Source organism: Mauremys mutica, chromosome 9, assembly GCF_020497125.1.
Source record: "Mauremys mutica isolate MM-2020 ecotype Southern chromosome 9, ASM2049712v1, whole genome shotgun sequence".
NCBI classification, from domain to species: Eukaryota; Metazoa; Chordata; order Testudines; family Geoemydidae; genus Mauremys; species Mauremys mutica.
Genome location: NC_059080.1, coordinates 101,955,712 through 102,027,800, shown reverse-complemented (window position 1 = coordinate 102,027,800; position 72,089 = coordinate 101,955,712). Strand labels below are relative to the sequence as shown.

Genomic DNA, 72,089 nt, shown 5'->3' with positions numbered 1-72,089 from the left:
ACTCATAACCAGGGGTAGGTGAATATTGCAAAAAAACCCAAACACACATTTATTAATCTTCATTCTAGTAAAAATGATTTCAATGGTATTTACACCTTTTATTTGCAGCCTCTGAATTCCTTCAATTCTTTGTTTGTAAGAATGTTCAGAGAAAGAAAAGTGCTGTTAGTACTTGTGGGAATATGTATTCACACAACTGTTCATGCTGGAATTGTCATGAATACTCATGTCAATAAGTATTTGCACCCCAGATGATTAATTCAAGGCCTCCTCTTGGTTATAAACCATTCTGCCATCCATACAAGAATCAGAAACCATTCCATGTTGGTGAGATGACCAGTCACATCAAACAAATAGCAAATTATGGGCTTGAGCCAAAGGCCATTCCACTTCAATGGGTTTTGGAACCAATTCTTAGCAGAAGAAATATATAAAGCAATAGTTGTAGCAAATAATTTGTGAGAAACCCAGGGGTTAAAATTTGCTTGCATAAAATATTCAGTTAAATGAGTCTAAGTGAATCTTTTAAAATTTAAATAGATGGGAGAAGGTTCTTGTGGTTAAGACAGGAGATTGGGACTCAGGAGATTTGGATTAATTCCTCAGCTCTGCAACTGACTTCCTGGGTGACCTTGGGCATGTCACAAAGAGTGACACCAAATGCAGGCTAAGTTGAACAAGTATTACATTTACTGAACCCAGTGGACTACTCTGTCCATATGGCTGACTTGCTTCCAGCCTAACTCCTTGTGTTTTCTGTTCCACTGGTGTCCTCTCAGGAACAGTCCCATCAGGAAACATGGGCACTCTGACTGCAGTTCTACCAATCATGATACAGGGGGAGATTTTCCAAAGCTCCTAAGAGATTTAGGAACACAAGTTCCATTGGACTCATGTTCCTTGGGTGCTTTTGAAAATCTCCCCTGTAATCTCTCTGCACCTTGGTGCCCCATCTCTAAAACAGAGGTAATAATATTTCTTTTGCAGGTCTTCTCTACTTAGATCCTCAGCTCTTTGGGGCAGACCATGCCTAGCACCTGGAGCTCCTGATCTCAGTTGGAGCCTGTGCACTATACCAAAAATAATGTAACATACACCTTATTCCAGCTCCTTCAGCATGTATGTTGCATCAACACAGATTCCCTTATACTCACTCTGATTTTCTTGGACTCACACCCCACTCACCAAATGTGTAATTTACACCCCTTGACAGATCACCTCTAAAACTTGTATGCTAAGGAACCAAGCAAGAAGGGTGCAGCAGGAAAAGCCACTAACAGGAGTGGGCAAGCAGGTGCAAGTCAAAGAAGTCCTTCCTCTTAACAGAGATATTGTTGGGAATATACTTACATAAGGTTATGTATATCACAAATGTATACACATTCATATACATGTCTAATTAGATATTGATTTACTATATAATATACACACCTGTCCATAGAAATCTACATATTCTGTAGAATTTGATTAGTAAATGGAAAGTCATTGATGATGTTAACCCTCATTGCACAGAACACAGCAATCTGCTTTCTGTGAACAAATAGCTGCATAGAAGCAGATGGAGGTGCCAGTTGTGCTAAGAGCAGGTGATTATAGCACAGACTGAACACCACCAGGTTTGGGGTTTTTTCCCCTTTACTACCAAACTGTCCATTAACTTTCCTAAGAGCGGAAAGCAAACGGAGAGGAATTTGTGAAGTCAGTAGTCCATATGGCTGGTAGTGAGTTAATCTGCGTCTAAGCAGCAGGTAGCATGAGCCAGGCTGTCTGTTGGGGTTGTTAGTAACCTAGGGGCAGATCATGGAACAGCAGGGAAGAGGATAAACTCAGCCGGCAAATACAGTCAGGAATGTGGCAGGAAATTATTTTTGAAAACACTCTGGAGCATAATAGCAACAATCAGGCTATACGTATGGAATCTATCTGGACTCAGGATATGCGTACGTGTGTGTGTGTGGGTGAGAGAGAGAGATTAATTCAAGGCTTCTCTTGTTTTATATATATTATATATATTTTAGGGCTGTCAAGCGATTAAAAAATTAATTGTAATTAATCGTGTGATTAATTGCCCTGTTAAACAATAATAGAATACCATTTATTTAAATATTTGTGGATGTTTTCTACATTTTCAAATATATTGATTTCAGTTACAACACAGAATACAAAGTGTACAGTGCTCACTTTATATTTAGTTTTGATTACAAATATTTGAAATGTAAAAAACAAAAGAAATACTATTTTTCAATTCACCTCATACAAGTACTGTAGTGCAATCTGTTTATCATAAAAAGGAAACTTACAAATGTAGAATTATGTACAAAAAAACCCTGTATTCAAAAATAAAACAATGTAAAACTTTAGAGCCTACAAGTCCAATCAGTCCTACTTCTTGTTCAGCCAATCGCTCAGACAAACAAGTTTGTTTATATTTGCAGAAGATAATGCTGCCTGCTTCTTGTTTACAATATCACCTGAAAGTGAGAACAGGTGTTTGCATGGCACTGTTGTAGCCTGTATCACAAGATATTTATGTGCCACATGCACTGAAGATTCATATGTCCCTTGATGCTTCAGGCACCATTCCAGAGGACATGTACCCATGCTGATGATAGGTTCTGCCTGATAACAATCCAAAGCAGAGTGGACTGACGCATGTTCATTTTCACAATCTGAGTCAGATGCCGCCAGAGGAAGATTGATTTTCTTTTTTGGTAGTTTGGGTTCTGTAGTTTCTGCATCAGAGTGTTCCTCTTTTAAGACTTCTGAAAGCATGTTCCACACCTCATCCCTCTCAGATTTTGGAAGGCACTTTAGATTCTTAAATCTTGGATCAAGTGCTGTAGCTATCCTTAGAAATCTCACATTGGTACCTTCTTTGCATTTTGTCAAATTTGCAGTGAAAGTGTTCTTAAAACGAACCTGGGCTGGGTCATCATCCGAGACTGCTATAACATGAAATATATGACAGAATGTGGGTAAAACAGAGCAGGAAACATACAATTCTCCCCCAAGGAGTTCAGTCACAAATTTAATTAATGCATTTTTTTTTAATGAGCATCATCAGCATGGAAGCATGTCCCCTGGAATGGTGGCCGAAGCATGACAAGGCATATGAATCTTTAGCACATCTGGCATGTAAATATATTGCGACATCAGCGCCATGCGAACACCTGTTCTCACTTTCAGGTGACATTGTAATTAAGAAACATTATCTCCCGTAAGTGTAAACAAACTCGTTTGTCTTAGCAATTGGCTGAACAAGAAGTAGGACTGAGTGGACTTGTAGGCTCTAAAGTTTTACATTATTTTGATTTTGAGTGCAGTTATGTAACAAAAAAACCCTACATGTGTAAGTTGCCCTTTCATGATAAAGAGATTGCCCTACAGTACTTGTATGAGGTGAATTGAAAAATAGTATTTCTTTTGTTTTTTACAGTGCAAATATTTGTAATGAAAAATTATATAAAGTGAGCACTGTAGACTGTGTATTCTGTGTTGTATTTGAAACTCATATATTTGAAAATGTAGAAAAACATCGAAAAATATTTAATAAATTTCAATTGGTATTCCATTATTTAACAGTGTGATTAATCACGATTTATTTTTTTAATCATGATTAATTTTTTGAGTTAATCATGTGAATTAACTGTGATTAATTGACAGCCCTAATATATATACTATACACACACACACTCACACAATGATATATTTCTATTAGCTCCATACCAATATATGCTCCATAAGCATATCAATGGAATATACACACACAGAGCTAAATTATACATTATGACACAAATTTATTTGTAAAGTGTATTTCACACAAATTATCTCTCAAATAGCTTTATAGAGTTAATAAATAAGCAATGGAGGAACAATAAAGAATGGAAAGGAGATGACAGAAATTAAGAGGTAGAGACAACAAGAAAGAAAATGTTCGTTTATCAGATGAGTTCTGGAAAACATATGAAGAGTCAATGAAGAAGAGAGATAAAGATGCCAAGAGATGCAGAGGAGAAGGTTCTTGTGCCAGCACTGATAAGATTGTGGGATGGGACAGAACAGAATCCATGATAAACAAGTGGAGGGGAGTAGAGAGAGCCTAGGTACCTGAGGAGCACATTTGTGGAAGACTTTAAAACAAATGGTGAGCATAGGAGAATTCTGAACTGAAATTATTCAAAACTTTTCACTCAGCAAAACAAATAATATTTTGACTTTTTATCTCAATTCAGGATGAAAACAAACACCGGAATGCTGGAATTTCTCATGGGACAGAAATTCTGGTTTTTGATCAGCTCTAAAAATCACACACAGACCTTAACCATGGATCATGTAATCCAACCACTGAAATACAACTACCCCAGTGTCAAAAATTGCAGCTGTTTAATAATTCACAGCAACAGTACATCTGCAAAGTTGGGCTAATAATTCCACATATCACCTGGGTGTTATGAGATTTAGATTGCGTGAGTTGCTCAGATACTGCAGTGATGTAGGCCACATAATTACATTGCTGGGTCCTCAGCTTTACATCTCAACCAAAAAGCAGAACTTCCATCTGCATACAATACCCTCTAGCACTACTTGAAGCATTGTTTTGGTATAACTTAAAGGGAGATAATTTAATATAACAATCAACAGTCCTCTTTGGGGGTGTTCCTGCATCTGAATATAGAGCCAGGAATGAGCGATGGTTAAAAATTTTCATTGAAACTTTCATGGAAAATTGGGTTTCTAATTACATGAATATTTTTTGAGGAAACTGTTTGCTTTCTTCTTCTTCTTCTGTTTTTTTTGTTGTTGTTCTTTGGGTTTTTTTGTTGGTTTAGGGTGTGGGTGTGTGTGTGTGTGTTTGCGGGAAGGGAGGTATTGTTTCTTAGTTTGGTTTGTTTTTTTGATCAGAAAACCCAAAATCTGAAATTGAAAATTTTGGCCAAGAAACTGAAAAATGCTTGGGTTTTGAGTTTTCAGATTTTAAAGAAAAGTTGGGATTTTCTGCAGAAAAGAAAACCACTTTCCAACTAGTTGTTCTGGGAAAAGAACCCCAATCTCATCATTGCTAACCAAGTAGCCATTCTATTAGACCAAAACCACCAGGGTGACCAGACAGCAAGTGTGAAAAATCGGGATAAGGTGTGGGGGGGTAATAGGCGCCCATATAAGATAAAGCCCTGAATATCAGGACTGTCCCTATAAAATCAGGACCTCTGGTCAACCTAACAGCTCAACCCTGCTTGGCTAGTGAGAGCTGACAGTGTCACAGAAGATGAGGGTACAGATTCAAATAATGGTGCACTGTCAGAAAACTGGACCACACACAGGGGAAGGCAAGCAAACGTTGCTCCTCTACCTGTCTACTGAAGAGTTCAAAAAAAATGCAATGCTGAGAATGCTGTGCTTAGAAAATATACATAATGGATTGGAATATGATCCTAATTTTATCTGATTCTCTGATTCCCATTGATCACTCAGGGTTTCCTTCCTGTCTCAAGTGACATAGAACTAACCACTTCTCCCCTCTCTCTAGAACCAGAATGAACCAAGTACGACAGATGCGAGTCCTATTGTTTAGTGAACTACCGGGAGGTGCTCCGATAATGCTGTGATGAGGGCACTGTAAAAACCTATAGGAAATAGAAGCAATACAATGAAGATGAAATCCCTGAACAAAATGCTACACTCCCCTTCAGTAATGGCCCCAACCATTGTTTAACGTTGTGGTATGTTGCATGAGTGCGGACCACTGCTATAGAAGAATTGCAGCCTTTTTGAATAGGGAATGTGGCATCCCACTGCCAGCCACAAGGTGTGGATGATGGAGAAAGGAGATTTGCCGTTGGGGTCCAGGCCAGATCTAAATCTAAATATGAAGATATCTATCAAACAGAGAGGGAGTTTTTTACCCTGAACACATAATGTTTAAATAACTTTGGTTGAGGCTGAAGCCTCTCCCAATGGCTGCCTAGAAAATGATGTTGGGTGATGGCTAGCTGGAGAAGCAGAGACTGGGGAGACCCCACCGCCGAAGACAGCTTAGTGTTCTCAATGGAGATGGACAGATGAAGCAGTGTTTAGATGCACATTAGGTTTAGGCTGGGTCCTGGTGTTCAGTATTTAAGGGAAAATCAGGTCCAGCAACAGGGGAGGGGGGGAATCCTGCAAGCTTTTTCTCATGTGATTTTGACCCAAAATGGTGGACCTCTTGCAAGATCAGTTATTCCCATGAGATCTCCACCTAACAGGGACCAGACAGTAGATCCAATGGTTTGGCAGAAGCACCATGTAGGTCACCTGAGTCTGCTTGCTAAGATGTGTCTCCATAGGATTTGGAGGTGCATGTCCTTGGTAGCTTGAAGGATGCCCTTGTCACTGCCTGGTGAACCCTATTGGCCAGTGCATCGACAGACTCCAAGAGGAACCCTGCCCAACCCCCCTCCATTGGAAGGGCAGTTGCTGTGGACCAGGAATTAACATGGAAAATAAACATACTGAGGATTTCAGTGTAGATGGCGAGGGGACCAGAAATTGAATTAATCAGTGGAGCTTCCTCAGGGTAAGCAGGCAGTCTTTGGTCTCATACAGCTGATCTTCATCTGTTGTTGCCAACAGCCCTGAATATGCCTCTCTGAGTCACAGGTCAGTACCCACGTCCAGTTCTATGCCACTCACCCCAGACGTTCTTACCCTTCTCCTGGAGAAAAGTCCTGACGGTCTGTTGCTTTGGTGCCACAACAATTCCGAATCAGCTGATGCACTCCTAGGAGATGATTAATTAGTGCTACTTGACACTGTTTTGGCTGGAGGTGAACACAGATCTTCATTAAAAAGAACGAGGAGTACTTGTGGCACTTCAGAGACTAACACATGTATTTGAACATAAGCTTTCGTGGGACTGCAGAACTAGAATTAATTTGCAAACTGGACACCATTAAATTAGGCTTGAATAAAGACTGGGAGTGGATGAGTCATTACACAAACTAAAACTATTTCCCCATGTTAATTATCCCCCTACTGTTACTCACACCTTCTTGTCAGCTGTTTGAAATGGGCCATCCTGATTATCACTACAAAAGCTTTTTTTCTCCTGATGATAATAGCCCATCTTAATCAATTAGTCTCATTAGAGTTGGTATGGCAACACCCATTTTTTCATGTTCTCTCTGTGTATATATATATATATAAAATACAATAGTATATATATATATATATATATATATATATATATATATATATATATATCTTCCTATTGTATTTTCCACTGCATGCATCTAATGAAGTGGGTTCTAGCACATGAAAACTTATGCTCAAATAAATTTGTTCATGTCTAAGGTGCCACAAGTACTCCTCGTTCTTTTTGCTGATACGGACTAACATGGCTACCACTCTGAAACCTGTCACAGATCTTCATTGTCAGTCTTCAGCCTCTGACAGTCTTTCACTCACACTGCTAGCCCTCTCTTTGACTAACCCATCCCCCACTACATGCATGCTGTTAAACCACACGTGAACTCCAAGCTGCATCTGGAACTCAAAATAAAAAAGCTGCCCCTGCACATTGTGAACCCAGTAAAGGGGTTTGGTTGATCTGCACCCATCATCCTATCCTGTTCTTTGAGTTCTGTGGCTCTGCACAGACACGTGCTTTCATATTACTGCTCCAGCTTGTTATTTAGCATTTGTATTATGGTTCTGTTCCCAGCTGCGTCACTGATCTACTGTGGGACACCAGCGTTGCCAACTCTCGCAGTTGAATCACAAATATCACAATATTTGGTGTCAAATTAAAAGTAGTGTTTTTTCTTAAAGCTCCAGCTCTTGTGAGTACATGAGAATCTTTCTTTCTTTCTTTCTTTCTTTCTTTCTTTCTTTCTTTCTTTCTTTCTTTCTCTCAAGCTGAGTTTCTAGACATCATTGAGGAAAACCATGAAAATGTGACTCCTAAAGTCTCGAATTCAAAACACAAACACCCACCTCAAATTTATTATTTTTTAAAAAGCTCATGATTTTTAAGCTAAACTTGTGATTTTGCGGGGCTGACTCATGATTTTTGCATGCTGTGGGCTGGCAATACTGGTCACCTTGGGGAAAGTCAGTTCACCTCTGTTTCCCCTCCAGGCCTTGGTCTATCCTGTGCATGTTGCACATTTCAGGGTAGGGGCTGTCTCTTACAATGGATTTGTACAGCATCTGCCCTGCAGAATCTATCATCTAAACCGATACGACAGACAGGCTGTAAGGAAAAGCAGAGCTGAGGTCACCTAGCGGGTCGATTCTCACCTGCATGGAGATCTGCTTGCCTCAAGAGAGCAAGTGGTGGGAGCAGAAGTTCCTTAAGTAATTGCTGACCATGCCCATATTTTGGGGGCCAATCTGTGCCAACCCCAGCACCAGAAAGAGCAGCATAGGGTGGGGATGGGGGTTGGCACAGGAGCCAGCAGAGTGCCCCCTGGCATGGAGTTTTAGCTGACCAGTTTACACAGCCTGCGCTGGTTCAGGGACAGAATAAGAATAAGATAAGACTAGATAAGAGAAAGTAAAGTCTGTTGCTGTATCTTTACTGACCAAGCTACAGTAATGCCACATAGAATGTGCACCCGACGGGGGCCTAGCGAGGACTGACTCACTGCTCTGCTCTTAAAAAGGAAAATGGGGAACTGTCAAATTAACAGTAGTGACTTTTTGTGCAAGTGCTAATTATAGAACACAAACGCCTGTTGTCTGTGCCCAAGGCTGGGTCAACCTCTGTTGTTACAAAGCTTTTGTAACTCTGCTAATGCCTTTAATATAAGCTCCTATTAATTGTACATTCAACTTAATTCCAGAGCTCAATGCTGCTGGATTGCACTAATCAGATGGCTGACTGTAATTATAATGTGCTTAACCTGCATTTATAAAGCACATTACTTCTTATGATTCTTTTTTTAATTTAGTGCAGGATTGACAGCCCTTGATTTTATCCATGGAACAGATACAGCCTGGGCACAACCCTGCCAATGTAATTCAACACTATTCTGGAGGGACCCCTGTGGCTCTGGCAGACAAGTGCCAGCTCATGGCAAAACCCGAGATTAATTCACTTGTGTATTAGTATCAATCAAAGTAATTGTTAAATGTAGAAGAGTGTATTTGGTGTTTAAACTTCATGAAAACTAATGGGATGTTACATGTATTGGTATTACTTCTCTGTACCCTGTGATGATATAATAGCAAACACTGACATTGTAAATACCCTGTAACTAAATAACCCATCAAAGGAGGAAGAGGCCTTGTGGAATGCAAATGAAGAACTTTAACAGAAAAGTGCTAATTTCACAGCAAGTGGTCATTGTGTGTGATGATCGGGGGTCAGAGGCTCTAAATGCATTCCTCACTCTCTGTCATCAAAGGAAAAGCCCACGTGGGTAGTGACACTCTCAGCTTGGTTTCTGTGAGAAGAAGCTATAAGTATGGATTCAAGAAAAGATCCTGCATCTCTGGGCTCTGGATTCTAACAGGGTGGATTAAGTGAATGAGAAGACGGAGATCCCCAGAGTGCTTCTGGGTAGCTCTGAGAGACTTTGGGGAAACTGGCAGATTACTACATCTCTGCTATCATTTGGAATTACAAATTGCGATTCACCTGTGCATATATTTTAACTGCTTTTACCTCTCAAAAATTCTCACTTTCTTTTCTTAGCTAATAAACCGTTAGTTAGTTTACTATAGAATTGGCTACCAGTATTGTCTTTGGTGTAAGATCTATGGTACCAATTGACCTGGGGTAAGTGACTGGTCCCTTGGGACTGGAAGCAGCCTGATGTGATGTGATCTTTGGTGTAAGTGACCATTTCTCACTAAGTCCAGTTTGTCTGGGTGGCAAGATAAACTGGAACATCTAAGGGGACTGTCTGTGACTCCGTGGTAAGACTGGTATAGTCATCCAGGAGTGCACATTTGGTACTGCCATGGTTAAATCTAATTATAGAACACACCACCAGTTTGGGGGTGTCTGCCCTGTTTTCTGACAGTCTGCCCTGAGGTCGGCACTCACAGCTGTGAGCCACTCCAGACGGCATGACAGCCCCGACTAAATGGGTGAGACGGTAGTTCAGTCTCCATAGCCTGTTCCATCCTTGCCAACTAACTCCAGCTGCAGTGCTGTCTTTTTTTGATGTAGGCACCAGTTCACTAGAACTGGGTTGAGTCCAGCTCTTCATCTCACATAAACCACAAACAGCCACCAATTGACAATGACTTAAAATCACGGCTAACGTGTGCTGGATATTAACCACTGACCTAGTGGGTGAAAGGTTATATCTCAAATTACCAATACCCGAGTTATGCACTCCCCGAGTATGAGTTATCATCCTAGTGCCTAGTGAAAAACCAAAGATTTGAGGGGCAGGATCCCAACGATGCATCCCAACGATGCCATCGTGAATAACAAAATTCTTAAGGCAACCAATGGTTTCTCAGCCAAATGATATATTAGCATCAAGACCCATATCCCAGGAAATGAATGATGGCTTTTGTCACACCAACGTTTGTAATGTTCCATCATTGCATTGTAATGAAGCACCATCATCCCCATCTCAGCAAAACCTCACAGTGTGAGAGTGAATCCCAGGGCTTAATTTGGATAAGTATCCAGCCGTTTGGATGCCTGTCTTGAAGTTTTCCCAGAATAGCCCGGCCTCCTGAGTCTCCATAAACTGGGTGGGAAATTTCATAATACCAGACGACCTAGCAATATTTCATCCCTCTCGACTGTGGCCCCAGATAGCCAGTTCCACCTGGAAACTAGAAGTGGGAAAAACACTTGCCTGAGTATTTCAAAACCTAAATGTTGGTTTGGTGTTGGAGGGGACATTTACCTAGACTGCATAACCCACTGCTGGGGATAACTGTGCTGATCCTCAAATATAGTTTAGGGTACTTTCTTTCCATGCCTATATTCATAGCGTAGAAGGCCAGAAGGAAACATTGTGACCATCTAGTCTGACCTTCTGTTTAGCATAGTCCACAGGAAGGCCATATTGAAGTATCCAGAAAAGCCCTGGTTAAATCAGGACTGTCTTGAATAAACCTGGACAGGTGTCCATCTCCGTCCACACCATTTCCCATTTTTGAATGCACTAAAGGCATTGAGGTCTCCAGATGCAAAGCCCCCATTCTGGGGTAGGATGTAGGATGCAGCCTCCCACATGCCAGGGAGGGCAGCACAAAGGTGGTGGATAACCCAGCACACAGTCAGCTCAAGAAGTCATTATGCCCATTGTGGGTCATGCAGCCACCATGGGAGCCGTTGAAGTCTCAGAGCAGCAGCAGTAGCAGCAGAATGCTCAATACTCACAGGAGATGGGGGGATGGGTGCCTGAAACTCACAGAGGGCAGAAGCAGTCTCAGCTGCTGGGACCTGGCTCCCTGTCCCTTCTCACCTCCCCCATCCCTCCCCCAGCACAGAGGAAGCTAACCAGGATGCACTGAGGGGCCGGGGATCAGGAATGGAGCACCCCATGTGTACTGGCCCCCCTGCTGGACAGACCTCCTAGCCCCACCAGCCTTTCAGCACTGCCCTGACCAGTTCCTCTGCAAAAAAAATCCCAGGTCCCAAAAAATACCAAATTGGGGTAAACATTTATCAAACTTGAATATAGGCTTTTTCAAAACCCTGGGAATTTTAAGGGGAAAATCAGTAAATACCAGTAATGAAGGGCCTTAGTAATGTTTCCAAATAAATAGATACACTCTTCTTATAAGACCTATATCAGTATCTAATCTTTCTTTTTTACTTCCTCTTTCTCCCTCCTTGTATATATTTACAGTGTGTAGGAATACTAGATATGGCCAAGATTTGCCAGCAGAATGGTTTTTGACAGAAAATGGCTTTTCTACAAAATGGACATTTTCCCAGAAAAAGTTTTTTATTGATTTTTTTTTGTGTTTTCAATGAAAACCTGAAAAAAAAATTTCACCGAAAATGAAAAATCTTTTTTGTTTTTTGGTCTAAAATTTTTCCAGGAGAAAAAAATCTGTTCCCAGCCTGCTCTGATCAACATAAGAAGTAGAGAGATACCATTCACTGGAAATAGCTGGCTCATGCTTTCCTGTTGTTATTCCTTTTCCTCACTTCTTGTTACTGCACTTTCCTCCAAGAAGTCATTTTGATTTTTTGTAAGGGTGAGGATGCCTTTTCCAGAAAAACGCAAAGATGACCAATATACACATTCACCGAAAAAGTATATGGCTCAATTTATTATTAAGCCAACGCATGTGCATACGCACACCAGTGATTGTTCATCATCTTTATAGATTCATAACCTCGGTTTAATCTCTGTTTAACTAAATCCAAACAGGGAAAGCCTCTGTCCCCAAATGCTGCTCTCTCTTTATCCCGACAGGCGGGCTCCAGGCTTTCCTATACAGGCAGTTATTGCTGTACAAATCTTTGCCTTTCTCTCAGAGCCATTCTCTTTATATGGGATGGCTCATTAGGCTTTATTCCCAGCAGGGAGCTGACATCCAATTAACTAGCTGACAGTCTTCTTGTGTCTCCCGCTAGTCCAATAAGGCTCTGTTTACAAACACAGGCTGTTGCGCCCATAAGGGAGGGGAGGTGACAGTGCCCCTGCCGGGCCAGTTTGTTCAAAATCATAAGAGGGCTTTAAACAATGTCTTTGTATGTTAACGAGCAGACATATTGCTTGCAGTAGGATGCAATTTATCCTAATGGTTGGGGTCATATTTGGCGGGAAAGGGATCAGTGGGCCTTGCACTGCATGGTGGAAAAGCCAGAGAGTCAGACGCAGTGGCTGCTCTGATTTCATTGTGGATCGGAACTGACGATTCCAAGAAAATCAGAAATGAAGGATGCTCAAGATAAATTCAGCAGCTCAGATGCTTTATCCAAAGTGATCTGAGTTTCTTTGGGGTAAAGCAAAGGGGCTGGGAGTTTTAGGAGTGTCAGATCATGGGATCAGGAGCCCTGTGTTGCCTGCTTGGAACTCATCGATTTGACCGTGCAAGGGTTTGTGAGGCTATTCCCTTTGGGTTTGATTTTTGTGTGTTCATCCCATCCCTTCGCCCCAACCCCCATGCCAAGTTTTGCTTTGATTTTTCATTTGACTGACCCCAAAGTCTCAAAGTGAAGCTCACTCCTACCAGATAGGCACCACCTGCTTTCAGTCTGAAATAGATAAACCCACCAAATGTTTATGATTTTGATTAGAGATGGCCCTAAACTGCAACATTGGACCCAAACTGCATCCTCAAATTTTAGCAAGAACAACTCCGCTAAACTTGGCAATGGTTTGTTTCTTGTGGTGGGTTTGAACCAGAACCACAATTTTGCTTGAAAATTTCAGAACATTTCAGACCAGAAACTGAAATGCCACAACTCAAACTCCTCGCTGAATTAGGTGCCAAACTACTAACTCACCCAGCCTCCTTCAAAACTGGGCCCAGATTTTCTGCAAGCTTCACAATCCCAATCTGGACTGGATGACCCTGGCCTGAGCCCTGACTTCATAACTAAATGTGAGAGCAGGTGGATTTCCCAATGAGGAATGCTAGTGCTTCGTTGAGAAGGTTTGCATTGGCCAATGCTACTTTTTTGGGCAAGGGAAGGGAAATGTGTTGTGAAGAAATTTGGGAAAAACTCCAGGCCTGAAGGTCACTTTGCACCACTCCAACTGTATAAACGAGCCCTAGAAGGAGTTTAAATTACATTAGCACTCACTTTAGGGCCTCTTTACAATGCCAGAGTGATGTAAAGGGGCCTTGGTCTAAATGAAAATCAGGCCCTTGAAATTCATGGACTTTCACTATTTTAAATAAGTCCCTGGCTCACACAAAGCTTCAGACATTGGAGTTCCTACCTCAGTCCCCAGCTTCCATTGTCTGATGAGAATCACAAAAGAGATGCTGACACTGAGTAGGTCTCAGAGGGGTCGCCGTGTTAGTCTGTATCAGCAAAATCAACAAGGAGTCCTTGTGGCACCTAAATTTGTTAGTCTCTAAGGTGCCAAAAGGACTCCTCATTGCTTTTGCTGACACTGAGCAATTCATTATTTATTATTAATTATTATTATTATTATTATTTTGTTTCAGTAGCACACAAATTCCTCGGGTAGGATTGGGTTCCCATTGCTGAACAAACACACAGTAAGGCATGGTCCCTGCCCAGAAGAGCTCACAGTGTAATTGGAATCAAGATTTAATGAGTGAGTCTGACAAACAGAGAAGGGATGTAGCGGAGGTAAAGTCCTGTTAGTTACAGAGGTTCATTATTAATTATTAACTAGATGGGTCCATAGCACTTGAAAGGGTTTTTTTAAAATATATAATAAATACATAGAATCTGCTCTCCCTCGTTTCTGCACAACATGGCTAGCATTAGTTGGCCGATGTCTCATAGACATTGCAGAGGTAAGTGCAGAGGAGAGACTGAAAGGAGATGACACAATGGACCTTATAGATTAGATCAGAGTCAAGCAAAGAGGCCCTCCCCAGCCATAGGTCTGGCTATACATACTGGTATGAATTATAGAAAAGGTATTAGTCCCTTCCCTCATTGGACTCCACAGTCATAGCACCTGGGGAAAAGGGAACGGCACACTTAAATGTTCTGCACCGTGCAGGGCTTTCCAATACAGAATCAGATTGCTCATCCCTCTAACCTGGCATCCTGCCTCTGACAATGGCCAATAGTGGATAACTCTCTGGAAAGTTTCAGTACACAGAGTGCCACCTAAACAGTTGTGTCATTCTGTAGCTCGGGAAAGAAACTTCCTTTTAGATCTCCTCAGAAATCAACTCACCTGTTGACATCCACATCCCAACCTTGTGGTGGGTGGGATTTTCCATAAAGGCAGGAGGTGAGCTGCAGAACCTCAGTGATTACTACCATGGCTCAAAGCAGTACATAGTGGCAAAATACAAACTTCCCCTTTTTTCCCCTGGATCTTTTCCCCAGAATGAATTCCTGAACAGACTCGTGCAGAATCAGCCACCTCACACACTGCTCTGGTCAGCCGCTTTGTTCTGATTTCCTTCCAGTTCTCCTGCTGAAACTGACATCATCACACTCTGCAGAGAAGAGTTTTTCCAGGCTACTACACTTAATTAATTTCCCTCTGCATCCCCCTTGCATATACCACTGGAGAGTAGCTCTTTCATCTCTAACATTCCCTGGGGAGGCACTTACGCTCCAGCGATTAAAACAAATGTTGATGGGAGACATCATCTGGGCTCTGGGTAGTTCTGACACCACCTGTCGCTCGTATCTGCATCCATTTCTTCTGATACAAAACGTAGCAGTGGGAGAAAATGAGAATTCTGGTACTGTAGAATAGATGGAGTGAATGTGACTAACCCCAAAATTTTGGATATCTCTCTATCTGTCTGTTAAGGTTTTCTATGGTTCCATGTTATCCAAGCACTGTTGAACCAGCTCCTTTTTAAATTTTACTTGGTCTTCACACAGACACAATCATACAACTACTCCATCAGTCCTTGGGCAACACCTGAGCCAGGTGCTTATTATGTTAATTATAGGGCGAAGGGAGGTTCCTGAGAGAGTCTGTTTATATAATTATCTATATAATGAGATTCCAGGATTGTCACTCTGTCTATGTGTCACTCGAAAGGCCAGAGTATGTTGAATCAGAGTGAAGTGATAAAAACAGCTACAAGCGTGGGTAATAAGCTGTTTTTTGTTTTTTTTAGAATATCACCCGGTTCAGTCATCACCAGAATTCACAATCTGTTATCATCCATTTTTTTAAGTTCTCAGCCATTTTTACTTTATGAATTACACCTGTGCAGAGTACAACTATAGTAAGGTGTGTATCTATGTCATGCCAAGAGTCCTCCACCATTGTGATATCAGTGGTAACTCAACCAATCAACACCTTTATTCCACAGTGAATTTGCATGCAGCAATTTCACTGGGGCATGAGGGAGACTGCACCAATGGTGGGTTACTTGGCCCAATTGCCCCACCCAGGTGACAGCACAGGCTCTCAGCTACTAGTATTTTGACAAGGTGTAAATCAACAGAAATAAATAAATATATAGAAATAAATATTCCTCTTACCTCCAACTGAGTTTTACCGTGATATGTTGAGTGAAATTTCAGAATCAAGTTGACTTTGCCCATTGATGATCTATTGCAATTTATGTATGTAGTGTTGTTGTAGCCATGTTGGTCCCAGGTGGGTGAGGTCATATCTTCCTCATCTCACCCACCTTGTCTCTCCAATATTCCAATTTATTACTATTATTCTGTGTATTGAGGTAGCACATATGGGCCCCCATCCTAGATCAGGCCCCACTGTGTGCGAGGTGCTGTACAAATGTGTGACAAAAACATAGTCCTTATCACTTTGTTTCCCCACTTGGGTTCAACTCCAATTGCAGTTTGGTCGCACCCAACAATCGCGCTCCTAATCTAAATAGCAGGTCAGGTTGGTGTCAAGATGTGGATGCATGAATGCACCCATGTTTATAGCACAGTATCATCAACCCCAAGTTTTCAAAAATCATGAGTTAGGCCCCCCAAAATTATGAGATTGGCATAAAATCATGAGGGTTTTAAATAATAATCAACAGTGAGGGTTTCTTTATTGGCCTTCTGGTCTTTGAGCTTTTAGGTTTCACATTTTCAAACTTTTCCCCAGACAAATTCAAATTAGAAATTAGGCACACGTTTTTAACACGGAAGGTGACTAACCACTGGAACAAACTACCAAGGAAGCAGCACATTCTCCATCTCTTGCTGTCTTCCAATTCAGACTGGTTACCTTTCTGAAAGAGATGCTTAGTCAAACCCAACTTAGTGGGCTTAATACAGAGGTAACTGGGTGAAATTATACAGCCTGTGCTGTACAGGAGGTCAGACTAGATGATCCAGTAGTCCCTTCTGGCCTTAAACTCTATGAATCAGTGACTAAAATCATGAGAACTGGTAACCCTGTGACAAGGCTTAGGGTGGGCCTAGGTGGGGTGGGCATGGCCAAAACAATTAGCAAATTCTGCTGTGGGTGGTGGAGCGGGGGTCAATGAGACAGCAGAACACTTCCCAACTGGCCACCCTCAGAATATATAACACTGGCCGTTCCTACCTTGCAGGAGAGTGGGGGGATGGGGTGTCTACGTTTTCTGATCTTTTCAAGATACAATGCTGCTAACAATGATGCTGTAATGCACAACCAAGACACACGGTAATAAGTTGGTCTGTCTTTATTTAGATTTCTCAATCCTGCCGTTCAAGGTCAGATTTCAGGGTCAGATGCTGCTTTATCTCCACCCTGGGCCCATCTGTGTTTTGCTTCTAACTGGGCTGAGAGCAAACCCCATTGACACAGCCATACCATTCCTCCATGATGTTCACTCGGTTCCCACTGTCCGGTATTAAAACCCAACTGCCAGCCCTGCTTCGAGATGCAACCGCATTGCCAGGGTAGCTAAACAAACTGCATGAGCTATCAAAGAGTGTTTCAAAACGAATTACATTCCAGGCAATGACAGACCCACGCTTCCTTGAGACCACTGATGGTCAGAATGAAATCAGCATCAAAAGAGCCTATTTCAAATAACACACCGTGCCCAGACACCACGGCAATTTGTGCATGACAGCTGGACAGATAGACACGGCAGACATGCACCCCACTAGCTGATGTGCCGCCCCAAAAGGCTTTACTATGTCCATTCGATGCCTGCCAACTCCTCAGTGCAGGCACAGCTGCAGTCTTGCCTGACGTGTTTCCTAATAAATTCTGTGTGTATCTCCCTAAACTTCCCTCTAATTAATTCTACATTAAGCAGTGAAAATCCGCAGATCCCCTCAGAGGTCCCCTGCCCGTTTCCCTGTGGACACTCCGGCACCCCTTGTGGTCAGCCCACTGCTACCGGGGTGACATCTGTGCTACAGCTTGCAGGGTGCAATTTCAGGTAGACCATGTGCTGCACCTTGAACTACCGTCTGATTTCAGTTCCCACCATCGAGACCAATTAAGCCAGGGGCATGCGAGGAGCCGGCTGAGTGTCGCGTGCTGACCGTAACCACAAGGACTTACAGGCCGCAAATCTCTGTTATTACCAAGCTGTTCCTGCCAGCAGCATGCTGCCGCCTAACAAAAAGAATAGATTAGGATCAATCAAGTCTCCCTTAGGCTTGTCGGTGGGATTCGAACCACACCTTCTACCCAAAACTTTGCCCTTCACTCCTTCAGAACACCTAGCCGGCTCCTAGCTAACAAGGTGTCTGCTGAGTCGAGTGCTGCTGAACCATATGTTCGTAATTAGTTAACTTCTTGCTTTGTCGCTAGAGGCACCGCCAGTGAATCAGCAACAGCCCTTAAGGGTGTTAGGGGATCCAATAAGCATCCCCGGCCAGTACCGGCCCCTCCCCTCCACATAGGCGACCAGCCATATTTAATTCCAGCTGTGGCATTGTTAGGTGAATTAACTTTATCCTCAATTTAAAAAGCCAGCGTGAAATCAAAAGAGACTCGAGGGGGGAAAAAATAAAGAAAATAAAGAGGAAGGAGAGGGGGAGGGGAAAATGCTAGCAGGTCCACTCAAGAAGTGTGGTGAATGAAAGTCTCCTGGGATGGCCCTCCTTAACCAATTGCTGCAAGTCTGGTTGCTGGCAGAGTGTTAACTTCTAACATAATTCTGCCTTTGATTCCCCAGTTCTGTGATTTAAGGTCTCTTGTTACACCATGAAGGGGGACCTGATTATCTCACTGATTATGAGCCAGTCAAACACAAAGTAGTAGTAAAGCTACCAAGCAATGAGAAATTAATACATAAAGCATCAGTGTGCTATGCAGAGTGGAAAGCCCCATCGCAAGGTAAGCTCGCTGAACGTAACACTGATCTGTTTTACATTCACATTCTGGTTTATGTACTAGCAAGCGTCGGAACAAGTGGGCTAAATCATGCAAACAGCCCAATTTCTAGAAGGTTGTACACTGAGAAAAGCAAAGCTCACTGTTCAAGATCCAAAGCATAAGAGCTTCTGTCAGAATATTTTTGCCTATGCGTGAGCCCTGGAAGAAGTTTCTCTAAAGGAAAAATCTCTCTTCATCTCTTTTTAACTGAGCCAAAGTAGCAAGTCAGAAGATGTTTAATAATAGTCCAGATTTAGGTAGGTTACTCACAGAGTAACTCCCTTCATTTCCATTGAATTCCATTTGATTTTCACCAATGTAATGAAGGTCAGACTCTGGCTGACTGTGGCTAGAATGTTTTATTCAACCTGAAACGATTTTTTGTTTGGTTGGTTTTTGTTTTATTTTGGGTCATTTTCAGGTGTTTTTCAACCTTTTTTTTTTTTTTTTTTTACTTAATTAAATTTGGGGGAGACAGGGGGACCAATTTGGAATGAAAACCTGAAATGTTTCATTTCCAAACGGCCAAAACAAACTGGTTTGACTTTTTTCAAAAAATAGTTTCTAGCCAGAGCTATTCATTGAACTCCACCTGAATTCGCAAATAGTTTTGATGCCCAGAAAAATGCATTTTTCGGCAAATTTGCTATTCCCTGAAAAAATATTGCCCTGCTCTCGCTGAATTCCCTTCTTGCAGTGAATGGGTAAAGAGGCACTGCACTTCAGTGCGTAGGGTCCTGGCCTGACAGTTCTACCCTGAACTCTGCAACCAACTTGATGGGCAACTCTGGGCAAGCCACTTTACCACATCAGCTCCCATCACTGAGCACCTCACAACACCCCATGATATAGGGCAGGGCTGTTATCTCCATTACAGAGATGGGGAGCTGAGCCACACAGAAGCTAAATGATTTTCACAGGGGAAATCTGTGGCAGAGCAGGAATTAAACCTGGGTCATCATGGCTGAGGCTAGGTCCCTAATACTGGACTATCCTTTCTGTCGCTGCTACCTCATCCACTCCTTCTCTGCCTTGTCTATTCAGCTTGGAAGTTCTACCACACAGTGACTGGCTGACTCAGGCCTTGTCTACACTGGCAAGTTTCTGCGCAGTAAAGCAGCTTTCTGCGTTGTAAGTCCCGAGTCACTTAGCCGCTGCCAAGCCATGTAGTGCGCAGAAATTGCGCAGTCGCAGCGCTGTAGAAAAACCACCCCGACGAGAGGCGTCGAGCTTTCTGCACGGGGGGTACCGCGCCGCAGTGCCAGTGTAGACACCGTGGTGATTACAGCGCCGTGATTGGCCCTCGCGTGGTGTCCTACAATCCCTGTTCTCGCCTCTCTGGTCATCGGTTTGAACTCTATTCAGGGCCGTCCTTAGGATTTATGGGGCCCTACGCAGTATTATTAAACTGGTGCCTCTGTGCGCCACTGAAAGCGGTCCCCAGCCGGCGCCGCTGACCTCAGTGTGCTGAGGGGACCCAGCCACCACCCCCGCCTGTGGCCCCCCAGAACCCCTCCCCCCATTGCTGACACACACCAAGCTTTGTACACAGCAGACGCTGCGGCAGTGGCTCAAGGCGGACTTTGCGCTGTCACATGGGGGCTGCATCATGCCAGGGCCCATGGCCCTCCTGCAGCCCCTCGCCACTCCTGGCTCACCACGAGCATTTGGACAGGAAGTACCAACAGGGCCGGCTCCAGGCACTAGCGAAGGAAGCAGGTGCTTGGGGCAGCCAATGGAGAGGGGCGGCATGTACGGGTCTTCGGTGGGAATTCGGCGGCGCGTCCCTCAGTCCCTCTCTTCCTCTTTGAACTGCCGCCGAAGTGCCGCCGAAGAGGAGGAGAGGGAGCGAAGGACCCGCCACCGAATTACCGCCGAAGAATGAAGAGGCACAACTTAGCTGCCGCCGACATGCCGCCGATTGGCTCTGTCTTTTATCTTTTTTTTTTCCTCACTTCGCTGCTTGGGGCAGCAAAAAAGCTGGAGCCGGCCCTGAGTACCAAGCAGTAATAACAACAATAATACAAGTGTGTGTGTGTGTGTGTGACAGAGTCCCCCTTTAAGTCCCCTCCTTGCTTGGCCCGGCTCCCCCACCACTGACTCACGTGGAAGTTTGGCTCCTCCTGTCCTGGCCCCGGCCTGGCCCCCACCAGAGACCAAGCGGTGCAGGCAGGGTCCAGGGAGGGACTCCACTCTGGGCTCCCCGGGGCTAGGGCAGCAGAGCCGGAGGCTGGAGCCCTCGGCCGGCTCAGGAGCGAGTGACGGAGGGGTTGGGGTTGGGGTCCTGCCAGCCCAGCATGGGGGAGGGGCCGGAGAAGAGAGGATTCCAGCCGCGGCCAGTGAGGAGAATGGTGCCCCAAATTGCACAACCGCGTACGCTGCGTATGCCTAAGGACGGCCCTGACTCTACTGCCCTGTCCTCAGGTGACCAGCCGTGAGCCCCACCCCTCAAATTCCTTGGGAATGTTGAAAGTCCCCTTCCTGTTTGCTCGGTGACACGTGCATTGGTCTCGGTGCATCTTTCCAGGTGACCATGCCTGCCCCACACACCAGGCGATCCCCTGTTTGGAGCAATGCTGAGCTGATGGACCTCGACAGCATTTGGGGAGAGGAGGCTGCCAGTCCCAGCTGCGCTCCAGCCGTAGGAATTATGATACCTAGGGACAGATTTCACAATATGTGACAGAGAGGGGCCATGACCGGGACACACAGCAGTGCAGGGTCAAAGGGAAGGAGCTGTGGAACGCCTACCACAAGGTGCGGGAGGCAAACCACCACCCCGGTGCTGCGCCCATGAGCTGCCGGTTCTACAAAAAGCTGGATGCGATACTCGGCAGTGACCCCACCTCCACTGCGAAGGCCACTGTGGATACTTCGGTGGCTCACGTGCCAGTCGAGAGTGGACCGAGCCAGGAGGAGGAACGCTTGGATGAGGAGGGAGAGGGGGAGGGGGACCCAGAGGCAGAGGACGACTCGGAGGTCAGAGATGCATGCAGCCAGGAGCTCTTCTCTACCCCAGAGGAGGCTAGCCAGTCACAGCCCTCGGATCTTGGCGAAGCACAAATGAGAGGAGGCCCCTGGTAAGTGGCTTTGATTTTGAGAATCGCTGGATCGAGTTGTTAGGGGCAGGAGGGTTGCAGAAAGCAGGCTTGTGTCTGTATGGTGTGCGTATCACCCCATGCCTAGTCTGAGCTGTGGAACAGGCTGTTGATTGACTCCCTCATTTCACAGGAATCTGCCTCAGAGATCCCAGGAAACTCTCTTGGAGATACCGGGCAATCCGCTGCCTCAGGTTCTTTAGCAGAGCTGCTCTGTTTCTTGCCCCGTTAAGGGTAACTTTCCCACGCCGCTCTGCCATCACTGTGGGGGAGAGAGGGGGAGACCATTGCTGCACACAGGCAAGCCGCTTAAGAGCCAGGGCGGAAGCCGTAGTCTTGGAGAAGACCCTCCCTTGATTCCCTGCTCACCCTCAGTAGCCTCTCTAATTTCTCTTAGCATTTCATCATCACTATTACTGTCCTGGTCAGGTGGTCGATAATAGATCCCTACTGTTATATTTTTATTAGAACATGAAATTTCTATCCATAGAGATTCTATGGAACATGTGGATTCGCTTAAGATTTTTACTTCATTTGAATCTACATTTTCTTTCACATATAGTGCCACTCCCCCACCCCCTGCACGACCTGTTCTGTCCTTCTGATATATTTTGTACCCTGGAATGATTGTGTCCCATTGATTGTCCTCACTCCACCAGGTTTCTGTGATGCCTATTACATCAATATCCTCCTTTATCACAAGGCACTCTAGTTCACCCATCTTATTATTTAGACTACTAGCATTTGTGAACAAGCACTTTAAAAACTTGTCCCTGTTTATTTGTCTGCCCTTTTCTGATGTGCCAGATTCTTTTTTATGTGACTGTTTATCATCTGATCTGGCCCTCACATTATCCTCTTCCATCCTCTGCTCCTGACTATAACCTGGAGATTCTCTATCATCAGACTCTCCCCTAAGAAAAGTCTGTGTCCGATCCACATGCTCTTCTGCAGCAGTCGACTTTCCTCCATCTCCTAGTTTAAAAACTGCTCTACAACCTTTTTAATGTTTAGTGCCAGCAGTCTGGTTCCACTTTGGTTTAGGTGGAGCCCATCTCTCCTGTATAGGCTCCCCCCATCCCAAAAGTTTCCCCAGTTCCTAATGAATGTAAACCCCTCCTCTCTACACCATCGTCTCATCCACGCATTGAGACTCTGAAGCTCTGCCTGCCTACCTGGCCCTGCGCGTGGAACTGGGAGCATTCCTAAGAATGCCACCATAGAGGTCCTGGATTTCAGTCTCTTCCCTAGCAGCCTAAATTTGGCTTCCAGGACATCTCTCCTACCCTTCCCTATGTCATTGGTACCTACATGTACCACGACCACCGGCTCCTCCCCAGCACTACACATAAGTCTGTCTAGATGCCTCGAGAGATCCGCAACCTTCGCACCAGGCAGGCAAGTCACCATACGGTTCTCCCGGTCATCACAAACCCAGCTATCTACGTTTCTAATGATCTAATCTCCCATTACTAACCAGGGTCGGCTCTAGACATTTCGCCGCCCCAAGCACGGCGGCATGCCGCAGGAGGCGCTCTGCCGGTCACCGGTCCCGCGGCTCCGGCTCCCACGCCTGCGGGAGGTCCACTGTAGCCCTGCCTGCTGCCCTCCCGGCGACCGGCAGAGCGCCCCCCACGGCATGCCGCCCCAAGCATGCGCTTGGCGTGCTGGGGCCTGGAGCCGCCCCTGTTACTAACACCTGCCTTTTCCTAGCAACTGGAGTTCCCTCCCCCGGAGAGGTAACCTCAGTGCGCGAGGGAACCCCAGTATCATCTGGAAGGAGGGTCCCAACTATGGGAAGGTTCCCTTCTGCTCCCCATTGACTGCTCTGCTTCCCTGGGCCTTTCATCCTCCTCAACAGTGCAGGGGCTGTCTGACCGGAGGTGGGTCAATTCTACAGTGTCCTGGAAAGCTTCATCAACATTACCTCCCTGCCTCTCTTAGTTCCTCCAGTTCCGCCACCCTGGCCTCCAAAGTCTGCGCGTGGTCTCTGAGGGCCAGGAGCTCCTTGCACCGAATGCACACATACGCCACCCACCCACAGGGCAGGTAATCATACATGCTATACTCAGTGCAATAAACTGGATAGCCCCCACTGTGCTGCTGGGCTTCTGCCTGCATTGTCTCCTAGTTAATGCTGCAAGTGCCGCAAGTGTGAACACGCTATTGTCCAGGCAGCTGACAGTGTGAACACACAACAGCGGTTTCCCTTCAGCGCTCTCTGAGCGGTGTTGTAACTGTCGGTGCTGTAACTCTGCCAGTGTAGACATACCCTAAGTGTTTGCACAGAGCTCAGCACAACAGGGCTGTGATCTCAGGTGGGGCCTCTAGAAGCTGGTGTAATCCAAATAATCAATAATAGTAGTGACTGGTACAGGCACTGCTGGCTTGTCACCAAGGCTGCATTTTTAAAACTCTACTGATGTCTGCTACTTTTAGCAAAAGCTGGATAGAATTTTCCAAATTTAGACTTTCTGACCAATATTTTCATTGAAATTTCAAATTTCAACAACAACAAAAAATGGGGGAAAACTCCACAAAATGTTACCATTTTTAACTACTTTGTTTTTTTCTGTCAAGACTTAGCAAATAACGGAGTCAGTCCTGCAAACTCTTAAGCACATACTTCACTTTTGAAGCCTGCGAGTAGTCTTATTGACTTCAGAGGAACTACTCAGATATTAAAAGGTAAGGATGTGTCTAAGGGTTCTGAGGCCTGGGGTCTAAACCGGAACAATATGGCCTTGGATTTTGCCCAAGCCACATCTAATATTTTTTATTTGTACTCAAAATGGAATTTTTCTTTTGGACAAACCATTTCCATTTTTCAAAAAAGATGTCAGTGGAGATTTTTAACAACAGCAGCAAAATTATTTGAGTTATTCTTTGGATTATTTATTTATTTGTTGTGGTCACACTGCTAATTCTTTTTTATAAGAGTGAACCATTTAATTTTCAAACACTTTTGAGTTCAAAAGAGAGAAAAAAATCCATTCTTGGAAATGTCCACTTTCAAAGATATATTTTTTAATTTAAAAAAGTCTGTGGAAAATTCAGAAAATGAATAATCAGACAGTTACAACATACAGGAGCATGAAAAATTATTTTGATTTTGCCAAAATTCCTTTGATTTCTTTCTACATTTTGACTGGCTCAAGCAGACAGTACCTTTCCCTGTCAGTTATCCTTCTTTCTAATGGGATACAAAGCCAAAGTCCTGATCACTTGGTCAGGCTGTGAAAGAGGAAAGGTACTAGCCCTGGTGTGACAGCCAAATTCTCCTGCTCAAGTAAGTACATTCTGCCTACTTAAATTTCCCTTTGGAGAGTCCGTACAATATGAACAGGAGGACTTGTGGCACCTTAGAGACTAACACATTTATTTGAGCACAAGCTTTCGTGGGCTACAGCCCACGTCATCGACGATAGAATGGAACATATAGTGAGGAGATATATATACATACAGAGAGCATGAAAAGGTGGGGGTTGTCCTACCCACTCTCAGAGGCTAATTAATTAAGATGAGCTATAATCAGCAGGAGGAAAAAAAACTTTTGTAGTGATAATCAAGATTGCCCATTTCAGACACTTTGACAACAAGGTGTGAGGATACTTAACATGGGAAAATAGATTCAATGTGTGTAATGGCTCAGCCATTCCCAGTCTCTATTCAAGCCTAACTTGATGGTGTCTAATTTGCATATTAATTCAAGTTCAGCAGTTTCTCGTTGGAGTCTGTTTTTGAAGCTTTTCTGTTGCAATATTGCCACCTTTAAGTCTGTTACTGAGTGACCAGAGAGGTTGAAGTGTTCTACAAGTTTTTGAATGTTACAATTCCTGATGTCAGATTTGTGTCCATTTATTCTTTTGTGTTGAGACTGTCCGGTTTGGCCAATGTACATGGCAGAGGGGCATTGCTGGCACATGATGGCATATATCACATTGTAGATGTGCAGGTGAATGAGCCCCTGATGGCATGGCTGATGTGATTAGGTCCAGTGATGGTGTCACTTGAATAGATATGTGGACAGAGTTGGCATCGGGCTTTGTTGCAAGGATAGGTTTCTGGGTTAGTGTTTTTGTTCTGTGGTGTGTGGTTGCTGGTGAGTATTTGCTTCAAGTTGGGAGGCTGTCTGTAAGTGAGGACAGGTCTGTCTCTCAAGATCTGTGAGAGTGAGAGATCATCTTTCAGGATAGGTTGTAGATCTTTGATGATGCGCTGGAGAGTTTTTAGTTGGGGGCTGAAGGTGATGGCTAGTGGCGTTCTGTTATTTTCTTTGTTGGGCCTGTTCTGTAGTAGGTCACTTCTGGGTACTCTTCTGGCTCTGTCAATCTGTTTTTTCACTTCAGCAGGTGGGTATTGTAGTTTTAAGAATGCTTAATAGAGATCTTGTAGTTGTTTGTCTATGAGGGATTGGAGCAAATGTGGTTGTATCTTAGAGCTTGGCTGTAGACAATGGATCATGTGGTGTGTCCTGGATGGAAGCTGGAGGCATGTAGGTAAGTACAGCAGTCAGTAGGTTTCCGGCACAGGGTGGTGATTATGTGACCATCACTTATTAGCACAGTAGTGTAAAGGAAATGGACCGCTTGTGTGGATTGGTCTAGGCTGAGGTTGATGATGGGATGGAAATTGTTGAAATCATGGTACAATATGATACTCTACTGCACTTCCTGTCCTACACTGTTGTATAGTGCTGTTGTCCACTGTAAAATGACTGCCTCATTCCTTCCCAGAGGAAGCTGCATTTCTAGTAGCAGGTGAAATTATTTCTGTCTCTAGAGTTTGGAAAGCACTTTGGTATGAAAAGGTGGTGTACAATGGAATATTGGTATCCTAACAAATATATGCTAAAGGACAAAAATAGATGAATGCTAATTAATTTGCACCCCTATAAAATTGATGGCTTAACATCTCCCTCCTGTCAGATTTGGAAGAAAGCTCAGTATGTGTCTGTGAGCATGACTAAAGGAAAATATAATACAATCAGACATATTAAGAAACTATTAATACTGTGCACACCAGGAATATTACAGTTCATGCTGACTGCAGAGCTTCAGAGAACAATGTTTAAATGTATCAGAGGGGTAGCCGTGTTAGTCTGGATCTGTAAAAGCAGCAAAGAATCCTGTGGCATCTTATAGACTAACAGACGTTTTGCAGCATGAGCTTTCGTGGGTGAATACCCACTTCATCGGATGCAAGACAAAGTGGGTATTCACCCACAAAAGCTCATGCTGCAAAACGTCTGTTAGTCTATAAGGTGCCACAGGATTCTTCAATGTTTAAATGGGAGCTGAGATCCTGAAATGAAACCATAAAAGTCTAACTGGGAGGTTTTTTTGGTCACACTTTTAAATGCGAGGTTAGATTGATACCTCTCCTAGCAACTGTTGAGGATTAAGGAAAGAGATTCATTGGAAATGGAAAATCACGCTAAGGTCAAGTTTTTCCAAAATGGGTGCCTAAAGTGAGGCTCCTGTATCCTTAATTTGCTACTTAAATAAGGGTTTGGGAGCCTAACTTTAGGCACTTGTTTTTGGTAAATCTGGTGGGAAAACTGTGTTACAGCAGTGTTATACTGGAGAGATTTGCTGGGAGGAAATTTGCATTAATAAGTATGAGTTTCCAGTGTTGCTAATTCTCAGAATTTTATCACCACTCTTGTAATATTAGGTACTTTTCTTAAAGTTTCAACCCCTGGAGTCAGGAAATTACACAAGAACCTCAGCTTTCATTTTTAATTTCTAGCACTTATGGTTGCAGAGAAAATCTTGAAAACATGAACCCTTAAAGGTTCAGTTCTAAAAGGCAGATAAATTCATTCTTTTTAAAAAAAATCTCATAATTTAAAATCAATCTCTTGATTTTTAGGGCCTGACTCATGATTTTTTAATTCATGGAGCTGGCAATACTGGTTTTCACACCTGAAATCAGAATCTAGAATTATGTTGTTCCAAACAGGGAACAAGTCTATATCATGTGATCAGAGTGTCCAATCCAAACTGACCAACATGATTCAAATTTTGAATATGTTGGTGGGAGAGGATTCTCTATACACTGTTCATGAACAAGCTACATAAGAACGGCCGTACCGGGTCAGACCAAAGGTCCATCTAGCCCAGTATCCTGTCTTCCAACAGTGGCCAGTGCCAAGTGCTTCAGAGGAAATGAACAGAACAGGGAATCATCAAGTGTCAAAGGGGTAGCCGTGTTAGTATGGATCTGTAAAAGCAGCAAAGAGTCCTGTGGCACCTTATAGACTAACAGATGTATTGGAGCATGAGCTTTCGTGGGTGAATACCCACTTCGTGCACCAGACGAAGTGGGTATTCACCCACGAAAGCTCATGCTCCAATACGTCTGTTAGTCTATAAGGTGCCACAGGACTCTTGGCTGCTTTTAGGTAATCACCAAGTGATCCATCCCCTGTTGCCCATTCCCAGCTTCTGGCAAACAGAGGCTAGGGACACCATCCCTGCCCATCCTAGCCATTGATGGACCTACAGACCAAGAGTTATTCACAGAAATGATTTGGTGAATGGTTTTGCACACTGAATAAATTGAAGACAATTGTCCGTTGCTCCTGGGCACTTCTCAAATAGAAAAAGAGGCAGAAATCATCACATAAGTTCTTCTCCCAGCTCTAATGCTTAAGAGAATCATACACAGGCACCCTCATGCTGTTGAAAGGAAGCTTAACCTAGTCTTAGACTGTCTTAGTATGATTGAATGTACTAATTTCTATTTCTACTCACCTCCCCCATCAAACTTAATCCTGATTTAAAAAACAGAGCAATATCTCCCTGATTTACTCAGACAAGCTCTTTCTCAACTTGTGTGTTTGAGGCTATTGGGAGTGATTTCAGGAAGCCCTCTAGTGTTCAAATACTTCATGATCCTGTCAGACACACTGACATCCAGTTAAGCCCTGAAGGCCAACACAAAATGTCAGTACCACGTTGCTCCTCCAGTACATATCACCAACCTTACACTTGGTGAAAAAGGAACTTTCATATTCAGTGCTATTCAGTAGAGATTGGTTGATCTGAAAAAGATGTCAGAAGAGAAAGAACTATGAGGTTTTTTTCACATAGTAGTAATATATCTGTACTACTTTCCTTTAAAGATTGCTTCTTTTAGGAACACGATTTCCACTGAACATAAAAGGGTGACTCAAATCCAATGAGTTTACTACCATCCCTCCACATACACATTTATATCTCCGAGAGATTAAAGATAGGACGAAGCTACAATGCTGAATACAAACTCTCTTGAACTCTGGGGAAATTTGGATTGAAATCTGGATTCAATTTTTGCAGCTAAGGTTTATCTCGGATCTAGATCAGAACAACAAAATGGCAAATGAAATTTAATGTGGATAAATGTAAAGTAATGCACATTGGAAAAAATAACCCCAACTATACATACAACATGATGGGGGCTAATTTAGCTACAACGAGTCAGGAAAAAGATCTTGGAGTCATCGTGGATAGTTCTCTGAAGATGTCCACGCAGTGTGCAGAGGCGGTGAAAAAAGCAAACAGGATGTTAGGAATCATTAAAAAGGGGATAGAGAATAAGACTGAGAATGTATTATTGCCCTTATATAGATCCATGGTACGCCCACATCTCGAATACTGTGTACAGATGTGGTCTCCTCACCTCAAAAAAGATATTCTAGCACTAGAAAAGGTTCAGAAAAGGGCAACTAAAATGATTAGGGGTTTAGAGAGGGTCCCATATGAGGAAAGATTAAAGAGGCTAGGACTCTTCGGCTTGGAAAAGAGGAGACTAAGGGGGGATATGATAGAGGTATATAAAATCATGAGTGATGTTGAGAAAGTGGATAAGGAAAAGTTATTTACTTATTCCCATAATACAAGAAATAGGGGTCACCAAATGAAATTAATAGGCAGCAGGTTTAAAACAAATAAAAGGAAGTTCTTCTTCACGCAGCGCACAGTCAACTTGTGGAACTCCTTACCTGAGGAGGTGGTGAAGGCTAGAACTATAACAATGTTTAAAAGGGGACTGGATAAATTCATGGTGGCTAAGTCCATAAATGGCTATTAGCCAGAATGGGTAAGAATGGTGTCCCTAGCCTCTGTTCGTCAGAGGATGGAGATGGATTGCAGGAGAGAGATCACTTGATCATTGCCTGTTAGGTTCACTCCCTCTGGGGCACCTGGCATTGGCCACTGTCGGTAGACAGATACTGGGCTAGATGGACCTTTGGTCTGACCCGGTATGGCCTTTCTTATGTTCTTATGTTCTAACTTCAAACACAGACCTCCTCACACTTCAGTGACCTAGATCCAAATCCAGCTTTTGCAATATAGATCTGTCTCACATTGTGATCCCCTTCAGACCTGAAGGATTGGAAAGGGCTTTACAAAACAGATGGATTATACAGACAGCAGGTGAACAGGCCACTGCAGGTGAAACTGCTTTGAGAACTAGAATTTAGCTAAGCAACCAAAAAGCTAGTGAGCTTCACAAAGCACCCTGGAATCAGATCAGAACATGGGTGTTAACTATAGCTGGGGATGGGTTTTATTTGCATTTGATTTTTTTATAAAGGGGAAGATGAAACAAAAGCCACTGGAGTGCATGGATCAATGGTTCTCAGCCAGGGTGTGCGTACCCCTGGGGTATGCAGAGGTCTTCCAGGAGGTACATCAACTTATCTAAATATTTATCTAGTTTAACAACAGGCTCCATAAAAAGCACTAACAAAGTCAGTACAAACTAAAATTTCATTCAGACAATGACTTGTTTGTACGGCTCTATATTCTATACACTGAAATGTAAGTACAATATGTATATTCCAATTGATTTATTTTATAATTACATGGTAAAAATGAGAAAGTAAACAATTTTTAGAAACAGTGTGCTGGGACATATTTGTATTTGTATTTTTGATTTTGTAAGCAAGTAGTTTTTAAGTGAGGTGAAATTTGGGGTACAGACGAATCAGACTCCTGAAAAGGGGTACTGTAATCTGGAAAGGTTGAGAGCCACTGGCGTGGATAACTCATCCTGGACCCTGGCAATACCAGGGTATTAGTTTTTGTCACTCTGGTGACTGGTGCCAAGAAGTAAAGTCAAGTCTCTTCCCAGCCCTTGTCAAAATGCAGTTCCACCAAAATCGAAATTCTTTGAGAAATTACATCAATTTTGTTAAAAATTCATTTAAGAATGAAAAAAGTTCTAACAATGTCAAAACATCCCATTTCAACATTTTCAACAAAACATTCTGAGTTTGTTTTGAAATGACTTATTTTGACTTTTTAAATTTGGTAGAATAGAATGTCAAAACTGAAATAAAACATTTCAGTGAATCCAGAATGATTATTTTTTTCAGAATTTTGCTTTGTGGAGAATTTTTAACATTTCAGGTTGCGTTACGGTTACAATCGAAGCCAGACTTGAAATCTCAAAATCCTTTGTGATATGGAATACTCGTTTGCCAGCCGGCTCTACTGTAAAGCCTGAAATCAGCTGCCATTCTTGTATTTGAATTACTGACAAAGTTATTCCCTTTCATCACAAGTTCCTCCAATGCTAGTTCCAGGAACCAGAACTGGATGGTTCATGGATATGGTCCGATTTGTTTTCCAGAGTGCTTTCCGAGGAACTTACTGTTTTAGCTAAACATTTGAATGGCACGTATAAAAGCCCTAATATATTTCTCTGCTCATGAGAACAGTGCCCTTCACCTCGCTGCCCCTACACACTTTTAACCCATCCTTGGACTCTTCCATTCTTTATTGATTAGTGAAGGCAACTGCTGCATCGTTCAGCAATGAAGTGATGCCCTCGCATGTATTTACTCAGTTCCACAAAGTCTGCCAAGTCTCCCGACTGCTGGCCAAGAATGGAAGTGCCCAGCTTCTGCGCCCAAGGAGAGGTGGAGAAATGCCAATCAAAATGCCAGCTCCAGAGAGCCAGCCAAAAGGGAGAGCAGTATTAACAAGGTGAAGCCCTAACAGCAAAGCTCCTCTGGCAGACTCTCCTTTCAGAATGACTTGGATGTAGTGGAAAACATTGTAGGGGAAAATATAGATTTTAGGGCAATTTTCTCTTTCCATAGATTCACAGATTTTGCAGCCAGGAGGGGCTGCTATGATCATCTAGTCTGACCTCCTCCATAACACGGGCCAGAGAATTTTGCCTTTGATCAACACAGACTATCCAAGTATCAGGGGGTAGTCATGTTAGTCTGTATCCACAAAAACAACAAGGAGTCTGGTGGCACCTTAAAAATGGTAAAAAATGAAAGTCTGCCAGACTAACAGATTTATTTGGGCATAAACTTTCGTGGATAAAAAACCCTTATCCAAATCATCTACTACTTAAAATATCTGCCACAAAGGCTGCTTACGTCAAGTTGCCCAAGCTGGAGGGCCAGCGTATTGCAATGGAGATTTCAACTTCTCTCCTGCAGCACAGCAAGTCATTTAAACAGCTTTAGGGGTACATCTATACTGAATACAGAAGAATGTCTTTAAAATGCACTGGGGCATTGCTGGGTCTTGATCTGGATTAGGAATAGGCTGTGGTTCCAAAATCTAATCAAGGTTAGTGTTCCACCTCAGATTCAACAGTCCCAAAATCTTGTGAAGTGAGATTTCTGTCCAAAATTATTATTATGGAGCCCAGAGGCCACAGCCAAGATCAGGACTCAATTGTGCTTGGTGCTGTAAATACACATTGTAAGCGAGAGTCCCTGCCCTCAAAGAATTTAACATCTGCATAGACAACACAGATCATAAACGGGACACAGGAAATATTATTCCCAATTTACTGATGGGAACTGAAGTATGGAGAAATGGAGGGATGTGCCCAAGGTCACACCAATCAGTGACAGAGCTGGGAACTGACCCCTCATCTCCTGGATGCTAGTCCAGCACCCTAACCACAAAGCCACAGTCAAAACAGTGAGACACTAGCTGCTCTCCTGAGTGTTCCATCGGATGGACTGCAATCTCAGAACATCTGTTCTCGCAACATTTTGCAGAACCAGATGTGGAAAATATGCCTGCCAGTCACCAGTCAAACCTGGAACAGGAGGGGCAGGTACACATCTGCAGAAAGCTAAAGGGGTACAAATCACAGGTCTGTTTTCTGAGTTCTCCCTGAGAGTAGCCCATACCAGCTACTTCAAAGAGAGTTACAAGAAACCTGCAGTAGGGAGTTAAGCAAAAAACTTCTCACAGAAAATGTTTATTCCTGACCATGAATTATTAGAGGTTGTCCTACATCTTAATGCAGGAGGGGCTATCTCCCTTGCAAAACTCTTGAGTTTTCTTCCAGCTGTTCTCTTTACCCATACAACTGTCCAAATCATTTCTGAATCCTACCATGCTCTTCCCCTCACTGGTATCTTGTGGCAGTGAGTTCCACAGACTAATTGTTTGCTCTGTGTGAAAAGGTTTTCCCTTTAATCAGTTTTAAATTCGCTGACTTTCAATTCCATCAAATTCCCCCCTTGTTCTTGTATTCCAGGACAGGCTGGGTTGTCATTAAACCCCCCGTTACTCATTATTTAAATTATAAACCCCTCTAGCTGGGGCACAAGGCTTCTTTAAGAATGTAAGAATGGCCATACTGGGTCAGTCCAATGGCCCATCTACCCCAGAATCCTGTCTTCCCACTGTGGCTGGAGCCAGATGCCTCAGAGGGAGTGAACAGTGCGCCCTTGTTGCCAAGAAAGCCAATGGCATATTGGGCTGTATAAGTAGGAGCACTGCCAGCAGATTAAGGGAGGTGATCATTCCCCTCTATTCGACATTGGTGAGGCCTCATCTGGAGTACTGTGTCCAGTTTTGGGCCCCACACTACAAGAAGGATGTGGAAAACTTGGAAAGAGTCCAGCGGAGGGCAACAAAAATGATTAGGGGTCTGGAGCACATGACTTATGAGGAGAGGCTGAGGGAACTGGGCTTATTTAGTCTGCAGAAGAGAAGAATGAGGGGGGATTTGATAGCAGCCTTCAGCTATCTGAAAGGGGGTTCCAAAGAGGATAGATCTAGTTCACAGTGGTACCAGATGACAGAACAAGGAGCAATGGTCTCAAGTTTTAGTGTGGGAGGTCTAGGTTGGATATTAGGAAAAACGCTTTCACCAGGAGGGTGGTGAAGCACTGGAATGGGCTACCTGGGGAGGTGGTGGAATCTCCTTCCTTAGAGGTTTTTAAGGCCTGGCTTGACAAAGCCCTGGCTGGGATGATTTAGTTGGGGATTAAGTCCTGCTTTGAGCAGGGGGTTGGACTAGATGACCTCCTGAGGTCCCTTCCAACCCTGATATTCTATGATTCTATGATCCCCAGAGCATGGGGTTGCATCCCTGATCATCATGGCTAATAGCCATTGTTGGATCTATGTTCCATAAACTTATCTAATTCCTTTTTGAACCCAGTTATACTTTTGGCCTGCACAATATCCCATGGCAATATCCAATATCTCATGGCAATATCCTGTGGCAATGAGTTTCAGAAGTTGACTGTGCCTTGTGTGAAGACTTCCTTATGTTTGTTTCAAACCTGCTGCCTATTAATTTCATAGGGTGACCCCTGGTTCTTGGGGTAAATAACACTACCCTAGTATCAGAGGGGTAGCCGTGTTAGTCTGGTTCTGTAGAAGCAGCAAAGAATCCTGTGGCACCTTATAGACTAACAGACGTTTTGCAGCATGAGCTTTCGTGGGTGAATGCCCACTTCTTCAGATGCAAGTGACTTGCATCTGAAGAAGTGGGTATTCACCCACGAAAGCTCATGCTGCAAAACGTCTGTTAGTCTATAAGGTGCCACAGGATTCTTTCCAACACTACCCTAGTCACTTTCCCACACCATTCCTGATTTTACAGACTCTGTCATACCCCTTAGTCGTCTCTCTTCCAAGCTGAACAGTCCCACTCTTTTTAGTCCCTCCTCATATGGAAGCTGTTCCATATCCCTCATCATTTTTGTTGCCTTTCTCTGTACTTTTTCCAATTCCAATATATCTTTTTTGAGATGGGGCGACCAGAACTGCACTCTATTCAAGATGTGGGCGTGCCATGGATTTATAAAGAGGCAATATGATATTTTCTGTCCTATTGTCTATCCCTTTCTTAATGATTCTCAACATTCTTTTTGCTTTTTTGACTGCTGCTGCACATTGAGTGGATGTTTTCAGAGAACAACCCCTGATGACGACAACATCTCTTTCCTGAGTGGTAACAGCTAATTTAGACCCCATCAATTTATATGTATAGCTGCGATTGTGTTTTCCAATGTGCATTACTTTGCATTTATTAACATTGAATTTCATCTGCCATTTTCTTGCCCAGTCACCCAGTTTTGTGTCTTGTGCAATACCAAGCACAGCACATATATATTAGTGTAGGGAGAGAACTCAAAACTTCCAGTGCCAAAAGTCACGATTACAAACTCCTGATACCTGAACCGTGGGAGCGCTCATTAATAATTATCTGTAAGCAGTATAGGATCTATGACACACTGGTGAGCAGGTCCCATTCCACCCAGTAGAAGGCATTGGTGCACACACATACGAGTCAGTTCAATATGTTTTATCTATATGGATCTCATTCACATATAATATCATAAATCCAATATATTAGGTTAAATCTGAGACTTTGCTGCTAGTTTAGGGAATACTATTCTTATAATGCCACATTACGTGATTTTCAGCTTCCAAAAGGAATGAAGTTCCCATAAATCTAGAAATCACACTTTAGTCTGGCTGTATATGGAGGTGATGATTCTCTCATGCTCTCATTGTCAGAGGTTACATGTGAAAAATGATTGTAAATCAAGGGGAAAATAACTTTCCGAAAACGTACCATATGGCTGGGGTTCTCAACCTTTTTCTTTCTGAGGTCTCCCTAACATGCTATTGAAACTCCACGGCCCACCTGTGCCACAACACCTGTTTATCTGCATGTAAAAGCCGGGGGTAGCATTAGGGAGTAGCAAGCAGGGCAACTGGCCAGGGCCCCACGCCACAAGTGGCCCCGCAAAGCTAAGCTGCTCAGGCTTCAGCCTGAGGCCAGGTTGGCAGGGCTCAGGGTGGTGGGGCTCTGGCTTTCTGCCCTGGGCCCCAGTGAGTCTATTGCTGGCCCTGCTTGGTGGACCCCCTGAAACCTGCTCACAGCCTCCCAAGGGGCCTCGGACCCCTGGTTGGGAACTGCTGCCATATGTCACCATCTTCCTAACAGTGTTGGGAGAAGTCCAAGTAATTCAAAGTTCATTCAAAGTCCCCAGATATTATTTCAAATATTCATTATTCTTATTTCTTTTGATTTATAAATCACTTTTTAAAAGAGCCCATCCTACCCTGTAGGTAACAAAAAATGATATAACACATCTCCCATACAAATCCAACAAATAACATCCACTACATACAACAAATTAACCAACCGATCAACCAACAAAATACACCATCTTCCCCAAACATGCCAACCCTCAGCCAAGTGTACCAACCCATCACTAATAAATCAACATAATGCCAAACTCATTCCCAGATTTGACCCATTGTGAACTGAACAGGTATGGAAACACAGACAAAGTCACAACAAAGCATTATATCTAACTGGTATGCTTGGCTGAAGGCTGGTATGCTTGGAGAAGATGATGTATTTTTACATGAATTTTGGTTGGTCTGTTGGTTGATTTCGGGTATGTAGTGAGTGTTATTTGCTGGATTTCTATTTGGGCCATGTTATGTTTTGTCACCTGCAGGATAGGATGAGCACTTTAAAAAGTTATTTATTTAGATCATGTCTTAATTTCAAGACTGGAGCTGGGGATTAGGGGAGTACATGGAATTTCCTCTGGTAAGTAGATTTGAAGAGCCCAATCCTGCTCATGCTGAAGTTAAGGAAAGTGCTGGGCTCAGAGAACTTGCTGGTAAGGCCACAAATAGATACAATTTCACATTTTTGCATTTTAATCTTTTTGCCTCCAAATATTTGATAAGCAGCCAAATTGCTGCTTCACAAGGGAAAGGGAACATTGGGTGACAGAAGCACTGAGAGCATGGTTGGCTAGCAGCCTTTTATCAATGAAAATAAATAAAATATGTTTATTGTGAACTGCCAGAGATCCCAAAAAACGTCCTTCTGATTTCATGGACCAGTGAGTGGCTATGGTCCATGCGATAGCAGGTTCAGATAATGAGGACAACATAGATTTCTATGGATTTCTAGGACTTTAGGATGTCTCTTTACAAATGATGGCTCCCAGATTTATCAAAATGCACCTTTGCCTCACTGCAGTCAGTGGAGCTCTAAGTAAATGCCAGGGTCTGCCTGTGTGGATCTGATCCCAGGCTTGTACATGTGAAACAATCATTCACTCACCATCGAAATACAGGCACATCAGAGGTGGAATGCGGCAGCTTTTTAACAGCAACACTAAAGCGTGGTTTAGGTTTAGTGAAGATGAGATTTTAGGCATGGCAGGATGCAATAACCTAGACCAGAATTCGGCCTGGAAAGCAATGCGTTTACACTGGTGTCAAACTGGAGCAACTGGTGAATTAGGCCCCTTATATTTATTTTCATTTTTTGCGCAATGGTGCCCTTTCAACGTGCCGTGCATTGTGCTGTTATTTCAGTGTGTGTTCCCTGGAATACCGTCACTGCTGACATTCTTTCTGGGAGTCAGTTCACAACAGACTGAGTGCAGCCTTAGAGCAGCTTACACACAAATATGAAGTAAATCAAAAAGACCCAAGCAGGATTAGTGCCAGAGTGATCATATGACAATAAGGCTTAGCTATTATCTAGTGCTTTTCATCAGTAGATCTCAAATCCCTTTACAAAGGAGGCCAGGATTATTCCCATTTTACAGATGGGGACACTGAGGCAGTCATTAGCTAATTTGCCTAAGACCACCTAGCAGGTCAGCAGCAGAGTCAAGACTAGAACCCAGCTCTCCTGAGTCCTAGTCCACTGACCTATCCACAGTTTACTGGAGAATAATGCGTAGGAATTTTGCAAATAAGCCTGTGCTAGAAATGCTCTTAAAATCCTGAACTTGAGCACATATAAAATTTAAGGTGAAATCCTGATCCCAGTGAAGTCAGTGAGAGTTTTGCCATTGACTTCAGTGGGGTCATATTTTCACCCTTGAACTTTAATTCTAATGAGAAAAAGACTTAGCACTGACTTCACAGATTCCTAAAAGTTCTGCCAGTCAAGCATTCCTGTATTTTTATTTCATTAGATCATAATAAAATAATTTGTTAGCAGGGATGATCTTTCTTTTCTTTCATTTTTACTGCATATAATGTTGCTGTGGAGTTGCTAATGGAACCTGAAGCTTTTTGGACAACTTTATTCATAAAATCAATACACCATTTTGTGAGACTAACTTTTCTCTCCGAGGCTCAAATTAAAAACCAAACGCTATTTGCTTTTTGGTGATCTAAAATCCCTAGGCTGACATCTCAGAAAACAATCTGGAACTTGTAATAATACCGAGTGCTTATATAGGGCTTTCCACCCTTGGAACTCAAAACCCTTTATAAAGAAAAGCATTATCCTCAATGTACACATGCGGAAACTGTGGCCCAGAGAGGTAATGTGACTTGGCTCCGTTCACTCCGTGACAGAATGCAGGAGTCCTGTCTCCCAGTTCTGTGCTCTACCGACTGGGCCCCACCATGAGAATATTGTGGGGTTTGTCTTTACTTACTTACGTGAGGACAAAACCCCAAAAGCAAGAGGGGAAAATGCTGCCTGAAGCCTGAAATTGGAAAAATCGAGGTTTTCATTAATTATTATTACTGCCCACTGTTCTGAATGGAGTGCGGCTCCTTTTTCCAGCTAATTACACAAAGGATTAAATCCTTCCTCGCACGCACATAGAAAACCTTAAAGCTCCTGCCTTTGCTTGTATTGCGTAGGGTGTGGAAGTGCTTGTCCAGACTCGCGCCTTAGGGTCAAGATGTAGTGCCTCGCACGAAACCCATAAAGGGCAGTATATTTTGGGTCCCTCATCTCCTTCCTCCTCAGACAGTTATTTCTAGAGGATTAGCCTCTCTGTTTTTCTATTGCATGCTGCTCTTTGAGAAGCTTGGGGTTGAGTATACTGGGAGTGGAGGGGAAAGCAGTAAAAAAGTCAGCAGACAGCAAAAGATGATTGCTCTCTTTTCCTGCTGCCCTTTTGATAAACAGGTGTCTCCCTTGTGCCTCTGCCTTTCTATTTAAAACGACCAGTGTATGTGCAAATAATGCCAGGAGAAAGCTGGATACAGACAAGCAACTTGGCAGGATGATGCAGTCATTGGAAGAGATTTCTCTGTGTCTAGAAGGCCCATGTCACGTTCTTATCAATAACCCACCCCCAACATGTGTTCCTATGTGAGGATTTCCTAATATTTCTGGCTGAGTTAAATAGTGCACCCTGCATGGTTTCTTTCATAGCCCGACCTAGGTATGGGGCAGCGCCCAGCGGGTTTTTGTTGCATGTCTGAACCCGTTTGTGCATCCTCTGAAGGTGCAGCAGGTGCAGTTCTAGGCGCATTTCTAGCGAGAGCCCAACAGATATGCCTCTAACCTCCCTCTCACACTCTCTTCATCTCAGGCATTTACATCTATCCGGCTACCTAGCTAGCCCCCCGCCAGCATGGATGGGGAGCATCACCGCACCTCTGCCTAGGGGGAGCAGACATCCTTATATCCCCTAAACTGGCCCAAGACTGGGGGCTTTGTCTTATATATGCAACTATACCTGCCCCCCTCCAAAAGGAGGGGTTTTTCACACTTGCTGCCTGGTCTCCCTACCTCTGCCGCCCCCCTCCCCCAGCTCTGAGCCCCCTGTGCATGGGAGGGGGGGCTGGGCCTACCTCTGCCCCCCTCCCCCAGCTCTGAGCCCCCTGTGCATGGGAGGGGGGCTGGGCCCCTGAACTGCAGGCTGGGGGAGGGGAAGGGAGGGGAGGAGCGGCCCGGCTCGGCCCGGGGGCTGGGCACCAGCTGCTGCTGCAAGTGGGGGGAGGGGGGGCTCCAGGACTCCCCCCCCGGATTTGGGCGCAAGGTGATGACGTCGACGTGACCTTTCAACTCCCCCGCGTGTGTGGTTTTTGGGGGAGGCCCAAGATGGCCGCTGTCTCGCGCTGCCTCGGGCCCGGCCTGGGCGGCTCGGCGGGGGCTGGCGGGCTCGCCCGGCCCGGCCCGGCTCGGCCCGGCCCTGCAGGGCGCTGCCGCCCCGCAGCAGCGGGCCCCGGCGCGGCGGGGGGGCCGAGCGCTCGCCCGGGCTCGGGGCCCAGCGCGGCCGGCCTGGCGCGGGCCCTGCCCGGGGCCGAGCTGCCCGCGGTGGGGCTGCGAGCAGCGCCGAGCACACGCGGCGGGGGCCGCCCCCGGAGACAGGAGCCGCGCAGGCGGCGCTCGGGGTTAGCCCGGGGCCACGCTGGGCCCTGCCCGGCCCCGCAGCCCGGCCCGCCTGCGTGCTCCTGCCCCGGCAGCTGCCCCCAGGGACACGCCGGGGTCGGGCCCGGCTGTTAAATCCGAGAGACCCCAGGGGTGTAAGCAACCCCCGCGGGCCACGCACCGCCCCGGGGAGCGGGGAATTACAGACACGAGCCCTTTTTTTTTATCGTGGTTCTTTCATCCCATCCTTTCTCCTGAGCTGGCGGTTCGGGTTTAGAGAACATGCCGGTTAGGAGAGAATGGAAGGGAAATCGCCCCCTCGGTTTTCAGTGTCACTGAGCCTTGCTAATGGGTTACGGGCACCAAGCATCCTCCAGGGGGGAAAGGGAAGAACATTCCATATGCCAGCCTGCTCCCACCGTCCCATGTGCTGGCTGCGGATTGTGTGCACAGCCAGGTCAGGTTACCTGCCTTTTTATAGAGCTGCCCCTGGCAGGAGGCAGGATCTTGATGGAACAACTGCTCTGCTATTAGCCTCATTTCACACCAGCCCCTTATCCTATACAAAGACAGACCCCAGTGAAGGGTTTTTGTTCCAGAAGACAAGCCTATTGAGGGATTGTAATCACCATGGAAATTTGATTTCATTTATATTTGTTTATACCCACACGTATGTCCTCGACAGAGATACCTATCTACTGTGCAAACCTTTCTTATAGTAACCCTTTCAGTCCCTGCCTCGTTTATTTAATACTCAAATCTGTTTCTGGAAGCCCGGGGTCTGGAAGCAGAGTGATTCCCAATGAAAGAAGCCATTGAAAAGCTTGCCATCACAGCCTCTTCTGTTCTGCAAACCAGGCTTTGCTCCTGGGAGATGTGGATAAAACTGCCTTGAGTCTCCTTTGCTAGCTCCTGACCCCATAATGAGTAAATCCAATGAGCCGTCTCTTCCCAACCTTGACAAGTTAGATGAGTTGTTCCCGAGTCTTTCTGATGGGCTTTACAATTGCTAAATAGGGTTAAAAATAAAACACATCACCAGCTACCTCACCTCTGCCCTAACAGTGTGGTGCCTTCGTAAATCTGTGTGATTTTACTGGAATGAATCTCAGACACACCAGCTCTATAGCTTATACATTTCTTTTTCCCTCTCCTTCCTTATGATGATTTGTGAGACCAGAATGACTTTGATTTCAGCAAGTTTGCTGTTTATTCACGTCACAAGTTTGACAGCTTTACACCAAATCAGATTGCTGGATTCAAGAAAGCTCTGAGGCGTCACTGGAAGCTCCTTTAGATTAGAACTCGCCTCCCCTGTCTTTTCCCCCTTCAGAGCCAATTAAAGCTCGCTGGGGCTTTAAGAGGAAACGTGCTCCCAAGCCCTGCATCTCACTCTGCCACTAAAATGGTAAGTGCTCTTTGGATCTCTCTCGACCTGAAGTCAGGGGGGGGAAGCTGGTATTTTGCCTTGAGGGTTTGCAATATATTTTGTGCCCTGTTTGTTTAAGGTTGGTAGTGAGGAAGCTTACTCTGTACCTGGAAACCCAGACTGCAGCTTTGCTTTTCCATAGCTGCGAGGGGTCATTTTCAAGGATCCGAGCTTTGTCATTGCCTTGCAAAGACTTCTCTCTTGCAGCAGGTTTGGTTTATTTGTGGGGGACACACTTCCAGAAACGAACCCAGACTTTTCCTGATCAGTGGGACCTCTGCAAACGTGCAGAGACTGGGCACAGGCTGACTGTGGCTCTCCTAGCTTTGTGTAGACGGCTGGAAGACGTTCATAGCCAATGGCTCTCAAGATAGGTCTGGGTCGCTTGCTCCTTTTAAACAGCCAAAGTGTTTCCAAAGGAATTGAAGCGAATGAGTGTCGCTCTCCCGCATACCTTTGCTTAGTGCCTGGATGCTGGAGCTGAGGTGTGTGCTAGAGCTGCAGGAGGTGACATCGCGATGGACTCCGAAGTAGCAGCCTGAGGCTGTTAAAGCCTAGGAGGGGGAGTGCATTCGGTCTGATTTCTGTCTCTCGTTCAGAGGTGACCCTGCGTGTTAATATGCTGGAGGAAGGGATCGATGGGTGCACAGGGAATCACTTGGCGAACTGGTGGCAAAGCTGGGGGTGGGAATATACATGGAGGCTAACAGGTTTGATCGCAGCATCTAGCAAAGGTGGTTTGGGCTCCAGGCTGGGTCATACTCCCCCTGCATCCGCAACAGGCTGCTTGGCGGCTCTGGGCAAACCTTAGACGTTGGCTGCAGCATGGGTCTTCCCAAGTGTCAGTGCCCGGGCCCTTGCAGCCTAGGCTATCTGGGGGAAAATCATCCTTGAGGATCAGCAGCTTGGGTGGGAGGAGAGAGCAGAGGGCGAGACCGCGGCAGGGCACAGTGTCTGGGGAGCTGTGGGGTGAGAGGGAGCTTTGACCGAGCTCAGGAGCACAGCAGAGAGCTGCGGCAAAGCCGGGGCAGGGCGGAGGAGCTGACTAAGGATGCTCGCAGCTCATGGTTTTGCCACCTCTAAGCACCTCTCCCCTATCAGGGCCTGGTGGCTGCGACACTGTTTAATCAGAACCCCCCCCCCCCAAGAACGCAGCGGGACCCGGAAAACCCTTCCTCGACCTGGGCGATGTCTCCTGCCTTTGAGACCCCAGCGAGCGGCCGAGGCTCTGGCCTCTCTCCCCTGGTTTCAAACTGGGTTTCGCTGCTGGAGATGCCACGGGGGGGGATCGAGCCCCAGCCCAGAGCGCGCTGCTCCGCTCCGGTGTGTACCCAGGTCTCTCATTGCTCCTGTCTCTGCCTTTCCCTCTCCTCATTCACAGAGCACCAGGCTCTCCTGCCAAGAGCCCCACTTCGGAGGGGGCCCGCGCCAGGGTCGCCCCTGTTCCGACTCAGCCTCAGCAGCCAGTGTTGATGTTTCCAAGGAGACTTGGGTTTCGTTCTGGGCTCCTGGTCTCCTGGACAACACCGGCGAGAGCCCCGCAGAAGGACAGGCTCCGGGTAAGCTCCGTGGCTGCGGCGGGAGGCTGAAGGCACCAGCTGGAGCGCAGCTGACGACGCCGGGGAAGGAAGGGCAGGTCCCCACCGTTGTGTGCACCCCGGATCGTGCGTGTGGAGGGAGGGGGCCGTGCCCCGCCCCGCTGCCCAGAGCTGGCGGCTTGTACCCTGGAGCGAGGGCGCTTAACGTCGGCGTTCTCCTCCGAGCTTACCCCGGAGCCCATCCGCCTTGCAGAGCCGGGTCAAAGCTTCCCTGGGCCCGGCTGATCCCGGGCCGCCCCCTCCCCGCGCGCGGGTGGCGATTCCTGCGCTGTGTCTACACGGCGGAGCGGGCCTGGCTTTGCCGGGGGGCGGCTGGCGGCGCTGACTCTGCGGGCTGAGCCGGCAGGGACACGGGCCCTCAGTCAGGGCTACTTTGCAGGCAGCTCCTGGGAGATGTTCTCAAGGTCTCCGTGCAGCACCAGCTTCTGTTTTTCTTTTCCAGAGAGACAGGATCCCCCCCCCCGCCCCCGCAGGTTACCGCACTGGAGGGGGACTCGGGGGATTTCAGTCCCAGTTCTGCCATAGACTCCCTGTATGACCTGGGGTCCATCCCTTACTCCCGCAGGCCCGCCTCCTGAAAGGTACTTCGGTGCCTAATCCCACGGGAATCAATGGGAATTAGGCACCTAAGAGCCTTTGAGGAGTTGGGCATCTGTGCCTCAGTTTCCGCATCTGTAAAATGAGGATCACAATCCTTCCTTTCCCTCACCCTTTGTCTGTCTAGGCTAGTTAAGCTGCAAGCTCTTTGAGGCAGAGGCTGTCTTTCACTCTGTTTTTAAACAGCACCTAGCACACCGTGACCCTGATCTCATCTGAGGCCCGTGGATGCTACCACAATATAACCCACTACTAGTAATAATCATTAATAATTATACACCCTGGGCCATAGTTTCGATTTTAGCAGAGCTGTATAACAAAGGAGGGATTCTGTGACCAGGCTTCCTGGGTACTGCACTGCACAATTCCCCCGGGGGGGGGGGCTAGACAGAGAACAAACCACAGGTGACATTATGATAGTCATGTTGCCTACTGTCCACACCTCTGGAAAGCTCTCAGATTCTATGGGGCGGGATATGACCCTGTATAGAATAGAAGGTGCAGCCAGTAGAGCATCCAGCTTTCAGTCAGAGAGGTCCTGGTTCATGTCCCTGCAGTCCCTACCTTGGTAGGAAGGTTTGCTTGTTTCATCTCTAGCTTCCATGATTTGAAATGCTGTTGCGAACTCACCTCTTGTACCCAGCACTGTCTAGCCATAGATCTCAAAACACTTTACAAAGGAAGGTCAGTTCACCCCTTTTTAAGATGGAGGAAACTGAGATAGAGAGTGAAGTGATTTGCCCCAGGTCACAGCAGAGCCCTGAATGGAACCCAGGTGTCCTGAGTCCCAGTACGATGCCCTGGCCACTGGCCCAGCCTGCCTCACAAACAACTTTCCCAAGCTTTGGTTCCTCTTATAAAGAAGAGGAATTTTAAACAAAGAATAAAGAGCACAAGGAGAAAGATCTTCCAGATGCCAAAGGTGTCTTATAACAAACTCAGATGATTTACTAATTTATTATCCATTTTTAAAGGACCCCTCTTTGCTGCTTATCAAGCAGTACAATTTTTCCTTGATTCAAATGAAGTAAACAAGAGGGATTAAAATAAACATGATTGTGATTTTACTCATGGTTTGGAAAATGTGATTTTTGGTTTAATCACTTTGATGTCTGTTTTTGTCCAGACCAGTTCTGTGGCTTGGATTTTACTATTCCAGATGACACGTGGCAAGGAGATCAGCTGTCCTCCCAGCTCTACAGAAACAAACAGGTAACATTTCAAACAACTCACACACTGGAGAATAGAACTTTTATTTACAGTTTTAAAATGTTCTTCCACCCACCATCTTATGCTACTCCTAGAATTTCATTTTACAGTTGCCTAAAGCTCTGGATCAGGAGAATGTGTTCATACATCCATGTTTCTCTGTACATTGAGTATGGAAAACATTGACAGCCTGAAATCTTTTATTTTCTCTCCTTCCTTATGCTGATGTGTGAAATTAGAATGACTTCAATTAGCAGCAGCATTGCTGTCTGCCCATGTCACAAGTCCAGCAGCTTGACACCAGATCAGATTGCTGGCTTCCACCAAAAAAGCAGAGGCATCACTGGGAACTGCTTTAGGGTCTGAGGCTGCAAAGACTTACACACGTGCGTGAGGTTGCTCACATGATTAGTTCTGTTGACTGCAGTGGGGGTACCCACTTGAGCAAAGTTAGTCACATGCATGAATCTTCGCAGGACCAAGCACCAAGATTAGAAGTCACCTCTATAGCTCTTCTTCCTTTTCCATGAGTGCTGGAGAGCCAGTGAACTCTCCAAGCTAAGCGGTTCCCATTGTAGCTGCTTGTACCTAGCTCAATGTTTAGATCACAACAGAGTGACCCTGAACCAAAACACTTGGGGTGAAATCTTGGCCCCACTGAAGTCAATGGAAGTTTGGCCATTGACTTCAATGGGGCCAGGATTTCATCCTAGGTCCAAATATCCACAAACTTCCTTTCTCTTGCCCGTTATGTGTCTTGTCTATTTAGAACATAATCTCTTTTGCGGAGAGCTGCCTGTCACTGTAGATATGTGCTGGACCTGGCACAGTGGGGCTCCAACTTCATTTGAAACTTGTAGGGTGTGTCTGCTTTGCAGCAGGGAGTGAGCCTCCAGCCTGGGGAGACAGATTCATACTAGCTCTCCTTGGCCTAGCACACTAAAATTAGCAATGTGAACTGCTGCAGCTTGGGCAGCAGTGAAGAACATAAGAACAGCCAGACTGGATCAGACCAAAGGACCATCTTGATTAGGGGGCTGGGGCACATCACTTACAAGGAGAGGCTGAGGGAACTAGGCTTGTTAAGTCTGCAGAAGAGAAGAATGAGGGGAGATTTGATAGCAGCCTTCAACTACCTGAAGGGAGGTTCCAAAGAGGATGGATCTAGAATGTTCTCAGTGGCACCAGATGACAGAACAAGGAGCAATGGTCTCAAGTTGCAGTGGGGGAGGTTTAGGTTGGATATTAGGAAAAACTATTTCACTAGGAGGGTGGTGAAGCACTGGAATGGGTTACCTAGGGAGGTGGTGGAATCTCCATCCTTAGAGGTTTTTAATGCTTAGCTTGACAAAGCCCTGGCTGGGATGATTTAGTTGTGGTTGGTCCTGCTTTGAGCAGGGGGTTGGACTAGATGACCTCCTGAGGTCTCTTCCAACCCTAATATTCTATGATTCTATGATCTAGCCCAGTATCTTGTCTTCCCACATTGGCCAGTGCCAGGTGCCCCAGAGGGAATGAACAGAACAGGTTATCATCAAGTGATCCATATCCCTGTTGCCCATTCCCAGCTTCTGGCAAACAGGCTAGGGACACCATCCCTGCCCATCCTGGCTAATAGCCATCGATGGACCTGTCCTCCATGAACTTAGCTAGTTCTTTTTTGAACCCTGTTATAGTCTTGGCCTTCACAACATCCTCTGGCAAAGAGTTCCACAGGTTGACTGTGTGTTGTGTGAAGAAATACTTCCTTTTGTTTGTTTTAAACCTGCCACCTATTCGTTTCACTTGGTGACCCCTAGTTCTTGTGTTATGAGAAGGAGTAAATAACACTTCCTTATTCACTTTCTCCACACCAGTTATGCTTTTATAGACCTCTATTACATCCCCCCTTAGTCATCTCTTTTCCAAGCTGAAAAGTCCCAGTCTTATTAATCTCTCCTCATACGGAAGCCGTTCCACACCCTAATCATTTTTGTTGCCCTTTTCGGAACCTTTTCCAGTTCCAATATATCTTTTTTGAGATGGGGCGACCACATCTGGATGCAGTATTCATGTGGGCGTACCATGGATTTATATACAGCTCAAGCCTGTAATATACATAATGACACCTGGATCTGAATTTAGCAGCCTGCACCCAGGTCTAGTTTATAATCTGCTCTCTCGCCCCCTCCTTTTCTCTCTAGCCAGGTAGAGGTTAGTGAGCTAGGGATCCAGAGGGAAGCTTAAGTACTCTTTGAAATGCAGAAGGAAGAAAACTGGCAGCATTGTGAGTGAGAAACTCTCTATGTATTTAAAGGGCTGTTTGCAGTTCATTTCCCTGCACACCTCTATTATTCCTCTGCGGTTACAGTTTTTCAAAATAATCTCTTCAAACATTTGCTAAAGAATAGGAGAAGTCAAATGTGAGACGTGAACAGTCATGCCACTTAGCTTTACAGGGACAAGGGGTTCTTGAGGATTGAATTCACAAAGCAAACACCAAAATCATCACATCCCACCAGGCCATAGAGCAGGGAATTTATCAGGTTACAGAGTCAAGAGAGCTAAAAAACATCTATTCATCGATATCTGTATTTCACAGCTTCAAGACACCTTGCTACAGAAGGAAGAGGAACTTGCCAGGTTACATGAAGAAAATAACAACCTCCGACAATACCTGAATTCTGCCGTGGTTAAGTGTTTGGAAGACAAGGCGAAGGTACTGTGTTCAAACCTGCCACGAAAACATGTGTCTGTGAGAGAGAAGGGAATGAAGCATTTAGGTGAAATGCCTAATACGCAAATGCAAATAAACACAGGTGTAAAAGGCCACATTGTGGGCAGGTAGCATGTAGGTGGAAAGGCCCTTCTAATGCTCACCAGATTGGTGACAAAGCACTACGGATAGTGTGTGTCGTCATGGTCGGCCTTGCCTATGTATCAGAGGGGTAGCCGTGTTAGTCTGGTTCTGTAGAAGCAGCAAAGAATCCTGTGGCACCTTATAGACTAACAGACGTTTTGCAGCATGAGCTTTCGTGGGTGATGCTTGCATCCGAAGAAGTGGGTATTCACCCACGAAAGCTCATGCTGCAAAACGTCTGTTAGTCTATAAGGTGCCACAGGATTCTTTGCTGCTTGCCTATGTAGACAGGGTTAAGCCGTGTGACAGCCCTGATCTTTAGCATTTATAGCTGATTTGGTTTATGATGCTTTGAGAGAGGGGGTTTATAAGAAGCAATGGACTAACCGTAACCCCTCAAACCTCTCACCGATGAGCAGAACTCATTACACTGAAAGGGTACCAGAAAGCAAGGCATTTAGCATTAATCAGCTTCGGAGTCAATAAAGCAGCTGTTCAGAGAGCAGAAGCACAAACCTGGGAATGGGTAATGGGGAGCATTCTGTTCGCATCTCTGCCGCTGACTTGTCCTTCTCCTTGGGCAAGTCACTTAGCCTTTGGTGCCCCAGCCCCACCAGTTGCAGAATGCGAATGCTAATAGCTTAGCTGCCACCCCGGGGCCATGGAGCGGGGTGTGGGAGGAGCTTCGTTAATAAATATTTGTCAAGCTCTTTGGGATGCTGAGCTTGATGGTGCTATTGCTAAGGATGGGTTCAGTCCTTACTCAGGCAAAGCAAGTGGTACCACTGGGCATGTGGCATGAGTGAAAACTGAGATCCTTGACAGAGGATGTCAAAAGGGTTAGTGCAGAGGGAGTCCCTGAGGTGCTCTCCTCACCTGAATTGCCCTAAGGGTATGAGGACTTGCGCTTCGGCCCCTCCCCACTGAGGTAGCCCCCACACCCTGAGGATCCCAGGGCTATCTACGCCGAGGCTTTCTCTGTGCTCCCCAGCCCCCCTCCCACTCACTGGGAACCATGGGAGACACATGCATGTTCCCCTCCCACCCAGTCCTGGATCTCTGGACTGAGCAGATCATGGGAGCTGACTGAGCCCCCCCGGTGCCAGATCAGATCCTGCTGGCAGGGTCGGTACTGAGGACGGCTGTACAGTGCAGGAGCTTTCATTTCATGGCTTACTGAGTTAAAAAGCAAACAAAGCTCAGGCCGTGTTGACACTGTTCTATTCTTATCTCGTAGGGGTTTGGGCTGTTTCCAGAGACTGTACAGCACAAAATAATTAGTGCCATCCGCGTTTGCTAACTGAAAATGAGCTCTGGATAAACTGTGCTTTCTGAGAACGATGTTAGGCACCTGTTCAGATAAAGTCTGTGGCCAGAAACATGTTGCTTCTGGGGCTCTGGATGATCAGCTTTTAATCTGCTCTGTCTTCCCTGTTCTCTTGTATAGAAACTACTGCTGCACAACGGCCAGAAGAAACATGCAATTCTCAGAAGTGGCAAGAGGAAATTTAAAGACGACAGTTACCTGGCCCCTCGAGAGACTCCTCACCCCTCAAAAGCCAGGAGGAACCTGCTCAGTGATTTTACTGCCTGCGAAGAACAAGCTGCTCCACCCGTGGATACCTGGGTACTGCAAACCCTGGGACTGAAAGATATCAACACCATTGATGAGTCTTTATCAGCTAACTACAGTGCCCTGTCCTCTGAACTTGGAAAAAGCCCGTACTGCCAGAGCCATGGGGAGGCAATGGACTATTGTAATGATGAGGACCCAATAGCTGCTTATGGCTGTGATCAGATGACTCTTATAAACAGCACTGCCACTCCTGGGAAGCAGGATTTACCCTACATCCAGCCACTTTCTTCAGCACCATGTGCTTCCTCGACGCTGCCCAGCGGTGCCCCTTTCCCACCTTATGGATCGCCTTACTTCGCCAACGACGTGTCACCGAACAAAACCGACATGGCCTTTACAACCTCCCTGAGCCCCCACCGCAACGTCAAAACACACACCTTCCACCAGGCCCAGGTCTTCGTGCGCCGAGAGGAGGACGGAGGCTGGAAGTTCACCTGGGTCCCCAAGCAATCCGAGTGACTCCCCCTTGCTCCCACTTCCGAGCACTGCCATCAGTGACATGTTTACAAACACGTACAACTGCAGAAACCTTTCTTGCACTTGAGATTGATGCTGAGAACAGAAGCAACATCCTCTACAGGCTGTTATCTCATGCTGTGTGGAATGCTACATTATATCATCCACCCATTCACCTCTGCACGCTCCTAATTTTTGCAGGAACAGCTCCAGATTCCATTTGGAAATGTATCCGCACAGGGCCAGATGTACAAACTAGCCCTCCATTCAGTTCAGCTCTCTCCACATCTGTGAGACCATCTACCACCACTTATTCACAACCCTTCCGCCACCAGCCAGCTTCTGCCATCTTGTACCTTCCTGGCTGAAATGTACCCAACCATTCCTGTTTCTGACACTCTGGTGACCACCCCTATCTGGACTGGGAAGCCAGGAGCTGGAGCAAGGTTTTTGGGAGGACTGTTAAAGAACAGAGTCTCTGCCACAGCCCTTTTGTTCTGCATCCTAGCAACCACAGACAGAGAATGAAGGCTGGTTCTGTGGCTGTTAGATCAGTGATGTTCTGGAGAGTGGAACCCCCAGTGGCTGCATAAATTGCGTAGGAGGAAAGCAATTGCTGATCTGTTGTCCTTTAAGGTAATGCTTGGTTGGTTTACATACAGTCAATTATGGCTATTGTTTTTGGATGCATCCTCAAAATGAGCAGGATTTGCTCCTATTGCCTTCAGGTTGCCTTGTAAGTTACAAGCATCACAGCAAATCTAGTGGGTTTTCTGCGCTAACCAAGCAGCTAACGCATTTACCGCACAATGCTTTTCAAAGCTATTTCCATGGTGAGACAGCTGTATGCGTTAGCACTATCTCTGGAAATACAGATAATGAGTCAAGCCCTCAGCAGCTGTCGATTGGTGTAATTCCACTGACATCACCAACCAGGGCCGGCTCCAGACCCCAGCGCGCCAAGCGCATGCTTGGGGCGGCGTGCCGCGGGAGGGTGGCAGGCGGCTCCGGTGGACCTCCCGTAGGCATGCCTGCGGAGGGTCCGCTGGTCCCGCGGCTTCGGTGGAGCATCTGCAGGCGTGCCTGCGGGAGGTCCACTGGAGCCGCGGAACCAGCGGACCCTCCACAGGCACGTCTGCAGGAGGTCCACCGGCGCCGCGGGACCGGCAACCGCTAGAGTGCCCCCCGCGGCGTGCCGCCCTGCTTGGGGCGGCGCAATTCCTAGAGCCGCCCCTGTCACCAACGGAGGGTCCGGTCCAGTATATTAGCAGGAGAAGCTTTATATAGTGTGTAAAAATATATATATTTGGTGCCTTACTAGCCACCACGAAAGATACATTCTCTTCCACTCACAATATTCTCTTGGCCCCACCATTGGTTCACATGCTGCCTAGTACTGAGTCACTTCCAGGGACACTCCTTGGGCTGTCTTCAATATTGTGCTGTGGGCTAGTGGAAACTCTTACTCATGAGAGCAGCCCTTATCACACTAAGCTTCTGCTGCATTCACAGGGCTACTCTGGACAGTAAAAGCCACTCTTCTGAAGTTTGGCAGTTGCTTTCCATTCCAGAAAATGACATGTAGACCATTCGATTCTGGTTTCTTTTGATGGTGTATGGGATTCAACTTTACACCAGAGCAACACTGGCCCGAATGTTTGTTTACAGAAATTGCTGTTGGTAATTACAGAATTGGGCTTTTCTAGTACCCTTACTATGGGGAATGTATCCCTTGATTAAGGGGTAGTATCATCGAGTGATTAAAGCAGTTGATTGCGAACCACAATTTCCATGTCCCGTTCTAGGTTCTACCACTCACATATCTCCCAGGGTTGTGAGGCTAAACACATCACTGTCTGGAAAGCGCTTTAAAATCCTTGGATTCAAGGTGCTATTCAACTGCACAGCACTTTTATTAAACTAACAACAACATGAAGTCAACTTACATGAAGTAAACTTACCAACCACATGTTTTATGTAACCCTTATTGGTTAATTTACCCCCCTTTGTCTTTTTGATACTTAAATATTGGTAGCACTGAAAACCAAGGGGCCAGTCTGGCAAGCCTTGCTCTCATTAGTTGTCCTATTGACCTCAATGCGACTTGGCCGTGTGTGAGTAAAGGTCCTCCAGTTACTTATTTTAATATAAAATTTAGATACAACTTTATTCTGTATTGATGAGGATTAAAATCCATTTTCATCCAAAATATTCTTTTGTGCCTTAAAATCTCAGTATTTGAGCTTCTGATTCAGGAGCTAAACTAATTCCTCCCATGATATTTAAATCAACAAGCAAATCTCTATTTGTTCGTAACTTATTTTAAAATAATAAGGCATCAACCGTTTAAATGCGTGCATTGGAGGGAACATAAGTTAATTAATGTTTAACCCAGTGCAGTAATGCACACGAATTAAACTCCAGGAGTTTGATGCTATTTCCATTGAAGCCAATGGAGGTTTTGCCAACTTCAGCAAGAGCAGGAGCCAGGCTACTGTTGGTCTGTAGCAATGTAATTTGCTGCTTAGGGATATTTAAATGAAAGCAGAAAAGTTGTCCCTGGTAAAAAATATCTCCTCCTTTTTTTTTCTTTAATAAGCAAGACATTAGCCAGCTCTAGCCCAGACTGTATAGGATGATGTTGAAGAAAAGTACAGATTGTGTGATGTTTTGTACAGTTGTTAAAGTTACTGTTGTACAGAGTATAGACAATTCATTGCTTAATTCCCTTTCCTTAACATGAAATGTGTTTGTGTGTGTGTATGCTGAATGCCATGCTGAAAATAATTAGACAATGTGACCATAGGATTAATCCTCAAGCTAGAACATTTCTTATATATTTCAAAGCAACTACACAATGTGAGTATAGAGTGCAATTCTATTGCATGAGGTTTAGTGCTGTAGAATTGAGTGACTTTTACAACATTAAAAACAAAACTTTTTTAATCCTATATTGATTTTTAACCCTAATGAATTAAAAATGAGAGATTAAGTCATTCTCTCTGTTTAATATCTTTTGTTGATATTTATAGATCACTTGCTTCTTGGAGCAGGGGGTTTATCTTCCTCTGTGTTATTTACTATACACCACTGGGGTGAAATTCACCCCCTGCAGAGTCTATGCAGCACTTAAGTCCCAGCTAAACTCTCAAAATAGAGTTTAAATGAAACTTAAGTGGTGCCTAGACCTTTGCCAGCCCTCTGAACAGGGATGAATTTCACCCTTTGCATTTAACAAATAAATTATAAAGCTGAGTGAATCATTCAGAATGAATAATTTCTCCAATTTTTCCTCCAGTCTTCTCTGTTTTATTCCACACAATATTTTAACTCTATGGTTTCTCACAGATTGTTCTCTAAGTATTTACTGTTTGAGGTCACTTGTGGTAGCTGGGGGGACTGACCAGATTAAGTCCCAAGGCATTGCTTCTGTTCCATGATTGGTGAAAATACTTGCACATGCAAATTTAAAAGTGTGCTTTGGGCAAATGTTGCAACATGTGACTTTGAAATTTTCTCTTTGTAACCACTACACTAATTAAATTTAATGACATGAATGTTGACAGATAGCAAACACAAAAGGATAATAAGAATTTGAGATAATATTCCTGAAATATTTTTATTTGCAGTATTCATTTAGTTCTCATACAAAAACAGCCCATATTTCCTCTAGAAATAGCATCACCAGTTGAGTTTGGATTTACTATGACACCAAGAGCATTAATAATAATAAAAAACAAGTCTTTCTTCCTTAGTTGGTTTACTACTTTCCCACTGTAAGAAAGTTAATCATAATGCCAGACTTAAGGAACATCTGTCTTTGACTGTTCCTCTAAAAAATATGTATTTCCCAAGGGCCCCATCCTGCTCTCATTGACTTAATCAAGAGCAGGTTCAATATTAAAGTGTGATTTGGGGTTACACATTGTTCCTATTGTGATAAAGTTGATGGTTTATGGTGGCCTAGTAAATAGGGGCCTGGATTGGGATGACTCAAGAGATTTGGGTGCAATCCCTGGCTAACCTATATGCTTACTGTGTGACCTTGGGAAAGTCGTTTAATCTACCCCATTCCTCCATCCCCCACCTGTCAAATATGGCTAGTCCTTCCCTATCACACTAGGCTGGGAGTTTCAAAAGCAAATCAAGCAGTTAGTGCAAGGGAGTAGGAATCAGAAGTTCTGGATTCTGGCGTTGACTCTGCTTTTACCAGTCCCAGTATAAAGGGACCAGTTCTTATCAAACGGAATAGAAACTGAGACACTAGCTGCTGTACACTTCGAGGGAAATCTGTTGTAATGCTAACTGCCAAGGGCCAGCAGGCCTAGATACCACTTACATTCTGGTTCAGCCCTTAAAATGGGGTTTGATTAAGTGAGACTTAACTTGTCCAGAAGCACTGGCTGCTGGCCGTTTGTGTAGGGGTGAATTTTACCCACTGTAAATATCCATCTTGGATTAACATTCCTTTTATTTTTTTATCTGAAGGCGTTTTTTTTTCATTATGTGAATGTAACACATGCCAGCTGCACATTTAAAAAGCAATCTGTGTCTTTAGAAATGTGTGATAATATAAACAGCGATTAATTTAACACTTAATATTTGGATGTTTATGATTTGTATGTATGTGTGTGATTGAAAAGAGGTTCTAATTATATGTAAGAGTCAATTTTATTTGCATCAATAAGTTATGTCTAATAAAACCTGAAATAACCCTTGGGTGCTGTAAATCCCTCTCCTCCCAGCTCCCCATGAACCATCATTTATATACTGTAGCTTAAAACTCACCCGTGACAGAACAGTGACTACGCACTTAAGGCCAATTTAAGTGGCACAGAAGCCTTATGCTGGCCAACAATAAGTGCTGACTCCCAGTAAGTGAATTTGTGCTCATGAACAATATGTGCACAAAATATTGTGCTCACCCACAAGAAAAGAAGTCATGTGACAATTATAAGTGCACTCATTTAAAATCTAGCTCTGCAACATTCCATTGACATTATTATAATAAAAAGAGAGAGATCTGTGTAAGAAAACCACCAGCCCAAGGGATTAGTGATACACTCTCCTGACATACTTCAGCTACATAAGGATATGGTAGTCGTTTATATCAGGTTTATGGTTCACACCTACAGCACTCAACCTCCCGATCCAGCTCCCACTGAAGTAGATGGGAATTTTGCCATCACCTTGGACGAAAACAGAATCAAGTCTTTCAATATGAATTTTGGGTGCTCAGTGAATGCCAGATTGGGCCACAGATCTAGGCTGGAGAAAGGTTCCACGTTGCATCAGTGTGAATTGGCGTGGTCTCTGCCAGTTCCCATTGGGAAAGCATCCACTTTACAAAGCTCTGGCTACTCCCACAGGTACTTTTACTGGCAGTCTGATAAGATAGGCCAATGATTGACTGGTTCATAGATACTAAATTAGTCTTATCGTCCTTTGAGAGCTGTGCTCAGATGCATCCTTTGAACAATGCACTGCCTATCCCATGCTGCACCTGCCTTAAGAGAGGATATCAGCCTCTAGCAACCTTCAAGCCAGTATTTTCCAGGACATTCTCTAAAATGACCTCACTTCATTTTTAATCCAGATAATTTATTTCCATGAAGACAAAATTCCTCATTCTATGCAGAAATATATATCCTCATCATTTTCAATCTTTACACTGATCACGAAATGATGGATCACAAATGGAATTAAGTTATCATTTACGAGGCTGGAGCTGAGAGATAAAAAGCTTGAGTCAAAAATGCAGATCTTATGTAAGTCAATTATACTTGACACCAGAAGTAGAGCGGTGTTACTTATTAACTCCTTCATCTGGCACTGCTCAGGTTTATCAGTAACCATGCACCTACTGGGACCAAAGAGAGAGGCACTTTTCTCTGGAATGTGAACTCCTTTATTGTTCATCAAGAAGACACATATTGAGTCCTCAGCTTTAACCCCTCATGCCCTCTAGAAGTCACATTTGAGTCTTAAATGGATATTTCAGTCCAATCTTGGACTGCAGCCAGCTACATCTCCTCCAGCCATAGGCCTTGAACAGCCTAGGAATCATTTATAGGATGAGGTGTGATTCACCTACGACTCCATCCCCCAAGTCATTAATCTGGCTTCTTCACTGTGCATCATTTAATTATTTAGGTAATAAACATTTCAATGCAATGTTTGCAACCCCAACATACCAGCATTGTGCCAGGGCACGAGAACCAGAGTGTAAAATTAAATAGGCAATGAATTTCCATGGGATTTAGGCTTCTTTGAAAATCCCACTTGTAGACAATAAAAAGGGCTGTTTGATAAAAGCAACGGAGATTCTAACAGCCGCTTTTGAACGTAGCATTAGGTGAAGAACACACTGTCTAACACCAGTGATTTAGTTGGGGATTGGTCCTGCTTTGAGCAGGGGGTTGGACTAGATACCTCCTGAGGTCCCTTCCAACCCTGAGATTCGATGATTCTATAATTCTGTGATTCATTCACTTGGTAAGAGTGATATTTTCTGTGTGTATAGCACCTTCCCTGTGATGATTGATAAATGCTCTCTGATCTTTAATGAATTTAGATTCACAAACCTGTGTGAGATAGGTCAGTGCATCATCTCCATTTTACTGATAGGGAAACTGAGGCACAGAGGGATCATGACTTGCCCATGGTCACCCAGCGGCTCATCAGCAGAAATAGGAATCCAGCCCAGGCCTCATGACTTCCAGTTATGTGGCTTAAAGAAAAGGCCATCCTTCTACCCCGTTTCTTGGAGCCCTCTGACCCCTTATTTAAAAACATGCTGATTTGAAGTAGGAAGCTCATTGCTCTGGCCAAGGTGCTGAAACCAGAAGCTGCCTTGATCATTAAGCACTCCTGCACATTGGAAACTTTGATGTCAGGAGGAGCCTTGCTACAGCTGTTAGCTATCACAGTTTCAAATGCACTTTAAAACATCACGGCACTTCAGCATTTTGCTTCAGCTGATTAGCATGCTGCCGGGAAACAGACAAGGATGCAGCAAGACAAGCAAATAAGCACCAGTCAATTCCAAGGAGACTGGAAGTTTTCTCTGAAAGTTTCCTACTGCTGCTGCCATAAATGCAGCACGATCAGTGGGAGCAAAGGTGGGGAGCCCTAGATCAGCAACTGGCGGCCAGCAGTGCTTTAACCACCATGTTGTCTGGAGCTTCTCTGAGCACCGTTACATGCCAGGGAGAGAGCGCCTTGTCTACACTCACACGCCCAGAGCTGCACCCGTGGGGGCTTCATTGTGTCTCTCTAAGGAAAAGAATGTCTCGGGTTGGTACAGTCAATATGCCTTAGCCCGGCTGTCGTTAATTCCCACTAGTGTGTCTTAAGCCTGGCCTCCCGGGAACAGAGCGTCAGTCTCCGGGCCAAGGGCACATCATTTGTGAGAGGGTTCGTCGGCCTGTCCCAGAGCCTGACCCCAAGTGCACTGAAGTCAATGGAAAGGCTCCCACAAGCTCCAGTGCTCTTTGGCTGCTAACCAGCCCTTGCAGCACACGGCCAGACCCCTGTGACTGCTGTGGCAGTGGGCATCAGCCCTGCTAAACCCTGAGGGTCACTCCGCAGGCAATGGCTGTATTTACTGGAAAGCTGCTCTCCTCAGCGCTACCATCCCAGCCCTAGGTTATCCTGTGAGCAAAGAGCTGGTCTCTATTTACTGCCTGCTGCCAGGAGAGGCCAGCCTGGGAAATCCCTGGGATCTGTGAAGCATTTTAGACCTTTGATTTCACAGCCCCCCTTTATTTGATCAGGCATGGACTCCACAGGACACAATCATGTCATCGATACCAGTGACTTATTGTCCTTGTTACTCAGTATTTCTCTGAGGGACACCCGGAACGTCCAGCCAGGGCCCCATTGTACTAGGCCTGGTACACACATAATGAAAGGGGATCCCTGCCCCCACGGAGCTTACAATCTACTAAGGACCGGCAAACCCTCGAAAGGTTTGGCTGGTTCATGGTCAGATTCTGTTCACAGGTGCACCAGTAAGAACCTGGAGAAACCCAGCTGGCTACAGCAGAGTCCCTCCAGCGTGACACTGGTGGAAAAGAGAATCTTGAGCTCAGTTTGAGGTGTCACTGCGCAGTATCCGATTCCCTGGGCTTGGAATCCCAGGAGAACCAGCCTACTCGTGAGATTTCCAGCAGGATGGAAATGCGGTGAGAATAGCCTTTCTGCTGGTATTTTAGCCTTCTTCCTCTCATCCCACTTGATACCCATCAGTGCAAGGATACCTGGAAATTAAACCTAACGTTTGTGAACCTTCCAAACGTTCCTCTCCAAGTTCATTCTGCATTTTAAGCAAAGGCTCCTGTTGCTTCTTTTCCCTCCACGCTGACCCGCTTTACCCTGGGATGTGCATAATGCCAGCTGAGGTGTAACTCTGCACACAGATATCCACATACACAGCCAACCGTCCCTGGGTCAGATTCTGAGCCAACTGACCACGGTGCAAATCCAGAGCCACTCCCCTTTGTTGTAGTCAGTGAAGAGACTTGTGCATGTGTACTGGTGTGCAGGGTTACACCTCGCTGTGATGGGGTGTATACCCCACTCCAGGTCTGAAAGGGGGAAGGGGAGCTGGAGGTAGGGTGACCAGATGTCCCGATTTTATAGGGACAGTCCCGATATTTGGGGCTTTTTCTTATATAGGCTCCTATTGCCCCCTACCCCCCGTCTCGAATTTTCACACCTGCTATCTGGTCAGCCTAGCCCGAGGGCTTCATTGGTGTACCTCGTTGCACCTGGAGGGTGGGCCTGGCCCAGTTAAAGATGAGTCCTAGCTGGGTGCTTACAATATAGAGAGGACCCCCAGACTAGAAGGAGGGCTTCAGGGAGAGGGTGAAAGAACCTGCACATAGCAAGGCCTGTAGGCAGACTCCTGCAGGGCCAAGGAAGGGCTTCAGGGCACTGGAGGGGCAGGAAGCCCGGGGGAGCGTTGGCCTTGAGATCCTCCCCTGAGTGGAGAACTCTGGCCAGGGACCAGGAGAGACAGAGAGAAACCACTGGAATGGAGCAGTCCCTGGGGCAGGATCTGGACTGCCAGGGAGAGAGCCCTGGGAGCAGGGCCACCCTTAGGCATACGCAGCATACACGGCTGCGTAGGGCACTCAGAAATGTGGGGCACCACCGGGACAGCAGGGAAGAGTGGGTGGCTCCCGCACACCCAGCGTGCGCTGCAGCCGCCTTAGGCAGGGGCCGTACTCACAGAGCGAAACGTACCAGCTCCGCGCATTCTGCATGAGGCAGCGGGTATGGGGGTCTTTGTGGGGAACTGTGACTCTCCGCTGCCCTGAGGCGGGCCGGGCGTCTCGTTATCTCCCCCACCCCGGGCTGCGAGCCTGGACTGCCACAGCGTCTGCTGCGTACGGAGCTCGGTGTGTGTCAGCACTGGGGGGGTGGGGTGACTGTGCCCCAAGTCTGGCATAGGGGCACCAGTGTAATAATACTGTGTAGGGCCCCATAAATCCTAAGGTAACGGCCCTGCCTGGGAGGTGTTCAGCTGAGGAACAGAGCCGGGGAAAGTAAGTGGGATAAAAGGTCGAGCGGAGGAGGGTCAAAGTGGGTTTATATTTTCACTGGGGGTTTGTTGGGGGACTCAAAGGGGAGCCCCGTGAATGAGGAGGGTGAAATCTGGGGAGAATGCAGAACCCAAGGGGCTCGGGAAGGGGCTGTGGGGAAACCTGCTGACAGGCTGAGGTAGGAGGAAGCAGGCGGCCTGCTCACTTCAGGATCCCTGGAGCCCTGAGCAGAGAGGAGCGCCTGGATGTCCCTGCTGGTCCCCGGAAGATCTAGTGTGCAGGTCCCGGAGAGCAGGGGTGAGTTGGGACATGGGCCAAAGATTCAGCATGAGGCCAGGGGACTGTTGTTTGTTGGACTTCTGTTTCCCCTGTGCAGAATGGGGGCACTACATGGGACCTGGCCGGAGGGCTGAGTAACGAGAAGAGGCAAACCTCCCAGGGCCACAGCCGCTGTCGCGAGGGGCTCCAGGTGTGGGACAGCCAGCCATGCCTTGCCTTGCCATGAGGGGGCGCCAGCGGTGAGCCCACCCATCTACACTCGCTCAAAATTAGAATTAACTCTGGTCGAGCAAGTCCGAGTGAAGTGGTCCCTCCATGCGCCAAAGAGGAGTGTGAATCATTAAGCCTTCCCATGGTCATTAAATATCCCCGTTAATCCCCAGGTCCTGGCCTAGTTCTATTATGGATAGTCCCGTTCTGCCTCCCTAAGTGCCCCTGGACACTTCACACTGATATTCTGCATTTCACAGCACTTTACTCAACAGACGCCTTACTCTTCTGTGGAACAGGTGCAATGTTCCTCCACAGAGACGGCTGCATTTCCATGGTAGTGAATTAATGCATTTAAAGGGACAGATTTTGCTCTCACTTACCCTGGCACAAGCCCACTGAGCTCAATGGGATTTAGCACTGCAACTGAGAGCAGAATTGCGCACAAATTGCTTTGGGATCCTTTTGAGGGCTCTGAAATCCTTTTTATTCCCATTGTGGCCCATTACAGTCACTTCAGAGGAGCGTGAACATTCACTGCCTATCTGTTAGCCATTTAATTACAAAGCTCTTGCTATTATGTAAATATTTAACTGCAATGGAGGAGAGTAAATCAGTGTAAAGTGATCCTGTTCCATTCCACTGGGAACAGTAAATCACATGCTGTCCAGACTGCTGGGCTCCACTGGCAGAGCCGATAGAGGGGAAACCACCACTGGTGGCAAACCTCTAATGTTAGGATCTGTGCTGATACGCTGCTAACTGCATTGCCTGGTCGGTACCATTAGGCAAGATGTTTAGCTGGAAAGCTACTCCCAGGGTACCTCAGACATTTGCGGAGGGTGGGTAGCCGTGACGGAATCTACCACCAATCCATGAACCCTCCCAGACAGCTCAGCTAGCTTGGCCAGGCAGGCAAAAGCTTTTTGGCCTAGATCTACAGGGTACCTGGCCAGAGCAGGTACAAGCCCCAGAGAACAGAAGCAGTTTGGGTCTCAGTAAATTACAACACCCAGCTGCCATCTCTGCGAAGGAGGAAGAGGAAAGGAATGGCTAGTGGTGGGTGGAGTCTGTTCTCATTCATTTGCTGGTATGGGCACAGTCGTTACGAATAATAATACCTATGGCTGACATAGCATGTCCCCTCAGTAGATCTCAATGTGTTTCACACTCTTCGTTTAACCCTGTGAGGTGGGGAAGGGTTGTTATTTCATTTCTACAGATGGGGAACGGAGGCACAGAGAGGCTAAGTGGCTTCCAAAGGTCACACAGGGCCTCCATGGCAGAGCAGGGAATCCAACCCAGGTCCCCACCTCCTAGGCCAGTTCCCTAGCCGTGGATAATCGTTCCCCTCTGGGGCAGCATATGCCATATGCCAATTGTGAGGCAGCACCACTGCAGGGCCTGTGGTTATGGTTATGCGGAGAGTGGGTAGCAGTGGTGGGGTCTACCACAGAACCAGGGACCCTCCCAGACCGCTCAGTTTACATGGTCATGTAAGTGTCATGGGTCTGTGTACTGCACCTCTCATTTTCTAGGAATCTTGCAGGGGAGCTGCCATTTTGTGCTGCATGTTACAGAGAGAGACGCACGCTATGCTCTCTTTCTCATGGAGCCTTGACATTAGTTCTGTCTCCTTTTGATAGGTCCCTCAATCTACCATAAATTGACAGTCTGTCCAACTGAAGGTAAACGACTGCTCTTTGATTATCGAGAACAACAATAATAAATCCATGAGTCATATGTATCCTGAAACCAGAGCCACATGCAGTGGGTGAATAGAAATCAGGGCCTTCAGCTCCAAAAGCTCAGGTCTCTGTGAGCTGAGTGAAGGGGACTCTCCATATGGTGGCCTTGTCAGTACAGTAGTATTAGGGCTTCCAGTGCATCCTCTTTGGAGACCTCCAGACAATAGATGGTGAGATAATTAAAACCACTTCAGCAGGCGGGGCTCCTTCCCCGAGGGGGCACATAGCACCAGATGGTGTGTTTCAGAAGAAAACTCCCATTTTCCAGGGCTCTCAGATGATCTGCTGGAGCTGCCTCAACAGGTGTGCTCCTCTTCTCAGGAATTCTCTGTCCTCCTCAGATGCCCTCCAGAACCCCTTGCGTTGATATCCCTGGCATCGCCTCATCTCAAAGCACTTCAGAAGGAGGGCCCAGGAGAATCAGTGCAATGGTTTGTAGGGCTTTGCTGGCGTCAGAGAGACACAGGGGCTAGAGAGGAGGTCGCTTTAGCAGAACTCCAGAGACTGGGAACCAAAGCAGGCTTGCCACTCCTCTCTTGCTCCAGTCAATAGCATGCCACTCTCTTTGCTGGTCACTATTTCCAGGCCTTGATGGGTTCACACAATGCTACCAGGCCTGGAACCTTGTCTCTGTTCCCCACAGGCTCAGGGATCCATCCTTGGGAGCAGAGGGAAAAGCAGAAGCCCCGAAGGATGAGATGGACCTGTCTAGCATGCTGTTCTCCTTAGTTTGCAGGACAAATTATCTTGGGAGAGTCACTTGGAGAGCCCATGTGCTTGCTTAGCTTCTAAGATGACTGCCACTGGGCAGGGTTGGATGGCGAACCCTAGATGCCTTTAAACACGTAGCTTCACTGCAAGGAAATACAAATGCAGAATGGCTCTATTAATAGAAAGGCATCAGACCCCTCCTTTGCTCTGATTGATCTGTTCCTTGTAATTAACGTCAGCCTGGAGAGCCTCACCTGGCGCTGCCCACAGCTGATGTTAATCTTGCCTTGGCCAGGGTTGATTGCTCTCTCCCTCCACCCCTCCATTCATTTTCCACTTGGCCCATGTGCTGGTACTAGTTGAGTGAGTGACTGCAAGCCCCAGTGGGTACAAACAAGCCCATGTAGCATCAAGTTTCAATCCCTTCTGCCTCCCACATGGCCTCCCCTGGCTAAAGTCAAAGAAATGCTGAAGAATCCAAGTAAATGAGCCTATCAACGTTTCTTACCAACTTTAAAATGTGCTCACTGATGCCAAAAAAAAAAAAAAAAAAGATGCTTCTCTGCAGAATCAGCCCTACAGGGTGAGTTTTATTGAAGGCCATTTCTTTTTAATTTGCTGCTCCTCAAGATCCTTGTTGTCAGGGGCCACAATGAGCCAGATTCTCCAAAATAGCTGCCTATGTTGCACACACAAAATATATGCCTGTATGTCAACAGCATGTGTAACCATGTGTGCACACGGGTGTGTGTGCATGCCAGCCTCCATCACAGCACAGCCCAGTTGTAGACTGGTGCACAAGGCAACCACCATCGCCCGGTCTCCTGTATAGATCCAACCCCCTTCTCCAGTGAGGCACAGTTTTTGGAAAAGGGGGTATTGCCACAACTTCATGGAGTTCTTCCTTGTTGAAGGGAATCGAAGCCAAGTGGCCAGGATCAGCTGCCTAACACTGGGATCCCGTGACTCACAGAGGGATGAGTTGTGCCACAATTGTTTGCTAGTAGCGGTGCCCAGGCAATTGATATAAGGGCGAAACTTGCCTGTGCGATGGCCACCATCTTGGCCAAGGCCAGAGATTGAACTGGGGACAACTAGAGCTGCAAGCTACAGCTTGAGCTAAAGAGCCAGGCTGAGAGTTGTAACAGACTCATCTCCTCTGTGGTTCGGGCACACACGGATCTCGTGCAATGGAAAACCAGGCAACTGCTTCCAAGCTGGAATTCTAAATGTCTGGGACTGCAATAAAGCCCCTTGTCCAACAAATAATCCCATGCATACAGAACATACACCCTGCCCCCAACAGCCCAGGAGAATAGGGAGGGAGGGTGGGATTTTGCAGCGATGTGGAGGACCAGAGTGGGAAGAGGCCAACATCAACGTTGAACGTTGTTTGCAGAAATGATTTGACCAGGTCTGTTCTCCCCGGTGAAGACCATGGGAGCTGAGGGAGCCCATCCTGCTAGGGGAAGGGCTCAGCACCCTGCTTAGGACTGAGCCAGCAGTATCAGATCACAGCTCTTTCCAGGAGTGTGCAGTCTAAACAAGATGAAACCAGCCTTGCTTTGGCCAGTGCTTGGGCCCAGCTGCAACGGCCGACCTGTTTGCAAAGAGGTGGTGCAGAGAGACAGTGCCCCCGTGTCCCAGGGAGCGATATTTATTTATTCGTGTCCTATTTATTTTATCTCCAAGCTGCCACGGATCCCTTTGGAATGGGCTGTTCATTTCAGCCTGGCCGCACTCAGCAGCTTGTGGCAGGCTGTGCTGTTTTGCTCCGCTGGCTGCGTTGTGCTTGCCAGCTTGCGTTGAGCAATAACAGGAGGTCACACATGGTGTCAGAACACAAATAAATAAATAAATGCCCCTGGCACGGTGGATAGAAAAAGGCATTGTGTTCGTGGCGATGAATTCAGACCAACTGAGGGTAGGATTAATGAAATCCGTGGCTGGCACTCTCTGCAGCCTGGCGGAGGCTACAATGAACAAAGCAAATGGACTGGCCACTGGCCCGCCGGATCGGCAAACCCTGCTTGTCCAAGGCAGCTGGAAGCCCATTGCCTTGCCCTGCGGGCGCCTCTGTGGGGAAGGGAATTACAGTGCCTACTCGAGCTCTTTCTTCCAAGGGATACCAGGGAACGAACAACCGAGGCAACCAATGCCAGTCCGCGGAGGTGGCGATGGAAGGGCAAGGAGCGGTGAAGGGAGTTTCCTAATTATTTCCCTCTCACTCTGTTGATTGCTTTGCCCCTCTTGTGATCCACCTCCAATCCAACGGTTCCCTCTCACTCCTGCAGCCGAGTCCCCCACCGTCACCGAAGCCAACTCATCTCCTGAGTAACAGCATCCTCTCAACCCTCTGTGGGCTCCTGCCATCCTGTCGTCTCCTGCCTCTGTTCTCTCAGTCCTCACCTCCTGGCCACTGTTACCCATGCTATCGCCTCGGGAGCTTTCCCTGTCACAAACGAAGCTGCAGTGCTGAGCAAAGGAAACCATCACTTGACCCTCTTTGTACGCCTCGCTGTCTAGTGCCCAATCTCTCTTGGCTTTCCAAGACCCTGAACAAACTGAGCCTCCCTCCGATCTACCCAGAGTCTTCAGCAGAGGCTTCTAAGGCATTGTTAGCCTTTGGCTCCGCTGCAGTACAGATGACCATCTCCCGGCGTTTCTTGGCCTGCCCTCCCATGACTTCCTCCCATGCCCCATTTCCTCACATCTGACAATGGTAGAACTGGCGGGAAACTGGTTTCCTTTGCAGTGGAAAATTTTGGCTTTTTGTTGAAAAAACAAATTCCTTTCAGGTTATGAACCCTGAAAATCAAACATTTTCACCTGAAAACTGTTGAAAACAAACCAAAAAAGTTGTTTATCCGTTTTCTGTTGCAAAAATCAAAAAATGTCAAGGAAACCAGACACTGTCCGCAAATGTTCATGTAATTGAAAATTCCATTTTCTGTCAAAAATAGTTTCAACAGAACATTGTTGACCAACACCATCTTTTCTCATCCTATGGTTTCCCAGAGCAGCTTTCAGTACTGTTGATTTCTCACCTTCTGAGCACCTCAGGTAGAAGTTGGTCCTTTCCTGGCATGATCCTACCTCTCTAATCCCACTTTTATTTCCACTGAAGGCTTCGCATATTTCCCTTTAATCCTTTCTGATATGCAATGCCTCCAGCCCCTAACCTTGGTCCTTTTTTAGCCTTTCTCTGCTTTCTGTTTTCCATCCAGCTCTCCTCTCTGAGACATCTCATTGCTTCAGCCTTGGACATCTTTTCTATATAGAACACAATCAAGCCACATTTACCCAACCCTCTGGCTGGTTCCTCTAGGTACTATCTACTCGTCTACCAAGACACATCCACCTCTAGTCTATGCCAAATTTCTTGCTATCAAATGCACCATAAAGTAAAACCCAACTTCTTGGAAAGTCCTTCCTGTCTCCTGTATGTAACCCTACATTATCCTTCTTAATGCCAACTAGATCCAGCAATGGAACCAGAAACTCCAGCTCGCCAGCTTCCTGCTCGAACCGTTTCAAAACACTCCATAACGTGCCATTCATTTCTGGTGGTTTCTGTATTAACCCCGGCTGCGTGTTCCTTCCCTTTCAAAAGGATGATTTGATCCCTACTGTTGTTTAAAATATAACTGCGTGCACCAAGCCGGTCACAAGCTGGGGGGTTCAATCCTGCAATATAAACAACTGAGATCAAAAAACCCTAATGAATTCCTCTCCTCTAAGATGTTTAAATGGGGATTCTTTCATGTTTAATGTTTAATATGACTGGATAGACTTGGTTAGCTCCTCTTGCAGTGTATTAACACAGATGATAGAAGCTAACTGCTCAGATGTATCCTAATTGGCTCCATGATGGTAAATGTTCCCAACCAGTAGACCCACGGCTGGAAAGAAGCCGCTCTTCTTGAACTGATTTTAAGAGGGCCATTAGCTAAACATTAAGTTAAAGTTTGAAATGAGGCTTTGGCCAAGTGTTGATCTCTTACTGAAACAGTAACTGGCATCCCAGTGTTAGGGTCTGATCCTTTTATTTCTATGGTCATATGAACATGAGAAAGATTGCAGGGGCAGATTCTGAGTGACAGGACTCGGAAAAATGTCTTCATAACAGATGGTTGCCTTTACAGCTCGACCTTTTCATCCAGCCCTTGAGCTCCTGCCGGGGAGAAGGGTCAGGGGCTTGCCTCACTCTGCGTGTACCATGGCTCTGTGCGGCTCCCGGAAGCAGTGGCATGTCCTCCCTCTGGGTCCTACATGTAGGGGCAGCCAGGGGACTCCGCACACTGACCCCACCCCAAGCGCCCGCTCTGCAGCTCCCATTGGCCGGGAACTGCGGCCAATGGGAGCTGCAGAGGCGGCGCCTGCAGATGAGGCATTGTGCAGAGCCACCTAGCCGGCACTGCGCCTCCCTGTAGGAGCCAGAGGGCGGATATGCTGCTGCTTCCGGGGGCTGTACCTGTGTACGGGGCAGCACGCAGAGCCACCTGGCTGCACTTCTGCATAGGCAGGCTGGAGGGGGGATATGGAGCTGCTTGAGGTAAGCACCACCTGGAACCTGCACCCCTGACTTCCTCCCATGCCCAACCCCCGACTCAGCCCTGATCCCCCTCCTGCCCTCTGACGGGGATTCCACAACTTCCCTTGTGCACAGGATTCAGGGGGCCTGAGGCAAAATGGGGGAGCGGACATAAAAAAAGGCGCGACCCGCTGCGGCGCTTGTACTCACCAGGCGGCGCTCTGTCTCTTCGGCGGTGGTGGCGGTGGGCCCTTCACTCGCTCCACATCTTCGGCAGCACTGAAGGACCTGCCGCCGAAGTGCTGCCGAAGACCCGGAGCGCCGCCAGGTGAGTAAAAATTAAAAAGGCGCCTCTAGCCAGGGAAGAGATTCTCGGCCAGGGCTCGCGGGGCTCCTGCGGGGCCCAGGGCCTGGGGCAAATTGCCCCACTTCCCCCCTCCCTCCCCGGGTGACCCTGGTTCCAGAGCTCAATTCCCCTGAGAGTTAGAAAGTTCTTCCTAATGTCTAACCTACATCTCCCTTGTGGCAGATTAAATCCATGACTTCTATTCCAACCTTTGGTGAACACGGAGAACAATTAATCAGAGTCCTCTTTAGAACAGCCCTCAACATATTTGAAGACGGTTATTAGGTCCCCCATCAATCTTGCTGTCTCAAAACTAAACATGCTCAGTCTTTTTAACCTTTTCTTGCAGGTCTGGGTTTCTAAACCGCTTATCGTTTTCGTTGCTCTCCTCTGGACTCTCTCCAGTTCGTCTCTTAAAGTGTGGTGCCCAGAACTGGACCTAGTACTCCAACGGGGGCCTCGCCAGTGATGAGTACACAGAACAATTACTTCCTGTGTCTTCGATGTGACACTCTTCTCAATGCACCCCAGAATGACATTAGTCTGTTAGCACACGGTTGGCTCATATTCAGTTTGTGATCCACTATAACCCCTAGATCATTTTCTGCAGTACTCCTGCCTAGCTAGTAATTCCACATTTTGGATTTGTGCTCTTGATTTTTCCTTCCTAAGTGCAGTACTTTGCACTTCTATTTAATGAATTTCATCTTGTTGAATTTAGGCTAGTTCTCCAATTATGCCAGGTCATTTTGAATTCAAATCTTGTCGAACCCCTCCCACTTTGGCATCCTATGGAAACGGGTTCTATCAAAAAATTTTCAGCCAACTGTTCTCAGCCTTTAATGGATAGAGAGGGGTAATGTGTTCCCAAGGGAGATACCCTTCCACTGAGAATGCCCTGCTCCCTACCCCAAAGAGACATGATCCACCTGCCTATAAGCGACACAGATGTCTTAGTGAAGCTTATCACTCAGGATGGGACACAGAGAAGGGGAATGTCTGTTAAATAACCAGTTTTCAAGCTATGTGGGACTTTTGACTACACTACATTGAAGGATGTAGACAGGGTGTTGATGCTGACTAATTATTTGTTGGTGTTCCACTGTTCCTTCGTAACCATCCCCTGTCCATGAGAAACACTGGTCATCAGCTCCAGAGGATCCATCTGTTTTGTGCAAATAAACTAAACAAGATAGAACAAATGCTCTGGCCGTGGGGTCACCACACCTTTTTGAAGAAGAAGGAGGAGGCTTTGATAGGTGCAGATAAGACCTGCAAACTCAGGGCCAGGGGCTTTTGTTTTCTTTGCTGTGATCCTGAAGAGAGGAGTATGCCCGAGCCTGCACAGAACGTTCCCACTGAACAATGTCAGCCACACGCCAAACTGGAGGAGGGCCAGCCCGCTGCCACCTCACTGCACTCAGACTTGGAAGGCAGCAGGAATGCACAAAGACCGGACCTAGGTTATCGCAGTCTTCCCAGTGAAGGCCAAAGCAGCTATTTGTCATCATTAAGTTAATGCACTATTCTTATTTCTGTGCACCCTTCAAAGCCAAGAAACTCTTACTGAGGAATTAAAATGAGGGAAAGAACAACCTGAATCCCTGAGGCCAGCTAACTTGATGGAGAAGGTGATGGACGGCCGTCATCCCTGACGTGTCTCCAGTGTGCCCTTCGTGAACATAGCACTGTCCGCTGCCTGAACTGCACTAAAGGTTCCATTTGCGAACTACCACGGAGACAAATGGTTTGGATCACATGGTGTTTGTCAATTGCCTTCGGCTAAAAAACAAAAGCCAGCATAAATTCATCACCTAGCTGTAAGGTCCATAGTAACATTCCAAATGCTGCACCCAGCTTCTGAGCACGCTCAAGCCCTGACCCAGTAAAGCACGCTAGCAGGTGCTTAACTTTACGCACGAGAGTTGTCTCAGTGGGTGCCTATCGTTATTTCTTCTTAGAGGGTTGATTTTTCAGGCCTCTCTCCTGCATTCTTAGCACCCCCACTATTCCCATCAGTCACTGCAGAGAGTGCCCAAGAAAAGCAGGATTGAATCTGGAGTGAAGCTCTCCCTCGGCTGTTGTCCCCAAGTTTTCCTACAAGAGGTTTAACTTCTGCAAACTTTCCATAAAGGAAACTGACTGGACTTGACGAGATGAAGTGCTGGAGATAATGACGTGCTAGGACCGCTCCCTTCTGGCAGACCCTAAAACAACACAGACTTGGGACTAGGGTGACTAGATGTCCCGATTTTATAGGGCTAGTCCCAATTTTTGGGTCTTTTTTTTTATATAGGCTCCTATTACCCCCCACCCCCCTCCCGATTTTTCACACTTGCTGTCTGGTCACCCTACTTGGGACCTCCAGTCTCGGAGTGCCGAAGCCACTGCACAAGGTGACGAGAAATGAAAATACCAAGGTTAATGGGAAACCAAGAGAAAGTCAAACAGAACAGGTGAGGGGCACTTGCGGAGACTCACTCATTAACTTTGCCATCTCAGATTTGATCATTTACAGTAATAGGCTTTGATTAGCTGCTTCCATGTTGACATTAGGCCTGGATGAACGGTTCAGAGAATATCAGAGACTGTTTGAATTGTCTTCATTCAGACCAGCTGAGCTGAACTCAAACAGGGTGGCTAGGGATGGGTGAGCTGATTCAGAAAAGAAATCAGAGTTGCTCTGTGCCACGGACCAGGGTGTGGGTGGCCAGGCCTAGTGATCGGAGCTGGAGTCAGCAGCCAGGACCCGCGCTGGGGGTCAGAGCTGAAGTGAAGAACCAGGAGTCAGAGGCAAGAGTTGTGGCAGGAGTCAGGAACCGAGCAGGGGGGCAGGGCAGGAGGAAGGCCGGGAACAAGGCAGACACAATCGCAGCTGCAGGTGTAGGTGTTGGGCGGCTGCTGGCCTGCTGTTGCTGCTGGCCTTAAGAGCAGGCAGGGAGTCTGGTCCATCTGGGTGTTCAGTTGTAGGTCGACATGCTGGTCCCAGGCTCATCTGCAAGCCCTGATTCCTGGCAGTCTCACACACAACTGCCCCAGCCCATGCTTTAGGTGTTCAGTCAACATCCATGTTTCATTAACTTCACTTCCTCGCTCAGCGGCACGCCCTCGTGGAAACCCAGCAAGTTCCATTACGGTCCATCACCTGCCCTCTAAGGTTTCTAGAGCCCTGTGCTGGTTTCATTTGAAGAACCAGTGACCCCCAAGACCAGCCTTGCCAGGGAGAGAGCGACCAATAGAACCGCTGCTCCACTGGGGTGAGTAGGAAGCAGTGACCATTATCAACAGGAAGTTCCAGGAGGGCTCCATGAGCAGGGGCACCTGAATATCTGCTATTATGGAGTCTCTGGATTGACAAGAGACAGGAAGTCCAAAAGCTCTTACAAAGAACCCTGTCTCAGGTTGTTCCGCAGTCCGTTTTTTTGGTTCCAAGGGGTTTGGATAGGTCGGAGGAGAATCCAGACCTTTGCATGTTTATCCTGCCTGAATATGAGGCTTGGTTCAGCTAAAGGTCTGAACCCCAGCTGGTGTAAATCCTTTGAAGTCTAGGGAATTGACTTATGTGGGGGCAGGGGCGATTCCAACATGCAAGAAGGCTGAAGAGGGTATGTTTGCAAGATGATGGTGGCCCAGCAAAACCTTTCTCCTTGGGAGTCTATCCCCAGAAGGGCCAGCCCTTTCCTTCCACCCTTACTCCAGGGATCGTCACCACACCACATGAGCATGGCACAACATAAACACCTTCAGGTTTGTGTTGGATTCACCTCGCTTTGAACAGGGCAGCTGGACACCCCATCAATGGGACATCCAGTGATGCTGCCTCGTTTTCCGACATCTCCCAGTGTGACGGAGTTAAGCAAAGAAAACCACAGGAAATGCACTCGCCCCATGTCAAAAAAGAGGATAAGAGAGCTGTTCAGGTTAGCCAAGATAAAAGAAAAGACTTAATTATTTGGTGAACTGCTAACTCATGGAACTCACAGCCAAAAGAAATCATCAGCAATTTAGCGGAGAGAGTGTGGTCAGGAGATAGGGCATTGGCTCAGAGCCAGGAAAGGTGTGTTCAATTCCAAGCTCTGCCACTAAATCCATTTGCCCTTGGGCAAGTCATTTCTCCCCTGTTGTCCCTTCCACTGGCTGTTTGGACGTAAGATCTTTGCGCTGTCTCCTCCTATGCGTTTGTGCAGCACCTGGCACCGGAGCACCCAGTCCTGCTTGCGGTTTCTAGGCACTGCTCTAATATGCACAATAAAGGTGACTTTTTCTGAGTGACTTTTTTAGATAAAATAGAGTTAACGCCCCCCCTCTCATCTTTCAGTACCCTTCACTTCCTAATTCCGCTGGGATTGGACAAGTCAGAAAGAACCATGAGGCAGGGTTGAAATTTCAGGAGGAAGTTTGCAGATCAAGGAAGTTCAGATCATTTGGATAGGAGTCAGCTAAAAAGATTCATGGCCTAATTTTCACCTGGTCCCCATTATTGCAATCTGTGATGTGCACAGAGACCCCCACTTCCATGTCAGCATGCAGACGACAAATAGGATGAATAATTCTGCTCTTATGCCAGTTTTACACTGGTGTAGCACTACTGAATTCTG

General features: G+C 46.1%; 1 protein-coding gene across 1 annotated transcript; it reads left to right on the top strand.

The window, feature by feature from the left end:
• Window positions 1–41,583: 41,583 nt before the first annotated feature.
• GMNC (geminin coiled-coil domain containing) lies at window positions 41,584–50,138 on the top strand. The gene is made up of 5 exons (XM_045031480.1): window positions 41,584–41,759; window positions 43,162–43,339; window positions 45,102–45,187; window positions 47,766–47,882; window positions 49,471–50,138. The coding sequence occupies exons 1-5, from the start codon at window positions 41,757–41,759 to the stop codon at window positions 50,116–50,118; spliced, it is 1,032 nt and encodes a 343-aa protein (XP_044887415.1). The 5' UTR covers window positions 41,584–41,756; the 3' UTR covers window positions 50,119–50,138.
• Window positions 50,139–72,089: the final 21,951 nt, after the last annotated feature.

Bases quoted from the DNA above. Each gene is read 5' to 3' on its own strand.
- GMNC (XM_045031480.1), top strand. The intron at 43,340-45,101 runs GTAAGCTCCGTG...GTTTTTGTCCAG, and splicing joins CGCAGAAGGACAGGCTCCGG to ACCAGTTCTGTGGCTTGGAT. The intron at 47,883-49,470 runs GTACTGTGTTCA...TCTCTTGTATAG, and splicing joins GTTTGGAAGACAAGGCGAAG to AAACTACTGCTGCACAACGG.